Raw genomic sequence first — 72,089 nt, 5'->3', positions numbered from 1 at the left:
AAAGGACATTTGCGCTTTTAACTTTGATACACCTGAATAAAATTGACAAGACATTTGCGCTTTTTACCTATAATAGTTGTATACCTGTAATCTTTAGAAAATTAACCAAAGTCAGGGAAAGGTGTTGGCATATTCTTTGAAAGTTCATCCGAACAAACGAGAAATTCAGAAAAAAATATTCGGGTAAACCAGACATACTATAAAGAATATTGAATACGTTTCTTGAGGCGCATTAGATTTGCGCGCATTTGGGAATTAATTTCTGTTTACGTTTGCGCCCAGCCTTTACCTACATTTGCGAATATTGGCAGAGTAAATAGTATTCTGTTTCATTATTTCACCGAATAGCAATTTGATGCATAATTTAATTCAGTTTGTATAATTGCACCAGGACACACACATGGATTTTCGTTTGTCAGAAACAAATCGGTGGGAAATGGGATTAGTGTACGATGGATTTACTTTCCGTATAGACAGAACACCTAAGTCAGGGAATATTTCATAGAGATGCATCGTAAATAATTGCACCGGATTCCCATTTTCCTTCAAGTCTTTGGGCATCCAGCAGAATCCAATTTATCTTTATATTCTTCCAGGACTAATTGCGGGTACGTAATAAAACGGACGTATCCTGCTCGAAAGTAATAATTGAATAAATATATAGACAATAAGTGTTTAGTGTTTTTAGATATCAGCTGTATTTGTACGAGGCTAAGAAACAGGTGTAATGCAAGCCTCAGCGTGCTATTACTCCTGTTTCGAGCCGAGTACAAAAACAGCTGATATTTAAAAGGCACTAAACAGTTTATGTCTTTATCCTGTAATTAAATATGTACATTTTCCCCCATCCAAATCGTTGAATTTGTTCTTGAAAGAAATCGACATGACTCAAACGCAGATCGCAATGAGGACCCCAAATTGAACTGTGACATAAACAGCTAGTAATTTGACATAACCATTTGCTCGCAACAGAAGCAGGATTCGTACATCGCTTCGTGTTATCTGTACACATGTATTAGTATAGTAGAAAGGTAGATTGCAGGATAAATAAGTATATTCTACCTTATTTACCTGAATTTACCTCTAAAAGAATGCGCAAAAATGTAATCAAAAGCTGTGCGCAAACGTAATGATTTTTGCGCGCAAAGGTAATGGTAATGCGCGCAAGTATAATGCACCGGTTTCTCGGTAATCGATAAAGAAAACGAAACTTTTATGGATGGAACAATTAAATTTTTTCCGAAATTCTTCAATTAGCTTTCTTATTAGTGGATTGAATTTGGAAACTATATTCCTCTTGTGTTTATTCAGTTGCATGGATAGTCCGAGGAACTGTACCATCATAGTTTATCTAAGATTGTTTCAATTTGTGAAGACCGAAATTTTATTTTTAAATCACTTTCTGTACCTCTTGAATTTTAGAAAGAGTCATTGTTGTTATAAGGAATTTACTCCCATCAACTCTCTTGGAGTGTTGTCGTTTTCATCTGACACAAATATGTTGGGGAAAGGTTGATGCTTTTAAATGTATATAAATGTATCATGAATGTTTTGTGTTTTTCTTTATATTATAAATGCTTTTTTGTGTTATGTTGAGAAAGCGCAAATGTCCTTTTTTTAAAAGTGCAAATGTCCAAAACATTAAGGCGCAAATGTTCATTAAAAAATTGCAAATGTCCGATCAAAAAGCGCAAACGTCCCGCGCCGGACCAGACTTAATAATCAGAAAACAATGTTTCGTTTACCTATTGATATACCTGTAACTATTTGAAGCGTGTAATTATTTTAATAAGAATGGACATTAATGCTTTCATTATTTCATGTGACAAGCTAGACGATAAAGACGTTTTCACTCTTTGTAGATTTAGAACCGTAAATCACAAGCTTCCAATTGAATCTGGTATAGATGGACAAACCCAGAGAAAATCGAACATGTAACTTGTGTAATAGAAATGAAATTGGAAATCAATTTCGCTATATTTTGAAATATACATATTTTTTTAGGAAAGAATGAAGAGATGAAAAAATACTGTACCAACATTAACACTTTAAAGTTTAAAGCACTTAGGAATTTTTCAAAACAATTCAAACTTCAAAAGTTGTGTAAGTTCATTAGAATCATAAATAAAAAAATTAATTCTCTCTGATAAAATGTAACCTTCAAACCTATGCATTCTTTTCTTCTCTATAAGAAGTTTCTATTTGCTGTTACCTCATCATATGTCTTATAATATTATTATGTATGTCTATGTGTTTCTGTATACCATTGTATCAACAAAGGTTTTTTTTTCAGAATAAACATATATATATATTTTTCACTTTTTATTCAACACTTTTCCTTCAAAGTTATTAAAATAACTACAAACGTGTCTAGATAAGTAGATCTCCAAGATAAAATGACCTTCAGGAGCGTAAATTTTTGAAAAAAAAGTAAAAGTATATATGTATCTGTAATGCTTAATGCATCCCCCTAAACATATATGCATGTGAATGTTTTTTGTTTGTTTGTTTGGTTTTTTTTTGTGTGTAAGGGATGTTACCTTCAGTTATAAGGAGTATCTTTCATGCGTGCCGTACATCGTATGACAATATTTCCTAATTTATTGTTTATTTCGGGGCTGCGCTGACATAAACTAAAAAGGTACCAAGATAACGTTATTTATACTCGATTGTTTGATCAGTTGTTCACAATAGCTATACGTTATTTTACCAACTTATAAGGAAATTACCAATCGACGTACCTCGCATGATGCCCAGTTTAAATTGTAATGTAGCCGATCAGGTTCTGTTCTCAATCTTAAATTTGTATAAGAAATTAAAAATTATGAAGGACGGAGAATAGAACTGATTTTGCTATAAGGCACCTTGTCGGTTTGGTATTACATGTATAAGATACCGTAATCAGATCCAATGGCACTGAACGATTATAGCCCTATTCGCCAACAAAAGAGAAACTGAATTAGTCATGCAAATCCAATATTTGCTATACCAATTAAAAATAGAAATTACCATATAATTAAATAATGAGTTGAACGTTTTCGTAGCATAAGATCTTTCACGATCCTTTTCACGATCTTCAAAAAGCGGTACACAATCTTTCACGATAAAAAAAATCAACGTTTTGTAAATATTTCCATTTTTTACAAAATTTCTGATTATGCTAACACAAAATAACTGTAAGAACCATTTGAATCATTAAAATGGTAGGACATTTTTCATCAAAAAGTTGTTTAGTCATTCGAATTATGAAAAAAATCTTGTTTGTTTACATTTTTAATGTCATTGAAATGTCGAGGAGCAATCTGCTTTTGTAGTTTTGTAAGAACGGTTTACTTTTAAACCTTGATTTTTCTCAGATACTTATCATTGTGTTGAACCATTTTGACAGACAGTTTTATTTTTTTGTAAATTTGTCCGTATAATTCATCATACTAGATAAGTAATTGACCTTGCATATGTCTTCTCGATAAGATTGAATTCACGATCCTATACCAGAGCTTTCACGATCCGATCGTAATACTTGACCACCGTTAGGTATTCTTTCACGATCATTTCTCTCGATAAACCGAATGACACCCGTGAACGCAGTACATATCCGTCTAATTTCCTTTCGGAAAAAAAAATTACGGTTGCTTTATGATATTTCTGCTTTCAATAATCAAGATTTTCTTGATTTTCTTATAATACTGAATTAAATACTCCCAGTGAACTGACGTTAGATTTTAGGGTATCCTGAAATATTTTAGGACGACCATAATTCAATTTAAGGATATCATGAAATACTTTTGGAGGTCCACAATAATTTCAGGACCTCCACAATTCGATTTCAGGATATCCTAGAATCGATTTTAGGATATCAAAAATCCCATTAACACTTATAAAGTCGATAAAGTTCAAAAAAAATATTTATGACCTTAAAACTGACCTTTCATTTTGTGACTTTGAGAGGGCCAAGAATACATGACTTAAAGGTGAAAACAGGATAAACCATATAAACGTATTACTAATGACTATTTGTAATATTTCTATTGAATTTTGTCGACTTTAGTTTAAATGTTAATGGAATTTTTGAAGTGTAGCAATGCAAATGAACTGAGATTTGTGGTATGTATCAATGAGACAGAAGCCCAACGACATAAAAACAAAGTCAACAGACAGCCTTCAACAGTAGGCAGTTGTCAAAATGTCAAAATTAATTATTCTCCCGACATTTGTTTTCGCCAGTTTAATATGTTAAATCTTTAAAACCCTTAGAAATATATGTTTTTAAAAACTAGCATTTTTTTTCATTACCTTGAATTCGACATTTTGCCTTGTGACCTTGAAAATGCATAAGTCAAGTAACTAAATACTGAAAACAAATTAAGAGAAGTTACAAGCATCTTTATTAGAAAGGTATATAAACATTTAGTGAGGCCAAACTAGTCTTTGAAAAAATTTCTCCCGATTAATGTAACAACAGTACCAGTAATTAGAAACATCATTTTACTCGAAGAAATAATTTATTACAGAGAACAAGGCACTGCTTCAAAAAAGAAAAAGAAAGGAAAAGTGACAATAACCTGAGATTATTTTGTTTATGTCAAAATTAATAATGTGTAATGTTATTGAAAAGAGATTAATGCAAAAACAGATGATTTTCAAGTACAAAGGTCATTGACAGTCAGCAGAGTTAAATGGCATGGTTGTTAAGTCAAAGTCTTATAGATAAAATTGAGAATGGAAATGGGGAATGTGTCAAAGAGACAACTCGACCATAGAGCAGACAACAGCCGAAGGCCACCAATGGGTCTTCAATGCAGCGAGAAACTCCCGCACCCGGAGGCGTCCTTCAGCTGGCCCCTAAACAAATATGTATACTAGTTCAGTGATAATGGACGTCATACTAAACTCCAAATTATACACAAGAAACTAAATTAAAAATGATACAAGACAAACAAAGGCCAGAGGCTCCTGACTTGGGACAGGCGCAAAAATGCGGCGGGGTTAAACATGTTTTTTGAGATCTCAACCCTCCCCCTATACTTCTAGCCAATGTAGAAAAAACAAACGTACAACAGTACGCACAGTAAAACTCAGTTCAAGAGAAGTCCGAGTCCGATGTCAGAATAGGAAACAAAAGAAAATAAACAAAATGACAATAATACATAAATGAACAAAGGACTACTAGCAGTTACTGACATGCCAGAGTAGGTTTCTACAGATAGATCAGTGCGTACGTGAGTCGTATAGAGAAGGTTTCTATTCAAACGACACGGTTGTTAAGTCAAAATCTTAAAGAGTAAGTTTCTACTTAAACGACACGGTTGTTAAGTCAAAGTCTATTAGAGTGGGTTTTTATTTAAACAAAACGGCTGTTAAGTCAAAGTCTTATAGAGAAAGTTTCTATCTAAACGACACGGTTGTTAGGTCAAAGTCATATAGAGTAAGTTTCTATTTAAACAAAACGGTTGTTAAGTCAAAGTCTTATAGAGTAGGTTTCTATTTTAAAAAAAAAAAAAAAAAACGGTTGTTAAGTCAAAGCCTTATAGAGAAGGTTGCTACTTACACGACATGGTTATTAAGTCAAAGTCTTATAGAGTAGGTTTTTATTTAAACAAAACGGCTGTTAAGTCAAAGTCTTATAGAGAAAGTTTCTATTTAAACGACACGGTTGTTAAGTCAAAGTCTTACAGAGTAAGTTTCTACTAAAACGACACGGTTGTTAAGTCAAAGTCTTATAGAATAGGTTTCTACTTAAACGACACGGTTGTTAAGTCAAAGTCTTATAGATTAAGTTTCTACTTAACGGTTGTTAAGTCAAAGTCTTATAGAGAATGTTTCTACTTAAACGACACGGTTGTTAAGTCAAAGTTTAATAGAGTAGGTTTCTATTTAAACAAAACGGTTGTTAAGTCAAAGTCTTATAGAGAAAGTTTCTATTTAAACGACACGGTTGTTAAGTCAAAGTCTTTTAGAGTAAGTTTCTATTTAAACGACACGGTTGTTAAGTCAAAGTCTTATAGATTAAGTTTCTACTTAACGGTTGTTAAGTCAAAGTCTTATAGAGAATGTTTCTACTTAAACGACACGGTTGTTAAGTCAAAGTTTAATAGAGTAGGTTTCTATTTAAACAAAACGGTTGTTAAGTCAAAGTCTTATAGAGAAAGTTTCTATTTAAACGACACGGTTGTTAAGTCAAAGTCTTTTAGAGTAAGTTTCTATTTAAACGACACGGTTGTTAAGTCAAAGTCTTATAGCGTAGGTTTCTATTTAAACGACACACTTGTTAAGTTAAAATCATATAGAGTAGGTTTCTATTTAAACGACACGGTTGTTAAGTCAAAGTCATATAGAGTAGGTTTCTACTCAAACGACACGGTTGTTAAGTCAAAGTCTTATAGAGAAAGTTTCTATTTAAACAAAACGATTGTTAAGTCAAAGTCTTATAGAGAAAGTTTCTATTTAAACGACACGGTTGTTAAGTCAAAGTCTTTTAGAGTAAGTTTCTATTTAAACGACACACGGTTGTTAAGTCAAAGTCTTATAGCGTAGGTTTCTATTTAAACGACACACTTGTTAAGTTAAAATCATATAGAGTAGGTTTCTATTTAAACGACACGGTTGTTAAGTCAAAGTCATATAGAGTAGGTTTCTACTCAAACGACACGGTTGTTAAGTCAAAGTCTTATAGAGAAAGTTTCTATTTAAACAAAACGATTGTTAAGTCAAAGTCTTATAGAGAAAGTTTCTATTTAAACGACACGGTTGTTAAGTCAAAGTCTTTTAGAGTAAGTTTCTATTTAAACGACACACGGTTGTTAAGTCAAAGTCTTATAGCGTAGGTTTCTATTTAAACGACACACTTGTTAAGTTAAAATCATATAGAGTAGGTTTCTATTTAAACGACACGGTTGTTAAGTCAAAGTCATATAGAGTAGGTTTCTACTCAAACGACACGGTTGTTAAGTCAAAGTCTTATAGAGCTGGTTTCCATAGATACATTAGTGCCTACGTTTTAATTTTTGTTTTAAAAAAGATTCAATAAATATAGATATAGATTTATTCTTGAAATCACTACTTAAGCAAGAAGTTATTTTGAAATTTAAAGGTATTAAAAACATCCAGAATATTGTATTGGAAATGGAAGAAACCGATCTGAAACCAACCTGAATATCCCATGATAAATGTTATATCTCAAAAGAGAAACGAAAGATACCAAAGGATTATTCAAACTCATAAGTTGGAAACAAACTGACAATGCTATGGCTCAAACAATACACAAAACACAACATAAATTAAAGATTGAGGAAATGTTTGAAGCCGTCCGTCAGATTTAAAGCCACTATTGTCAATGTTGCTAGTGTTTAATGTTTCGCTTGTCTTTCTATTATTGTATTTGTCTTTTTAATAGAATTTCTTTTTTTTTGTTGCTTTTTTATTAAAGCAATGACTAATAATATTTCAACGATAACAACACTAGATTTAAAAATGTTCATGGTGTAACACCACTAATTTGGGCCCTGTCAGTAAGCACATACCAAGTACCAAGTAGTACATATTTAACACAAAATAGTTCATACGTATGGGTATGCAGAACATTTTGCTTATTTTTTTATCTGAATGACTAGTGATCATTGTAGAACACTGTTTGACTTATAAGTTTGAATTATAAAAAAATTGCATGAAATTTAAAAAGGAGAGTACATTTTGCCGGTTTGTCAGATCTGAAGTTAGTGGTACCTGTTTTTGGTACATCCGAAGTTTCGGGTACCAGTTCTTCTCTCTTATATGCAATTAAAGGTATTTACTATGTTGATTTTTTTCAGTACAAGACATCATAAGGTGTTGCTTTGACATGCAAAAATTGTCACTTCATTTGAACTTAAGACAAAAGAGCTGTGCCTGCTTGAATTTGATGAATTTAACATAGAAAGCAATTGGGCCATGAATTAGTGGTGAACTTCCTCATCTTAATCCAACTTGCACTGCGTATTGCGCATGCTTGCATAGTTTTTTGTTTGTTTGTTGAATGGTGGGATTGCTATTTCAAAATAGTCGTAATGAAAGAAAGGTACGCCTTTCACTAGCATTGATATGACAAGGCATATGACGATTCCAGTATAATCACCCGCCTTTTTTAATAAAGCTCATTTACTCTATATATATGTTCCACGACAATATATCTAATAATCGCCATCACTATTGTTAAGAAGACTGAGGTATATGATAAAATTTGTGGAATTACGTACTTTCATCATGGAATTATATGCCCTACCCCATTCTAAATGCAATATGTACATATGTTTTTTTTTTAAATTTATTTCGGACGAGTACAGCCACCTTATACTTGGACATATTGTAATAAGACAATCAAATACTGCTACTAATATCAATCAAATGTCAGCTTTTGAAGTCATACAGGATTTAACGAAAACAAATACCATCGTGTAAAATCGATGACAATTATTTGTGGCAGTGTTGTATTCAGACATTTTAAAGTGACATTTGATGTACAGTTTTCCATGTTTATATTCACATTTTAAAGTTGTTAAATACGAAATAATAATAAGATAATCTTTGTCCATAAAATATCTTTTTATTTCGTTATCATCAAAATTTGAAGACTTTCGAAGACAGATAAAAACTAGATATTACCTTAGTCAATATTATAATATCTTAACCTCAAATATTAGATAGTCTATGCACATAAGGTTGCTGGAAGTGTCACAAGAGTATTATCTTCTTATCTATATCTTAAACTTTTTCATTATTAAAGAAAACGTGATTAAAGACGTTTCTTTCGTTAACGCTAATTGCAAAATCAATGTCCTGGGAAATAAACATATGAATTATGACAAGTAAATTTATTTGTTCTGAAACAAGAACCCTTAATGACAACATATTTTCTCAATCGCAGTCTTGCGAACTTCCAAATTAATGATACCATTTTAGGGATTGGAGCTTTCATAGCAGCTATTGAATCAATGGTTCTTAAGGGTAAAGTTGAAATCTTTTTTTTCAAAAATTTTACGAATGCCTTCACGATTTGGTTGACCCGATTTCTTTATTACAGATGACAATTAATGCGTTCCACTTTTCGTAACCATAGTCCCATTCTCTTCATTTCGATTGTGTCATAGCCGAATGCTGAATTTTGACTTGATATGAGCCATAAAACGAATGCCACTAAAGGAACAGGCCGATGCTTTCAAGCCAAGCTAAAGGGATTCGTGTTGATTAAGCTGAAGTTTTTAGTGTTGAAAAAAAAAAAAATAAAACAAACAAACCCCAAACCAAACAAAGCGCACACACAGGTACCAATCTAAAAGTACTTTGAGTTACTGAAGGCTAGGTAAAAGTCAGTTTAAACTAAAAATTATACCATAAAATAAACCATTAGACATCAAGCAGTACACATCCAACAGACTTAGTATAAAGACCCTTAAACAGTCTGGGAAAAGCATCAACGATGGTGATAATGATGGTGCTTGACCCGACGTAGCCTTGGACAATGGTAGTAGAACAATGGTGACAAAGTTTTGTGATTGACCTAGCCTTGCATTCGACAATGGTTTTACAGCGAATAAATGTATGATACTGTTAATCATTCTTTTTTGTTATTGTGCGAGTATGAACAGTAGTATCTTTATAATATTCTGTAAAAAAAGTCATATCTTAGAAATTGAGCAAAATCATAGAATAATGCTACTTATATAAAAATAAGGAGATGAGGAATGATTGCCAATGAGACAACTATCCACCAAAGTTCAAATAAAGTGGATGTAAGCAATTAAAGGCCACATGAAAAATATGAAACAATTCAATCGAGAAAACTAACGGCCTAATTTATAACAAAACAATTAACGAAAAACAAATATGACTGGCATAAACCAACGACATACACTTAACTACAAGCTCCTGACATGGGACAGGCACATAAAGAATGTGGCGGGGTTAAACATGTTTGTGAGCGCTAAACCCTCCCCCTAACCTGGAACAGTGGTGTAACAGCACAACATAAGAACAAACTATAAAAATCAGTTGAAAAAGGCTTAACTCATCAGATCGACACAAAGCAGAAAAACATCAAACATAAACACAGACTGGACGTGGCAGGGTATTTATCCATCCCTCATCCCTAACTACAAAAAGGACACGAAGTACAGATCTGAGAGTACTCACAACTACCGATATATAGTTCAAAGCCAATAACAACTAATAAAAAAAACATGTATCTAAGACTAAAATATCAATCAGTACACATCCAACATCCAATGGATTTAGTGTGAAGACAGAGAAAAACATGACGTGTATCGACAGATTGTAGTACCGTTAAAGTGCATATGTGAATAACAAAACTATTTAGTATGAATTCAATTTACTGATAACAAAAATCAATATTTATACCAATAAAAACAATATTCAAAGATCTAATTACAGTGTTGAATTGGTAACCTTTTAGAATAAGTTTATTTAAAGGATTGATAAGTTTACCCGGATCGTATATAAATTTTCGGGCTCGGTAAACAACATCACCGTAAAATTAAGGATGTGCTATTCCGTCTGAAATAAGTTTTTTACAGGTACAGCCAAACTAGCAAACCAAATCTTTGTATCTATGGAAGAATTTAGTAAAGGTTTTAAGTAATTTGTCGTAACGAAATGCCTGACTTAATAATTTACCAGTAGTACATGATAGATTACGCTCATTGAAATCTAAAACGTCACTCTAGACACGAGCACAACGAACGAGTTGTGATATATAAACACCATGGTGCCAATGAACATCACCGTCCAAAAAGGAAAATTAACAATAGGGAACGAAAAGTCGTCCCTTTTGTCGTAAATTTCAGTGTAGAGTTTCCCGTGTAAAACTGAAATATCTTAATCTAGGAAAGGGCAGTTATTATCGTTTATATTCGATTTTTTTTAAAGTAAGTTCCTTTGGCTAAATTTCGGCAGTATATTTAGAAAATTCTTGATTATTTAACGAAAAGATATTATCAAGATAACGACAAGTGTTGTTGAATTTATCAATCAAATGACATTTTAGACGGGTCTGTACTGATTTTGGCCACAAACTTTGATTCATAACAGTACAAGAACAAGTCTGCTATTAAAGGGGCGCAATTGGAGCCCATAGGAATACCTACAACCTGTCGGTAAACTTTATTGCCGAAAAGTACATAAATATTATCAAGGAGAAAATTAACAGCTTCAATCATCTCATCACACCTCCAGTAAGTATATCTATCATATTTACCTTTCTCATTAGAGAAGAAGGCTTTAAATGTGATACAGCAAATATAATTATGTTCATTAATGATTAGTACCCTTAACTGTCAAAACTTGGATTATATTTAGAAATATGTCAGGTATGTATATTTGGAAATCAGTCAGGTATGCATGTTTTGAAATCAGTCAAGTATACGTGTTTGGAATTCAGTCAGGTTTATGTGTTTGGTAATCATTCAGGTATGTGTTTTTTGCGAATCAGTTAGATATGTTTGTTTTGGGATTCGGTAAGGTATTATGTGTTTCGGAATCAGTGAGGTATATGTGCTTGGAGATATGTCAGCAATAGGTGTTTGTAAATCAGTCAGTCAGGTATGAATGTTTGGGAATTAGTCAGGTTCATGTGTTAGGGAATCAGTCAGATATGGGTGTTTGGGAATCAATCAGATATGGGTGTTTGGGAATTAGTCAGATATGTGTATAGATATAGGAAGATGTGGTATGAGTGCCAATGAGACAACTCTCCATCCAAGTTACAATTTATAAAAGTAAACCATTATAGGTCAAGGTACGGCCTTCAACACGGAGCATTGGCTCACACCGAACAGCAAGCTATAAAGGGCCCCAAAAAATTACTAGTGTAAAACCATTCAAACGGAAAAACCAACGGTCTAATCTATATAAAAACGAGAAACGAGAAACACGTATGAACTACATAAACAGTCGACAACTACTGTAATCAGATTCCTGACTTAGGACAGGTGCAAACATTTGCAGCGGGATTAAATGTTTTAATGGTACCAAACCTTCTCCCTTTTCTGAAACAATAGTATAACATCACAACATAGAAAAACACACTATAAAATATCAATTGGAAGGCTTAACTGTTTGGAAGTCATTCTGGAATATGTGTTTGGCAGTCGGTCAGGTATATGTGTTTTGGAATCAGGAAGGAAAATGCGTTTGGCAGTCAATCAGGGATGTGTGTTTGAGAGTCAGTCATGCAGTTGTGTGTGTCTTACATATCATTCAGGTATATGTGTTTGGGAATCAGTCAGATATGTGTGTTTTGGAATCAGTCAGATATGTGTATTTGGAAAACATTCTGGTATATGTGTTTTGGAATCAGTAAGGAAAATGCGTTTGGTAGTCAATCAGGTAAATGTGTTTGGGAATCAGTCAGGTATGGGTGTTTGCGAATCAGTCAGATCTATGTGTTATGAATCAGTCAGGTATACGTGTTTAGAAATTAGTCAGGTATATGTGTTAAGAATCAGTCAGGTAAATGTATTTGGGAGTTTGTCAAGTATTTTTATTTGCGAATCAGTCAGGTATATGTGTTTAGGAATCAGTCGGGTATGTGTTTTTAGGAATAGTCAGGTATGGGTGTTTGGGAATCAGTCAGGTAAATGTGTTTGGGAGTTAGTCAAGTATGTTTGTTTGCGAATCAGTCAGATATACGCGTTTAGTAATCAGTCGGGTATTTGTTTTTATGAATCAGTCAGGTATACGTGTTAAGGAATCAGTCAGGTATATGTGTTTTGGAATCAGTAAGAAAAATGCGTTTGAGAGTCAATCAGGTATATGTGTTGATGAATCAGTCGGGTATATGTGTTTAGGAATCAGTCAGGTATATGTGTTTAGGAATCAGTCAGGTATATATGTAAAGAATCAGGTAGGTTAATGTGTTTGAGAGTTAGTCAAGTATATGTTTTTTGCGAATCAGTCAGGTATACGTGTTTAGTAATCAGTCGGGTATTTGTTTGGGAGTTAGTCAAGTATTTGTGTTTGGGAGTCAGTCAGGTATGTGTGTTTGCAAATCATTCAGGAATGTGTGTTTGGGAATAATTTCGAGCTGGCGTATACTGATGGTACCAGGAATGATAGTATACTCTTATCAGGAGTTACTATAATGATAAACATACAATTCATTAATGATCTAATAGTGAATTATTATTCTCCTAAGAAATCATAGTTCCGGTAGGAACAGCTAGTGCTACATGGCTTGATAATAGTCGATATCATAGAAGATGAATTATCGTACTAGTAGTACGAACTGACACTGACTCGTTTGTCACGTTTAATTTTTGATTAAACTACTTGTTATCAGTTATTTATGAAGTCATCTTTCCTATAGTCAGTAGAGACTTCCGAAAGGAGACATATTTCAAGATATTAGTGTCGTCACCTATAGGCATGAGTATTTCTTGTTCAAAACCAATGTTATTGGACAGTAAGTCATCTTTTTGTATACATTAGTACTCTGTCCATCTATTTTGGCTGTACATGTACATGTAGACAAAACCATACCACAAATTTAAGCGGGAAAGTTATGCCTTTCTTGTTACATTCAATTATTTCTTGACAGGTTTTTTTGATAAGTGTAGGGAAATATGTCCTTTTTTGGACGGTGATGTTCTTTTGGCACCATCATCTTATGGTGTTTATATATCACAACTCGTTTGTTGTGCTCGTGTCTGTAGTGATGTTTTAGATTTCAATAAGCGTAATCTATGTATTACTGGTAAATTATTAAGTCAGGAATTTTGTTACCACAAACTGAAAAAACGATAATTTTTAATTTATACGGTGCTGTTACTAGTGTGAAGCTAGCCGGCGATAACAGCCGGCGGTAACATTCATGAGGCCAGCCTGCAATAATATTCATGAGATGTACCTGTGATGTAAAAAGTGAGCAAAAATGTTTCAGGAGAAGTTGCAAAATTCAATGAAAATACAATGAAAATACAATAATTTTGCATATCTTTTCATTCATATAAACATTTAACACTGGACACTTTTAATTTGCAAAACACTCATTTGCAAATCTGCCGCCGCCTCTCCTAAGAGCTACAGTGTCATGTTTATAACCAAAATGTACAGAATAACATGGGATTCAATAAATTCATTGCTTTTTTGCTGTTATTATTATATATATTTGGAAATTTGATTTAGAAAAACATGGGATTTTCAAAATTCCATGGGACAGGGCAAAATCCCATGGGATTGACCATTATCCCATGGGATTTTGGTTAAATCCCATGGGATAATTGTAGTCCCATTGGATATGTTTTGTCCCATGGGACAGAAAAAATCAATTAATTAAAATCCCATGGAACAAAATAAAATCCCATAGGATTCAAATTATAAATATACAGTAATGTGTATGTTACAATAAATTCTGTTTGGTAGTAAACTGTTATAAGTTTATAATATGATAGTTAATGTAGTATTAGAAATGCTAGTCAATAAACTATAATATAAAGGTTTGAAGAATTATATTTGAAGTCAATCAAATTAAATCCTTTAACTAAAATAAAATGATGACATGTCTTAATAAAAGAAAAAAGTATTGTTTTGAAATCTTTTTCTTGCTTATTTTATTATGAAAACTAGAACTGAAAAAAATATTTCATATTCTGACTGAATAAATTGACAAAGCACAGTTTATAGTTTACTCTTTTCACGAGGTGTTGTTTTCTTTGTTATTGTTTCATTGCAATAATTGAATATGCAATCGATTTGAATTTTATACCATTTGTGGTGTTCATAATATATTATGTTCATATTTGCAAATTTAATAAAATAAACACTTTTCATGTTACGTTTTAGTTTTCTTGTATCAGCTTGCTGTGTATAATTATTCAATCCACTATATAAGTGTCAATCAAATAAATTATTCCATCCACTAGAATTATTCCTACAATTCTTAGAGAAAACATATTTTGCAATTTGTTCTTCAAAGATCTTTCTCTGTACATCTTTATTGGATGGAGCGATGTAAATGATGGACACCGCAATTGTTGATTTGGACAACATAATACTCATTTTTTTTCTGCTTTTGTCACCTCTTTCAATTAATATTTATATATGTTGTTGCATTTACACGATTATGTTCTTGTGCATCTATGGAAGAAATCCTTTTTGTTTATAGTCATTATGTTGAAATTTCCTATTTCTTTTGTAGGAAAAAAACCACATTCCATTTCACATTACTAAAAAAAAGCACATAATGTAGAAATATATCAACTTTAAGTTTTCTCTTCAGTATTGACCTGTTGATGATCGGGAAAACCAAGATGTCTGACCTACAAATACACAAAACTCAAAAATTGTTATAAATGGAGAGAGATACAGCAATAAAAAAGGTTATTTTATCATGTTTATGAACATTTTAATAGACTTTCATTTGAATATTAATTGTGAGTACTCTTATTTCAGTGCTTTGTGTCTATTGACAATAATTACAATAATTGTTTTATATAAGTTGTTTTTGTAGATATAAGAAGATGTGGTATGAATGCCAATGAGACAACTCTCCATCCAAGTCAAAATTTATAAAAGTAAACCATTATAGGTCAAAGTACGGTCTTCAACACGGAGCCTTGGCTCACACCGAACAGAAAGCTATAAAGGGCCCCAAAAATTACTAGTGTAAAACCATTCAAACGGGAAAACCAACGGTCTATTCTATATATAAAAACGAGAAACGAGAAACACTTATGAACCACATCAACAAACGACAACTACTGAACATAAGATTCCTGCTTGAACAAAAATATCAGCCATTTGCAATTACTTTAAACACAGGTAAATGAAAATAATTTTGTTGTTAGGTATACGTGTACAGTTCAAATGGAGAAAGGAAATATTTTTTCAAAATAAATAATTTTGATGTTCATAGTACGAAGAAGTGAAAATTTAGAGTAATACCAAACACTTATCAAAGCTGGTATATAGATCAGATATAACCCTGAATAACATTAAATATCAAAAAAGCATTACAATTAGTATCAACAAATAAACAAGAAAGTACGATTTGAGAGTACTCGCAGTTACTGACAGCTAGTTAAAAGCCAAAAACAATTAACAATAAAAAACCATGCATCAGAGACTAAAATCAACTAAAATACATCCCAGGGATTTAGTATTTTAACGTCATGGACAGTCAAAGAAGACATGACTTTTGAGTTGAGCCAATTACAACAAATTTTTACATTTTGTTCAAATGTTGTGCTGTCATTAAAACCACTGTCCCAGGTTAGGGGTGGGTTGAGTGCTCACAACATTTTTTTTTATAAGTTGTTATTGGCTTTGAATTAACGTACAGATCTGTTAGTACTCACAGTTACTGACAGCTGAGTCCTTACTTGTATAGAATAAATTTCCAGCCACGTCTGGTCTTTGTTTTTGGTAGCTGTTTTTTCTGCTTTATTGCTTTCTGATAAGTTAATAAAATTGAGAGTGGAAACGGGAATGTATCAAAGAGACAATAACCTGAGCAAAGAGCAGAAAACAGCTCTTTTCAACTGATTTTTATAGTTTTATATTGAACTGACACTTACACCACTGTCCTTGGTTAGGGGAGGGCTTGGCACCAGCAAACATGTATTCTGTGAGTGTCTGCCCATAGTCAGGGGCCTGCAATTCAGTGATTGTCATTTGATGCTATATATCATATTTTTGGGGGGGTTTATTGTTTTGTGCAAACATCAGGCACTTACCTTTCGCCTTTGAATTGTTTTACATTTGTTATTTCATGACCTTTTTTACCTTACTATGCGGTATAGGTTTTGCTCTTTGTCTAAGGCTGTACAGTGAACTTATATATTTGTTAACTTCTATGTCATTTGGTCTCTGGTGAAGAAAAGTCTCATTGGCAATCATACCACATCTTATCTTTATATCAACCCAGCCATATTCTGCCTGTCCAAAATCAGGAGCCTGTACTTAGTTCAGTGGTTGATGTTGGTTCATATCTGTCATATTTGTTTTTCATAAATTGTAGTGTTATAAATTAGCCCGCTATATTTGAAGTTTGAATTGTTTCAAATTTTGCATGTGATGCCTTTTATAGATGACTATAGCATGTATAGGGTATGGGTTTTCTCATTATTTAAAGGTCATCATTGACCTCTAATAAGTAATTGCATTGCTTACATCCACTTAATTGAACTCTGGTGGATAGTTTTTTTCATTTATCAAACCACATCTGCTTATTTTCATAATAATCATCATTCAAGGACAATAACTTTTATAGAAGTGGACTTACCATTTAGGCTTTGTTGACTTTCTGTAAATCTTTTGTTGATAATTTCCCTTTATTTTCTATTGTTCTTTCCCTACACATTAAAGGGTAAAAATTATCATTTAATGACAAAAACTACTATGAGTAGGAACCTGACAATTTTGGCTCATTTGTATATCTTGTCTTGCTCATCATTTTTGCTGTTTATTACTATCTATATTCTATAAAAAATGAGGTCACAGTAATATATACCTTGGTAGACAGACATCTTTTTTTATTTTTATATGAGACCTTGCAGTCATTCCATACACTCACAAGACGACCTATGCTTATAATATCTGATATAAAAGAACAGAGTTCCAATGTCCCCCGCAGTGCACTTATTTAATATTTCCAAAAGGCATAACTCATTTAAAAAAAGTCGATCGTCCACCATTTTAGAACTTGTCCGAGATATTGCTGATATTAACCTATAGTATAAAATTTATAAAAATCTGGCAGGAATTATACCTGTGAGAGCGCTAACGAGGCCATTTTCCATAAATTTAATATTTCCAAGGGACATAACTCTTTTAATAAAGTTGATCATCCACCATTTTAGAACTTGTCTGGGATATTGCTGATATAAACCTATAGTTTAAGTTTTATAATAATCTGGCAAGAATTGTACCCGTGAGAGCGCTTAGCCTGACAAGGCCATTTCCCATTAATTTAATATTTTTAAGGGGCATAACTTTTTTAAAAAAAGTCGATCATCCACCATTTTAGAACTTCTCCGGGATATTGCTGATATTAACCTAACATATAAGTTTTATAAAAATCTGGCAAGAATTGTACCCGTGAGGGAGCTAACGAGGCCATTTTCTATATATTTAATATTTTAAAGGGGCACAACTCTTTAAAAAAAAAAGTCGATTGTCCCCCATTTTAGAATTTGTCCGAGATATTGCTGATATTAATCTATAGTATAATGAAGTTTTATAAAAATCTGACAAAAATTGTATCTGTGAGAGCACTAACGGGGCCATTTTCCATAAATTTTATATTTCTAAGGGGAATAACTTTTTTTTAAAAGTCAATCGTCCACCATTTTAAAATTTGTCCGTGATATTGCTGATATTAACCTATAGTATAAGTTTTATAAAAATCTGGCAAAAATTGTACCTGTGAGAGCGCTAACAAGGCCATTTCCCATAAATTTAATTTTTCTAAGGGAAATAACTCTTTTAAAAAAGTTGAATGTCCACCATTTTAGAACTTGTCAGAGATATTGTTGATATTAACCTATAGTATAAGTTTTGCAAAAATCTGGCAAGAATTGTACCCGCGAGAGTGCTAACAAGACCGGACGGACTGAAGGACGGACGGACACACAGACGGACAGACGCCCGGTATTTCCATGTCCCTCGCAACGCGTTACGCGGGGGACAAAAATGACAAAACCCAGAAAACTAATTTCCATTGACCAAAGAACCATGAAATGCAGCCATGGTTAAATGAATCTGCCATACAGACATGCACACCTTACAATCGTTATATACACCAAACATTATTTACTTATTGCTTAAAGTATATGATAAACTGACAAAACCATGAATACTTATCACTCGCCAATAGACCAAACCACAAAAACTAAGGCAAGATGAAACCTGCTAGTCAGCCATGTACACCTTACAATCATTCTATACACCACATACAGTGACCCTATTGCTTACAGTGTTTGAGAAAAAGAACAACCACAAAAACTAAACATTGTCCAATGAACCATGAAAATAATTAAGGTCTATGTTAGATGACACCTGCAAGTCAGACATGCAATGTTCTTGATATTATCATTATCATATGTGTTAATTTAGAACAAAACACATATAATTTGTCAGAAAAAAAATATGATTCATAAATTTAAATAGCTTAGAAGATATCCTTTTACCAAATGATGAGAACATTTTTTAATACTTTATACTTCATTATCTATTTCTGAAATAACTTCCCTTCCTGAATATGCATGAAATGTTTGCCACTGGACATTAAGCAACCAACAATCAATCAAATGTTGCTCTAAACATAATACAATTTTATCCATCACTTGGCGTCTGTTGGTACAGTAAACAATACAAAACATACTGAATTTGTTTTTGTCCAGAAATATATTCCTTAGACAAGTTCAAGTACTGTAAATTAAGAAATTATTGTGTGCATTTATTATTGCGATTTTGTCATTTTAGACAAAAATGCAATTTTAATTTTTTGTGATATTGAGAAAACTCCTGTTGAATTCATATAAAAATTCTCAATGCGAGTTTAAATTGTTGCGATTATAACCCTGTCGCATTTTTCGCAATAATAAAAACATTGCAATAATTTCTGTTTTTCGACGCAATCAATCAAATATTTTTTTTCTTCAAAATTTAACACTATAAGGTATTTGGGAAATATGCATTCAGAATATTTCTTTTTGTCTTCTGCTTCACCAGAATATTTTTTTTACCAAATTGGGGATCAGAATATTTAAAAAAAAAAACAAAAACATAACCCCCTCCCTGAAGTTAATCGGTGTTCCCTTAGGCCAAGGTCTCTAAATTTTAGCCCCCAATCAGAAAATGACCAATCATAAAAAGGGGGTGCTTTTTTTCCTCGTGCCATACATTTTTCTTTACTTACAAAAACACTGAACAATTTTCTATGTTTTATCATTAAATTAACCGATGTATACTTTACTGAAATTTCAAATAGTTATAGATGTTGAATTAAAAAAAAACATTTAACAACAATACTAAACCCCTTAGTATTTTTATGATAAACATATCTAAAGTCTGGTTATTTTCTTATGCAAGTAATTATTTTTCATTTTTTAAGATAACAGTGTAATCAGTTATGTAATTTGACACACGTCTTACGGTTCACTGATTTTCAGCAAAATCAAAGAAAAACATGCATGTGCCTAAACAATGTTCAGTTATTCATTTATTTGTGATTCTTTTTCGATGAAAATTTGGAATTTATGCATTAAATATCAAATCTCACCATTTATATGAAATTTGTTTACATATAATAACACTCCTTCTAGTCCTTAGTGCACTAAGTAGTCCTAAGCAGTATTTAGACGCACCAAAAATGAACAGTAGATATATTTCAACATTCTGAACATTTCTTCCCTTGTCAGATATTGTCTATCTATTTTGGCCTTTTATAGCTTTATACTATGCAGTATGGGTTTTTAGCCTATTGTTGAAGTCTGTACAGTGACCTATAGTTGTCATGGTTGTTAACTTCTTTGTCTTTGGTCTCTGTTTAAGAGCTTTCACATTGGCAATGGTACCACATTTGTATATGAATATGTTTTAGTCATGTAGGTGTAAGGGGAGACAATTTATTGATTTCCTGGTGAAATAAAAAGGGGGAGAAGGATTTTTCAATGCATCACCTGGCCTGGTAAGGGTTGAACATAAATAACCTTGCATAAGATAGGATGGACAGATGTACAATTATAGTGAAAATAATTTTCAGAGAAAAAAAGCCTGCATAGCCATTTTACGTCTCTGCTGAGACTACTATAAAAGCTGTTTGCCTTATTATTGGCTCGAATCATCTTAAATCAGTGGTAAAAATTAAAAATAACAAAACCCTGAAAACTTTTTCAACTAGAAATTTTAAATTTTCGTTTATTCATCTAAAGTGAATATTTGAATCTCATGCAAAAAAAAACCCATATAAAACCAGCCTGCATTCTTTAATGTTGTCATGTTTTTTTTAACCATAATAGAAGAACCCCAAAATTTTTAACATAAAGTTATAAAAGCCATGAACACCATACAAGTAAATATCGATCGTGGTATTTCCGTTAAGGTAATGATAACGTATACTAGACTAAGTTACTCATTGTATTGTCTCGCTTGCTTTATTCTATAAATTATTTCACTCTTCCACATATTTGTATGTGGTCATCCAAACTTTCAATATTGGACATACCCGGTGAAGAGTATCTGTTGTTAATAACTAGTTAATTAAACCTTCACTTCATCCAGTTCTATTGAGAGTACACATAAAAACAACATTGTATCGGTCAAGTCACAAACCCATTACCTATTTGTTTACTCACATATCAGCGATCGGTAGCTAAATTACATCAGTATGAAGATAAAGTTTCTTATCTCTATAACAATAAAGGTTAATACCAGCCTTCGTCATGAATGACTCGAATAAACTTATCACCAGCTTTCATCTGGACTGATTCAAGTAGGGATAGCTTTCGTCAAGATAGATTCGGTAGAAATCAACAAGGATTACTTTCTTTAGAATCGATTCCGGTAAGTAAAATTTCACAGTTCAAATCATCATTTTATAATACCACACTTGACTTAAAGTATATCAGTTCTTTATTGAGAAAAAATGCATTAATTGGCGAAACATGAATACAGAAACAGTATAAATACAACAGTCTTATAAAATATTGCTAAACACCATAGACACTGATGTTCATCGACAGTTTTTTGTTACTTATCTTAAATTCTTTGTTGACTAATTTTGAAATTATTTAGAAAACTAAGTGTCAACTTCCTTACGTACCTTTTGGTCCAAAGCTCCTCACGAATTCAAACATTTTTACATCCTTGGTTTTCATTTTTTTTGTTAACGCTAATTTTTGTTAACGCGTTCCTGTTGAAGGTTATTTTTTGTTAACGCGTTCCTGTTGAAGGTTATTTTTTGTTAACGCGTTCCTGTTGAAGGTTATTTTTTGTTAACGCGTTCCTGTTGAAGTTGAAGATTATTTTTTATTAACGCGTTCCTGTTAAAGGTTAATCCAGAAATTTTTTTTGGACACACGAAATGTATAAAGTGTTATTTTCATTTTGCTGTAAGATCCATCATCCATGAGCTAAGTTCCAACAAATCATTAATGGGTGATTGTCAGATTATGGTAACATATCCATATGATATAAGATTTGATCGTGAAACAGCAAGATTTAGCATCGAGAGCACACTGTAAATAAAACAAGTATATAATACTTTATAAGCTTTAGAAACAGAGAGAAAAGCGAGGCTCGCTTTTTCTCCTGTTTAGTAGCGAGTACAAATAAATGTTATATTTTCCTACACTACGTATATTGTTTTTATATATTATGCAATTTAACATTGAACTTAAACGGAAAGCTTTTCCCATCCAAATCGTTGAATTTGTTTTTGAATGAAATCGACATGACTGAATCGCGGACCGCATTGAGGACCCCAAATTGAACTGTTAGACCCCAAATTGGACTGTTAGATTCCAAATTGAACTGTTAAACTATCTATTTGTAAAGCAGTCAAACTTTAAACACAAGAGTGCACACACTGATATGTCTCGCCTTCTTTACTAATCATTGATATTATGTTGATAATCCTAAATATAAAGCTTTCTTACAACTGTCACATAAACTTACTATTAACCAAGAAAAATAAACATTGACCAATGAACCATGGAAATGAGGTCAAGGTCAGATGAACCATGCCAGGCAGGCATGTACAGCTAACAATTCTTCCATACAACAAAGATAGTTGACCTATTGCTTATAGTTTAAGAAAAACAGACCAACACACAAAAACTTAACACTGAGCAATGAACTGTGAAAATGAGGTCAAGGTCAAATAAAAACTGCGCGACTGACATAAAGATCATAAAATATTTCCATACACCAAATATAGTTGACCTATTGCATATAGTATTAGAAAAAAAGACCAAAACTCAAAATCTTAACTTTGACCACTGAACCATGAAAATGAGGTCAAGGTCAAATGACACCTGTTAGCTAGACATGTACACCTTACAATCATTCCATACACCAAATATAGTTGACCTATTGCTTAAAGTGTAAGAAAAACAGACCAAAACACAAAAACGTAACATAAGCAATGAACCATGAAAATGAGGTCAAGGTCAAATAAAACCTGCCAGACTGACATGTTCATCATTAAATATTTCCATACACCAAATATAGTTGACCTACAGCATACAGTATTAGGAAAACAGACCAAAACACAAAAACTTAACATTTAGCAATGAACCTTGAAAATGAGGTCAAGGTCAAATAAAACATGCCAGACTGACATATACATCGTAAAATATTTCCATACACCAAATATAGTTGACCTACTGCATACAGTATTAGAAAAACAAACCAAAACACAAAAACTTAACATTGAGCAATGAACCGTGAAAATGAGGTCAAGGTCAAATAAAACTTGCCAGACTGACATGAACATCGTACAATATTTCCATACACCAAATACAGTTGACCAATTGCATACAGTATAAGAAAAACAGACCAAAACACAAAAACTAAACTATGACCACTGAACCATGAAAATGAGGTCAAGGTCAGATGACACCTGTCAGTTGGACATGTACCCCTTACTATCATTACATACACCAAATATAGAAGACCTATTGCTTATAGTATCTCAGATATGGACTTGACCACGAAAACTTAACCTTGTTCACTGATCCATGAAATGAGGACGAGGTCAAGTGAAAACTATCTGACGGGCATGAGGACCTTGCAAGGTACGCACATACCAAATATAGTTATCCTATTACTTATAATAAGAGAGAATTTTACATTCCAAAAAATCTGAACTTTTTTTTCAAGTAGTTGCTGAACCATGAAAATGAGGTCAAGGACATTGGACATGTGACTGACGGAAAGTTCGTAACATGAGGCATCTATATACAAAGTATGAAGCATCCAGGTCTTCCACCTTCTAAAATATAAAGCTTTTAAGAAGTTAGCTAACGCCGCCGCCGCCGCCGCCGCCGCCGCCGGATCACTATCCCTATGTCGAGCTTTCTGCGACAAAAGTCGCAGGCTCGACAAAAACCATATATTAAAAAAAGTAAACAATTCTCTTAACAATAAGATTTAAAGAAATTTGGGTAGCTAGTTTAGAAATCAATTGAAGAGTACCAATATACAGTCGGGCAATATATTAAGAACTTAAAGCAAATTTAAAAATATTTTAATGTTTGAACCATATTTAACAATAAATTCAAAAAAGACAGGCAAATGATTATAAGATTTAGAACTAGCTGTCATGACCTTGAAATTGAAAGAGGGAGGTATATTGGTATAAAAGATAAAGACAGAACGTGTTAGTTATGTAAGAACGCAGTTGAAGATGAACTACATTTTCTTTTAAAATGTCCTGTTCTAAAAGATACAAGATCTCAACATCTGTCTTATTTAAATTATGAATTAAAAAAAAAATCAAAGTTATCTGATGAAATAAATTTTTTTTGATTCTTTCATCTGAAGATTTGTTTGCTACTTCAAACTTATCTAAATCATTACACTCCCCTTTTGAAGAACGAAAGAAACTTATAGAAAATATCAATGTAGTTTGAAAAATAGAAAACTAAAAAAAGTCGATCAGGAGTTGTCTCCCATAGGCCTAGGTCTATGAATTGATAAAGAAACGTATTTTCTCCAGGTCACAGTGGCTTCCTAAATGACCTAATGTTTAAATTGTCAGTGACATTGTTTATAATTATGTAACTTTGTTTAAATATGTATACATGTTTTGTTTAAATGTACTTTTAAATTAATCACTCTAATCATTCTAATCATTTACTGTGCTTTATTTTTGTAATTCATTTGATTGTATAGCTCGAATTTTGGACACCATGATTGGTTAATAAAGTATCTTGTATCTTGTATCTTGTCATGTAAACAGTAATTTGAATATAACCATTCGCTCGCAAGATAAGCAGGATATCAGGAGACTACAAAGTATACATTTATCAGTTCATATTATCTACCACCCTGTATTAGTTTAGTAGAAAGGTTGCTTGTAGGATAAAAAGGCTTGATCAACCCCCTAATATGTTTTACCTCATGTCTTGTGAAAAAAAATCCATCTAAATTAATTGTACTTACAGTACGTGTTACTGTATATAATAAAGTGTATATGAATAGAGAATATTATATGGCTTTTTCAAAATCACACACCGTATCAACCCTCAACGAGCAGAGCTATCTGGTACAATTTTCTATTCTTTTGATTGAGATATATTTTCTAGTAAGGAAATGAAAACGTAATTTCACTTTTAGTTGATCCGATACTACGCAAAAAAATGTTTCAACCATTGCTTCGGAAACTTGAATAACCTGAAAAGGTTCAAACTGTTGTAAAATGTGGCACACATAGTATACCTGGATTATCTTTACTATGTAGGCCCGTAATATGTTAAAACCTTGATTGGATATTTACAGGGACAAACCTCTTGGGCTGCCTATAAATGGAGCCTAAATCGGTGGTCCTCAAACTTACCCCTCATCTACTTTACATCCTTAGTTAAAACCTTGATTGGATATTTACAGGGCCTTACCTCTTGGGTTGCTTATAAATGGAGCCTAAATAGGTGGTCCCCAAGCTAAATCCTCACCCCTAGATACAACCCTAACTGAATATTTACGGGGCACATTCTCTTGGGTTATCTATAGAGCCTAGATCGGCGGTCCTCAAGCTATCCCATGGTCCACTTAACATCCCTAGATAAAGTCCTTATTGGATATTTACAGGTCCAAGCCTCTTGGATTATCTATGAATAGAGCCTTAATCAACAGTTCTCAAACTTACTCCTCGTCTACTTTACACAGCCCAAATACGATATTTACAAGAATAAAATTGAGAATGGAAACGGGGAATGCGTCAAAGAGACTGGGAATGCGTCAATGCTTATTAATTACCTTTTGTCTTGACAAACAATAACCTGAACATATTAAAGCATGCGTCCTTTATATTTAATTTGGTACCCTATCTGACAAATGTTTCCTTCCTCAGTTACATGTATAACAAATAGGCTAAGTCGTTTGCGGAGAACCAAAAAATAGGCACTTAAATAATTTAATATTGGACTCCTTACATGCATCACACAGCTGTAGTTATGATAGTTCAAGAAAATATTTCTACTTTGATATGATCGACATATGGCTGAGAGATGTGCACTAAATTATCTACTCTTCGTCAATTTAGATATTTAACAGATATAACATAATGTGGATGTAGTTTGATGATCATTTCTAGAAAAGAAAAATCCTTTTCAATCTGATGATGACAACATACAATTCAAAGGAGATGTAGATTTTTATCTATTTCAGCACTGGGATAGGAAGAATTTATTCTACTAATACATATAGTATGTCCACTTTAAGCTAGACAGCATCATTTATCATGTATCTGCACATTTTGTTAAATTTATAATACCGGTATGATTCCATCTAGCTGTTGAAAATGTCGAAGCGAAGTATTTGAACTATACGACCTTCCATTTACTACCACCTAAGAGGTACTTTCCGTTTAATTAACTTTACAAATCAAACATTAATGTATTTTCCATTTTCTGTGACTTAATCTGTTAGTTTATCTACTGATATACATCGTCTGTTGATAGACAAAGATATCAGTGGTTAACAACCAACTTTTAAGTGGTTTATGTTAAAAATATACAATAAAAACTACCCATAGAGAATAGAATGAGTTAGTGTAGTACCAGTTCATATAATACCTGTATAATATGTCTCTGGTAGTACGAAAGTTTGACCAGGGTCCGGCAAAAGTAAATGGAAAATGGTAACGTAAATATCAATTTCTTATCATTACGGGATGCCTCTATTTAAGTTTACCAGTGGCATTCCAAATTTCCCTCCCGTTATCTCGGTCTACGCAATTTTCAGAACCTGCTGATTTAATTTTTGTCAATTTGTTTTCAAATGAAGTAAACCGCAACTTGGTGATATTTTCTCTCAGGGTCATATTGTAACAAATCATTTTTCGATACATACATTATCTTTTCTAATTCTCCTTCTCAACTCTAAACTCTAACAAAGAATGTTTGTATTCACCCCTTGTTCACAAATTAACCTTAGACAAGTTTGAGAGGGGTTAACAGCCAAGTCGTATTGTCTGTAACTTTGTATGATAATTCACGAATAATCTATATTTAGCATACGTATTTATATCCCACATTTACAGAAATATTTACCACTTTTATTTATGATCAGTTAAGCATAGGAGGATTCACTCACTGTGGATATTTCTATGTTTTAACACTTTGTTACTCGAACTATCTTACAGGATATCTATGGGTTAAGCAAAATTAATTTAAACGCTTGGTCAATAACCGTCACTCTTCACGGAACAGTCACATTGATTCAGACGTAAGAAAATAGCGGGTTCAAATGTTTGTGTAGTAAAAACACGCATTATATAGGCTGTAACTTGACATGTACATGTGTTTAACAGATCTACCTATCAATCATTCAGACACATTCGTTTGTCTGTTGACACTTCTATAGGTAAGAGTTTTCATCAAATGTGCAATTACTGCATGTAATGTATCGTGTCTGATTACCATTTATTGTGGTATATTCATAACGAATTATTTATTTGTATCTTTATAGATATGTTGTTTCTGCATTTCGTTCAAACATTGGAAATATATCCATCATCTGTCGACTTCTTTTTAATAACTTTGTTGCAAAAAGTAAAACTCTGACGGGTTAAAATGCAAACATAACAGACATGTACACAAGAAACATACAATACACGAAAAAAGTTCTGAACAAGTCAAGTTAATGAAATGTAAACATATGTAAATATAAATTGTCTTTTATTTGATCAAAGTAATCATTTGATGAATATATAACTTTAGTGAGATATATGACTAATTCCTTTTCCCCAGTTTCGGCTCAGTACTGTATATCCACTTTATGTATCTAACGATAAGATCCAGTTGTCGAAAATGAATTTAAGACCAATCATATCAAGATACATCTAACGATAAGATCCAGTTGTCGAAAATGAATTTAAGACCAATCATATCAAGATACATCTAACGATAAGATCCAGTTGTCGAAAATGAATTTAAGACCAATCATATCAAGATACATAAACCAGTGAGTACTTGTGTTATTTTTATTTTACTTATTGTTAAAACATTAACTGTACAATACAAAGTGTGACATAGTATACTACATTATGATTGCATATTCATCAGTTAAATAAATATTATATATGCGTAACTCTGCAGCTACAACAATGTCATAAATATATATAATATCTATTAAGTGTAAAGGTAGTTTATTTGATTAGTTCAAATATATTTATAAGGTTCGTTATAGAACGAATTTTTCAACGAGGTTCAACAATCTTCTCCATTAATTACATTCACCATCAAACAAAAACATTTATCTTTTTCTCGCATTACATAATTTCTACAGACTTTCTACATACATTCTTTCATGTCTACAGAAGACTAAATCGTGGTCGTAAATCAATATACTATAACCCGTAATTCCGAACTTTGACAAGTCTGACTTAAACAGCAAACACTTGTTTCTGCTTAGTAATGATTGCATTTGTCTGCGTTTAAGAATGTAAGGTACCGAAAGGGGGGGGGGGGAGAGCGAATGTGGACTTTAAACCTGGTTTGGGACCAACAGATTGTTCACTGATGCCCAAAAAGTTATTACATACAATGCTGTTATCTCCATAATCGTATTTTTGGAAGTATTTGAAACGTACCTAAGAATATACTGTGGGGTATAGAACTATGATTATCCCTTTGACTTCCTTCGTCCAGTAAAACCCAGGCTAAAGTGGGGCTTCCGTTTGGCTGTATATCTTCATTCTCATACAAACAAATGCAGTAGATCGTTACAGAGAATAGCGATTGCATATACAGTAAAGAAATATAAATACTTTGATGAGAAAGGCAAAATTAAAAAATATTACATCTGATATAACAAAGCTTAGCTAGGAGGACAAACAAACTTATCTACACATTTGATATACATACAAAGTTTTCTCAGAATCAATTTACGCTAACAAGACACCATTTCTAAAAAAAAATAATCGTTGTGTTTGTAAGTACAAAAAAATCAATATAGTTCCTTTGTTCTTGTGAACGAGCCATCCATTCAAAGTGGTACTAGTTATCAACGTGTCTTCGAAATCAAGGATGATGAAATATTCTTCAATTTTTAAATTCGTTTTAAAGATCTTATAATTTGCTGTTTTTGGAGATTTCAATGATCGGGATACCATTTCTTGGAGGTCTGCTCTAAAAGCTCAGATACACGTCAACAAAAAATGTGCCAAACATTGAAAGATACCAATATTTCAGGAAGTAAAATGTCACAAAGAGAGGGTTAAAAATTGTAAAATATCACAATCTCAGGCACAACCCAACAAATAATGCGCTAAAAATTGAAAGATATCATCATATCGTTTTACCGGAGATGAGAGAGAATTAAAATAATATCCAGTCTTTGGAAGTAATAACGTCTGCCAACTTTTGTACAAGGAAAAGGTATACAAATAAATGTTTGCTTTTTTTTATACAAGTACAAATATAGTCTTTTGTTTCCCTGCTTCTATCTTGAACGAGGGGTAATGTTGACATTACCGTTTACGTAACAGTATCGATTAGTGTAGAGTAGTATGCGGATCGGAGCTGGAACTGCCGGGGAGTTTGCCGGTCCGCGACCCGCGTTTACATAATGATCCATGTCGATTTTTACTGGGAATGTTACAATTAGTCTAACTTAATACATTACTCCTATGTGTTTATGAAACATTCATACAACTGGAATTTTAACAGTAAACGTAAAAGAATCACGGTTAAATTGCAAGATACAAGTTATTCATTTTTGTACGATGTTGGGAAAAATAAAGTTGTACTGGCTATGAAACTCGGCGAGGCTCGCTATTGCAATGTATCTAAATCTCGTAATTTTCCGACAATGTACATAATATATATGCACAGAGTATTCATTGCATATAATTTCACTTCTATCGTATATATTGTTATTTGAACGACCCTGACATGTTCTTTATTCTGCCCGGATTCTTCATAGTCCTATGTGAATGAATTAATACTTTCCGACGCCGTATGTTTGTAAACAGTTATATTGAAGTCTTCATATAAAAATATATATTAAATATATTATTCTCACACTTCGTGCAAGTTAAACACTGATCCTTTCATTCATGAAGTACAATTCAGACGAAACGAAAACAAAGTGGATTTGTTTTTACTTAAAAATTCTTAAAATATAATGATCTTTTATATAGGCTGCTGTACAATAAATCACCCTAGTTTGGTGGATTATTTTTCATAATAGCAGTGTATCACATGATTTATATATCTCCTATATTGATACTTGCGACCGGTACAACCCTTATTTCAATGACATATATTGAGATAACGGCAGTTAAAGACAGGTCACCATCTGTCGCTACAAGTAGGGGAAATAACTTATGCAAATAGTTTTAACTGGACTACAAGTACTTTGTAAATAGTAAAATTTAATGTCGATATGCAGGTTCATAAATCTCTCATATAGTGTGTAAATATGTTTTCTGGTTCAGTGGAGATGATAGTTGGTGCAGCTGCAACATACCTACTGATTTGTAACACTCGGATATATCTCTTGTTTGTTATAATTGGTGAACTCTGATAAGTACTGTGTTTTCGTGAAATTAATTTGTTCCCGGGCGGATACCGATAAACATATGGATGTTAAGTCTTAACACATCACCATGTTAAAAAACTGTCATGAGAAATAACTAGCAGGTAAAGTTTTATCAATATATTTTTTTTATGTATTACATATTATAAATATGTTTATTTCTTTAACATTGGAGCATCTTTTCGAAAGGCAATCACTATAACCAGCTAAAATTTATAATAGACAAGCAATAATGTTTCAAAATATTATCTGTATAATCATGGAACTGTTATTTATTATTAGTTTAGACTTCATGTACATGTATATGCATAACATGGCAGAATAATTAGACGATTGATTGCGGTCGTTAACAGGAAGAAGATTTTTATAAACTGACATCTTTATGAAATCACTAAGATTTTAATTTTCAAAATTATTAAAGTTTTTCTTTATTTTCTTTGATCTCCGTTTTATTAAAATTATATCAATTGATTGTTGCTTGGTTAACGTCAAGTGAGATGGTGTATATATGCTTATTATGACAAGGAAATTTAAATTTACTTATGATTTACTACCTCGTATAATTGTTCAATTAACCTCCACGGCCTATTCATATTTCGATCATAAATCCTGTATAAATATTATTTTACTATCTGATCAAATATGAAGTGATATTTTGGACCTATAGATACACATGTGAGCGATATCACCTGCAATTATTTTGTATGTATGTACTGCCTAGGGTACAATCATTTAAATTCAATTAAAGGTCATCATTGATAAAACATACTTACTGTGTAGCCCCACCAATCGTATATGAAATAACTTTGAATACATCAATTAAAATTGTATATTTTAAAAGATAAAAACAGACATTGAGTAATTAATCAACAACGTCTTTGTGTATGTTTGTTATTAGTTATTCTATGTAGAACAATGTACACAATATATTATGCGACCTGTTGCACAAAGTAGGTGTAAATTTAATCGTTTATGGTGTGTTAGTGCATGCAGAGACATAATTTATATATACATATGTGTATATGTCTCTGGTGCATGCAATCATTTGTCAGTATTTACGTTTCTTTGTATATTTCTTATTTGGTTTATTTTTAAGGCTTCTTGGTGAAAATCTTTTAATCCAGGAATAATTTTCAAATTTGCAACGTAATAGAAAATGTTTGATACACAATTTTGACCTCCCATGGTTTTACATTAGACTTTAGAGTTTAACATTCGCCTGAAAAACTGACCGCCATGATATAGTTACGGTCGTCCAAGTGGCGTTTAACACCAACTAACTAAAAATCCGTTTGACTCTTTTGTTGACCTGTCGTTTTTCAATTCCTCCTTGGTGTCATCTTATTTGTACCTGCTTAAGTTGATAGATGAACCTGTTCATAACTTTGTCGAATATATTGTACGATTTTTGTAATCAGAATAGTAATGTGTATATGCTTTGCATGCTCTCTCAACATATGTACCTCTGAATTGTTATATTATATCTATGTTCTTCTATATATATATACGATTGTTACTAGATGTTGACTTGAAAAGAAAGTTTAATGCTGCAGCTTCGGTGTATATATTCGTGTTTAACTTTTAGTGAACGCTTAGGTTTATATATTTAATGGCTTTTGCTGGAGAGTTGGCATACGAAAATACTTTGAAGGAGTAGATGTACAAAGGACTTAAATTGGCCCTAATTATAAGATTTTGATGTTTATTAAATCCGGCTAAATTACTACAAATTTCACATAGATTTAGTTGTGATATTACTATTAATACAAAAAAGTTCTTTTTGGCACCTCACATTATATGTTGTAACGTAAGTTTTTGTCCATTTTTGTCCATAATTTATGACAGTTTTAAGCATAATTAGCTTTGGCCGCCATCCCTGATCCAGAGAGATTTTATTTCTGGGGATTCAATATTAACCTTTGCTGCATCATTTTGTTACAGACCATTTTGGATCCTAGGTTGCGACTAAAGTTTTCTTAAAGCTTTTAGGTCCGAAAAATATAACAAAAAAAAAAACAACATGATAATTAGTGCAATTTGAAAATTCCTGGACAAGATGGTTAGATATTATATATGGATCGAAGCAAGGCCAATGCCTATCTATTAAGTATACACCAAAAGGTGTATATAGTATTTTACCTTAAATAACCCATACTACACTTTTGACTAATCAAATTCCTATCAGTGGGTGTATCCACTCGACGTTTATAAACCGTCCCAGTACAAAAGACACGGTATAAATCACTTAAATTATAAATAAAGATTTTTCGTCAGCACAGTCATGCGTCAAAGATTGAAACTAAATCTGTTTATTAAGCCTTTCCTTTTAAAATTTGATTTAAATTGAAGACGCGCTATAATAATATTTATTTACTTTGTGGAAAGCACGGTTATAAAGGGAATACTGATGAGTGAAAATCCGGTAAGGTTACCTTCAAATTATATCAGTTGATCAACATTTAAAAAACTTTATGTACTCTATTGTATATATAATTCATTTTTGAAATTGATACACATTCCTATATTTTTAAAATATTCAAGTTTTTGATTATGTTTAAATATTTTTTTATTAATCACCATATTATTACGAAAAATAAACTCTAGGTATGCATCCGCCATCTTTCAACATTTTTTTTATATTTCTAAATATAGCCATTAATTAGATATATTTAACACCAAGAGTGGAATGTTGTATAGAAATATGGTTATCTGTACTTTTGCCATCCGGAAGTAAAACCCTTGCTAAAGAGGAGCGTGCCTGCGTTTTATGCATGCGGGATGTATAAATACGCAGTCACGACCGGTCGGAATGGGACGTTTAATCCCCGCGTAGGGAGAGTGCAACTCTTCATTTATGTGTTAATGTTAAAAGAACCCTTGAAACAACTCTTTGGGGAGTCTATAAAGATGGCATGTTGGTCTGTATCAAATATACCCTCTTTCCCCAGAGACTAAATTGTTGATTCTTAATTGACTCATTACTGATAATCAAGATTTTGTAATTTTGACTCGTTGTTGACACCAAAGAAGCCAGTTTTTTAACACTTTGTTGGCTTAAAAAATACCGATAATTTGACTTATCATTGATACTAGGGGTCGATGCCGGTAATTTGGCTCATCACTAAGACTATAGGAATGGCGGTAATTTGGCTCATCACTAATACTATAGGGATGTCGGTAATTTGGCTCATCACTAATACTATAGTCGGTAATTTGGCTCATCACTAATACTATAGGGATGTCGGTAATTTGGCTCATCACTAATACTATAGGGATGTCGGTAATTTGGCTCATCACTAATACTATAGGGATGTCGGTAATTTGGCTCATAGTTAATACTACAAGGATTTCGGTAATTTGCCAAAAGGAAGACGATATTAAGGGCCAATGAAAAGACATCCGTTGGAAGAGAGACAGACGACATTGTACATGGATAAAAAAAAATTCAAATAGTTCATAAAACACAGAAAAACTAAATATTGTGCAATAAGATTGAGGTCAACCACCAAAAACTGCTGTTGAACGAAAGTGCCCGGAAGGTAAACAGTTCTTGGTCCATCAGTGGAACCTTTCTTGTTTTTCATGATAGACAAAAACCCAATGATAAGTCGTATTCGCTATGAAAACAAAGAAAAAATTATTGACTTTACTTTATTTGTTTAATCTTAACGCTCAGTGGCAAATATCTGATGCATAGTCAGGACGAGCCGGAGAGTAAATGAACAACAAATCTAATTTTTGGGATAAAAAAAATGGATCGCCAGGGCGTGAGGTCGGGAAAATACGACTGTCACTAGTAAATCGACAGGGGTAGACTTATTGTTGATGATAATGATTCAAGTAAATTAATTCATTGATACTTAAGATGGTGGTTATTTGACTCGTTTTGATAATTTTTATAACTATTGATAAGCAGAACGTCGATAAGAGTTGTTGTCTTTTGATTATGGTTCATTATGTCCGCCAAATTGTTGTCTTTAGATTATGGTTCATTATGTCCGCCAAATTGTTGTCTTTTTGATTAAACGTTTTTTAAATCGTAAATACGCATCAATAAGAAAATAAGATAGTTTGGAAAGACTTCAATTTGGTTGACGGAATGACGGAAAAAAACAAGCTACGCAGCTAAAAAAAAACGGGGGGGGGGGGGGGGGGGGGGGGGGGAGGGAGGGGGGGTAGTCAAATGGAATTCTTGCTGATCATTTTATGTTTTGCGTCTATTTAAAATGATCGCGTGAATTTTTGTTTTTGCTGTACGAGACTGACGTGATTTTTTTTTTTGCTGTACGAGACTGACGTGAATATATACTATAGCAGATGAACATATCACATACAGGATATACATGTACAAATATAATATTTTAAAAGAATAAACTTCATAAAAACACCGGAAATTAACTAAAGCTTTTAAAGAAGACAAAAGACAACAGGAGAAAAGAAATGAACAAATATTTTGAATAATAGCAGCACAAAAATCTTACTTTTTTTCTGAAGAAGGTCTTGGTATTATATCGATTTATAATGATTTATTGAATATGGTTGTTAAAGAGACAACAGTAAAAAAGAAGTGAACAAAATAATTTGAAAAATAATACCACAAAAAAAAAATCACTTAAGAAGACCTTGGTATTATATAATGATCTGTTACCTGCCATGATATTTTAATAACAGTTGTTGAGAATATTATGTTCTTTTCAACTTCTAATGTTGCGTAAAATTGCAGATTACACGGATAGGTAACTGTAAAAAGATTGTTTAATCTAAATTTCTGTAGGAGTAGTCGCACAATGTTTCTTTGTTGTTTAAAAAAATAAATCTTCCTGATGAAATAATTTCACGAACAGACAAGAGACCCACACACACCGAGAGAGAGAGAGAGAGAGAGAGAGAGAGAGAGAGAGAGAGAGAGAGCAACATACTCCCCTCCCCCTACACACACACAGATATTTTTTTGTTATTACAATCCTTTTGATAAACTTCGCATCTTGGTATTACTTCACTATTTTTGCCTTCATTTGATTTGTTGTTTATTACAACCAAAACAATGCACCATCTTCGTTTTTGATCTCGTTTTTGTCTTACCTGCGTCAACAATTTACAGATTGCGAGATATTGAGATACTACAAACCATAGGTCAAATATATATGGTGTAAGGAATGAATATAAGGTGTACATGGCCGTTTGTCAAGGTTTGTCTGACCTTGATCTACTTTTCATGGTTAATTGGCCAGTGCTAAATTTTCGCAGTTATGTCCGTTTCGCAGATACGATAAGCAATAGGTCAACACTATTTGGTGTATGAAATGATTGTAAGGTGCCCATTATCAACAAGGGTTCATCGACCTTTTCATGGACCAATGATAGTTTGATGTTGACGTGATACCTGTAGTAAAACCTTCGTTTTTCTTAAAGACTTTCAACATAAATTCAATCATGATCAGTAGCAAACAACAGGTGACATTTTATTTGTTGTGTACCAACATTTCAGGTATTTACATGCAAAAACGAGCATAATTTGTACTTAAGTTCCTAATTTTCGTCGTAATTTAACACAGGTGCCCCTCGTTATCAGGAAGAGTGTTGTCTAACTAACCAATAATGAGCTAATTATACTTTTCACGTGTTCTGTAGAAACGAAGATAATTGCTAGAAATAAAATGCAAATAAATATAAATTAACAACGCATAATATAATGTTGTCTCTCGCCCTTGTTTGACCTTGAAAATGTCTGGAAGAACCATTGAGATTACAAGATCAATGGGATGTTTGTTTGGCAGTGTGCTCATTGACATTTTTGGTATACTTGGTTTTTGAAGTCTTCAGTGCAAGTTGTCAAATGGAATTCTTGCTGATCATTTTATGTTTTGCGTCTATTTAAAATGATCGCGTGAATTTTTGTTTTTGCTGTACGAGACTGACGTGATTTTTGTTATTGCTGTACGAGACTGACGTGAATATATACTATAGCAGATGAACATATCACATACAGGATATACATGTACAAATATAATATTTTAAAAGAATAAACTTCATAAAAACACCGGAAATTAACTAAAGCTTTTAAAGAAGACAAAAGACAACAGGAGAAAAGAAATGAACAAAATATTTTGAATAATAGCAGCACAAAAATCTTACTTTTTTTCTGAAGAAGGTCTTGGTATTATATCGATTTATAATGATTTATTGAATATGGTTGTTAAAGAGACAACAGTAAAAAAGAAGTGAACAAAATAATTTGAAAAATAATACCACAAAAAAAAAAATCACTTAAGAAGACCTTGGTATTATATAATGATCTGTTACCTGCCATGATATTTTAATAACAGTTGTTGAGAATATTATGTTCTTTTCAACTTCTAATGTTGCGTAAAATTGCAGATTACACGGATAGGTAACTGTAAAAAGATTGTTTAATCTAAATTTCTGTAGGAGTAGTCGCACAATGTTTCTTTGTTGTTTAAAAAAATAAATCTTCCTGATGAAATAATTTCACGAACAGACAAGAGACCCACACACACCGAGAGAGAGAGAGAGAGAGAGAGAGAGAGAGAGAGAGAGAGCAACATACTCCCCTCCCCCTACACACACACAGATATTTTTTTGTTATTACAATCCTTTTGATAAACTTCGCATCTTGGTATTACTTCACTATTTTTGCCTTCATTTGATTTGTTGTTTATTACAACCAAAACAATGCACCATCTTCGTTTTTGATCTCGTTTTTGTCTTACCTGCGTCAACAATTTACAGATTGCGAGATATTGAGATACTACAAACCATAGGTCAAATATATATGGTGTAAGGAATGAATATAAGGTGTACATGGCCGTTTGTCAAGGTTTGTCTGACCTTGATCTACTTTTCATGGTTAATTGGCCAGTGCTAAATTTTCGCAGTTATGTCCGTTTCGCAGATACGATAAGCAATAGGTCAACACTATTTGGTGTATGAAATGATTGTAAGGTGCCCATTATCAACAAGGGTTCATCGACCTTTTCATGGACCAATGATAGTTTGATGTTGACGTGATACCTGTAGTAAAACCTTCGTTTTTCTTAAAGACTTTCAACATAAATTCAATCATGATCAGTAGCAAACAACAGGTGACATTTTATTTGTTGTGTACCAACATTTCAGGTATTTACATGCAAAAACGAGCATAATTTGTACTTAAGTTCCTAATTTTCGTCGTAATTTAACACAGGTGCCCCTCGTTATCAGGAAGAGTGTTGTCTAACTAACCAATAATGAGCTAATTATACTTTTCACGTGTTCTGTAGAAACGAAGATAATTGCTAGAAATAAAATGCAAATAAATATAAATTAACAACGCATAATATAATGTTGTCTCTCGCCCTTGTTTGACCTTGAAAATGTCTGGAAGAACCATTGAGATTACAAGATCAATGGGATGTTTGTTTGGCAGTGTGCTCATTGACATTTTTGGTATACTTGGTTTTTGAAGTCTTCAGTGCAAGTTTTAAGATTAGAAGCCAACTAACTTAACCCTGAGTAGACTTTGTCTTGCCAAATCGAGCAGACTTCTTAAATATTATACAAGTTCTTTATTTACTGACATCATTTGCTCCATTATAAATTAAACAAGTACATAACAACGTTATTTAGTAAAAAGTACACGAAACATACAATAACGAAACTGATGAATGAATAGTTTCCTTGGTTAAATTCATAACCACCGAGTCATAAGTTGGAAAGTATGCAACCATAGGCTCTATTGTGTGTTTTAATAGAGGAGAAACATATTCATTCTTCTCTGTATTCCCACAAAGTAGCAACACGGTTTTGTTTTGTACGTCTTTGTTTGTAATTGGTGTATGTACTCTTTTAATAACAATCAATAAAAAAATATGTCGGTGCGATGCAAAATATGTATATATTTGGATTTTGTAATGGTCATGGTCAAAGGACAGAACAAGATTCAATTCCGACTTCTCGGGTGAATTTCTTTTAACTTAGTACACATGATACACGTAAACAAAATATCCCAGACGAAAAATCGGATTTTAATTGTTTTTTTTAATTTTATTTGACCTGCCACGAATGACATATACATGGTAAATAATGTTAATTTGGAGGCAATAGCAGCGTGTGTTCTTTGTTCAAAGTTTGTGAAAAATTTCATATATAAGAAGGTAAAGAAGATAGATAATCCATATCTTCATTTATATTATGGTCTGGCATTTGCCTGTTGTCCTTGATATCATTTTCATTATTCAATGATCACTAAAACTGTACAGTTTTTTTTTTTTATCACATGACCTTTTCAGTTATTTTGAGTAATCGAATAGCAATATTTGGTACAAAGATTTATTGTATGGTTTACTATTCGTAAGCCAGGGTTCACTGACCTTGACATAGTTTTATGGTTCAGTGATCAATGTTGCGTTTATTTGATTAATTACTTTTCTCAGATCATACACTATAAGATAAAAGGTCAGATATCGATATATTCGGTGGATCGAATGAATGAGATGTTAACATCATGTTCGTCAGCCAGGGTTCATCTTACCTAGACCTCAGTTACATGGTTCATAGGTCAACATTAAGTTTACTTATTTAGAGCTGTTTCTCAGATACTATTCATGGATCATTGATAATGTTAATCTTCTATTCCTACAGTAAGGTTGATTTTAAAGACCTCCGACATAAAATTCGATTATATTCAGTATAATATTGCAGCGTGTGCACTGTTGTTAATTTATGTAATCAATTTTAAGGTGAAGTAAATAGCTGTTTTGATGTGTTTATTACAGGTATGGCGCAAAGTTTAGGACATGACTGATTATTGGTTTTACTTGTTACTAGTTATGAAAGTAGTAAATTTGCATTAATATTGATATTTCATTCCCTTTTCCGGCTTCTGTCGGGTGGAATACATATTGCATTAAATGAAATTGCTTATTTCAAATATCAATTTAGCACTGATCAATTTTCAGAACCAATAGCTTTTAATCTCACTCATATTTTCTATTGTCATTTAATAATATGTCAGCCATACTCTGTCTCTTTATCACAGAATGCTAAAGCACAGATAAATATAAATTTGTAAATGCAACTCCGATCTTACCTGATTAATTAGAACATAAAAAAAACTTTTGTAAAGGGGGAAAAGACATCGAGGCTCGTAAAAAAAAAGTTTTAGAAAAACAGACAACACTTGACCAAAAACAAAAAGACAAATATACAAACATCAGTCCTCAAAAGACTGCAGAGAAAACTGAAATATTGCATGGGCAACGATAAATCGGAGGTGAACTAATTTCTAGTGGGTAGTTGCCTCGCGGGCTTTCATACCACAATTTTTATTCTATATCAGGTGCTGCGGTCGATTAAGACTTACCCGGCATATTATGTATAATGTAGATGAGACAAAATTAACGCACCCTTTCTATAATTTCTGTTGACTGATTCCATCTTTAACAAAAAACTCAAAAGAACGTCTGGATAATTTTTTAATCTCGATTTTTCTATGAAATTAAATATATCAAAACTTTTGATTTTCAACCCTGTATACCACCATTCCACATGTTAAACTGAAAAATCGTCTAAAATAAATAATACACTTAATGCTTTTCAATATAAAAATGGTAGCATACATGTACGCTATAAATTTATTACTTTGGGATACCATCCGGCATATTGTGTTAGTAGTGAACAAAAAGGTAAAACATGCTACACAGAGGAACAAGTGATCAGTATGCTGGAGTTTCTTACTGACAACATATTTGTTGAATTTGGCGGTAGACCTTTTCAACAAATTGTCGGCATTCCTATGGAAACGAACTGTGCGCCTCTCCTTGCCGACCTCTTCTTATTTTCATATGAGTCGGAGTTCCTTCAGACACTTGTCAAAAACAAGAAGATCAAAGAAGCCATATCATTTAATTTCACATTCAGATATATTGATAATGTTATTTCCATTAACAATCCAAACGTTTCTGCATGGGTTCCATTGATATATCCTCCAAAACTAGAAATTAAAGAAACAACAGACACGGCTTCCTCCGCCTCATTTTAGACTTATACCTCGAAATTGACATAAGCCTTCATCTCAGTACCATAATATATGACAAACGAGACGATTTTAATTTTGAAATTATCAATTTCCCACATCTTAGTGATATATACCAATTTCACCTGCATATGGGATATACATTTCCCAACTCATTCAGAATTCAAGAGCTTGCAGCTGCTATTTAGACTTTATAAAACGTCACCAGTGTCTGAGCAGAAAGTTGATGAACCAGGGTTAATATGTCAAAGAACGTCTAGTCCTTTTTCTAAAAAAAAGTTCATCGGAAGATACCAGGACCTTGTTGATAAATATTCCGTATCAACTTCACAAAATATACATGTATGATGGTCTTGAAGTATAGATTCTAGGTACTGACGTTGCTTATCATCATAAAAGTCCTGACTTGGTCCAGTTTATTATACACCAATAAATTCCTTTAAAAATGCGTTTAATCCTTATAATTCTTTAAAATCGGAGATAAGGAATTTATTTTTCCACACTCGTAACCTCTATCTAACCTAAATTGTATATTTGTGTCATTGAATTGGCCTAGCGCATGAATATATTTGTTGGTTAACGCAAAAATATGTACTACTTGAAATTTGCAATCTGAAAAAAAGAATAACTACAAAAACTCTTATTATCATTCAAATGAATGTTTTGTGTTAATATTATTTAATTTAACGATTAATGCAAAATCAAAAGAAATATTTTAACGTCGAGCCAGATTTGTGTTATAATGCCGCCATCTTGTTTACATTGGTTACAAAAAGAAGTTCGGTCAACGTCTATCGAAAAATAAACAACGTCAAGAACAACTCCGGAAGTCCTCTCGACCAATCATACCAACGTTTTCTCTAATATGCAAATCATATAAGAATTATAAATTATTAACCTTTACTGTTTAGTCCGTTTTTGGTAATATCCTTTTGGCGCGGTACTTATATACATTCCGCCATTGTGCTATGGTCATTTTTTGTATTCTTGTCTTTCGTTTTTGCTTTTTGCTTTGCCTATATGCCATTTTGTTTTTCTTTGTTGACGTTTGTTTTTATAGTGATTAAGATTACAACACAATGTTGACTACTGTACCCCTATTTTTGACATTTTTACCTACTATTATGTTTGTTTGTTTTGTTTACACATTGTTTGTTTTCAATATATTGGAATTTTATGTGACTGTCATGCAAGTGAGAGGTTTAGCAAGCTATAAAACCAGGGTTAATCCACCATTTTCTACATACGGAAATGCCTGTACCAAGTCAGGAATATGACTGTTGTTTTACATTCGTTTGATGTGTTTGAGCTTTTGATTTTGCCTTTTGAAACGGGAATTTCCGTTTTGAATTTTCCTTTGAGTTCGGTATTTTTGTTATTTTACTTTTTATATATAAAACCGTTGATTAATTTGCATATGATGGTAGTCTAACTCATCGTACAATCATCCATTTCTATAAATGTTTAGGAATTCGTTTGCTGGTAAAGTTTACCTACTGAAAATATTATTTTTGAGTCAAATGAAACAATCTTGAAAAGGGTGTCTCATTGAAACATTGTGAACTCTCAAACATGAATGCTTGCAACAATGTATGTATATGCTGAACAGTATATACCTATGTCATTTTGTCATTCCTGTTTGTGCCATATTAATATATTTTGGTTTAATTGCAATCCCGTAGACTAACACCTCATCTATTCTTATCTCTTTGACAAAACAAATTCTCGATCAGCAAAAATTCGTATACTCTTAAATATATATAAATGCAAGATTTCACTGGAACTGCTCAATATCGTTTCTGCAATTTAAGCTACTTTGAACAAACTCATTTTCGCGGACACTTTTTTCCGCGTTAAGGAGTTTTACATATTCGTGACTAAATATGTTTGTGTTATTGTTCTACTCGCGAAAGTCGTGAAAAATAAATCGCCTGCTAAAATTAGTTAGTTGACAGTGTTATAAAAATAAGTTCTATTCAGTTTTTAGTTGATTATTCGTTCATATTTTGCAAAATTGCTTCGATCTAAATTCATATTGATGCAGGTCAATCATATACAAGCAAAAGATAAAATTTAAATCCAGAAGAATTTTTTTAAAGAAATTGTTAACAATTCTAAACAAAATCGAAGCCATATGTGTTACTGTACGTCTATATAGAAGCCGGTTATTGCCGCATGGTTGGTGTGGTCTGTTGAACTGTCCAATATTTTTAATACTAAAAGAAATTGAAAAATGTGGAAAGATTACCAATGACACATATATCCACCAAATTCTAAAGATTTGAACAACTACAGTTCACCACAAGGCCAATTCATGTTATCCTTTTTATACAGTATTCAAGTAACAGTCAGTGTAGACTTTCAACCTTTATAAATGGATGTTATTATGTTCGTTCTTTCCCCTTGCACCGACTAATGATATTTTATTATTTAGATATAATGTATTGTCAAGGTCGGTTAACATTACTTCTCAATAAATGGAGGTGTTGGTCAACAAGACAGCAACCCAACAACACAAGTAACAAAACAAAACATCCATAGTTTAACATACAGCTTTTAACAGTGACCAGGGTTTTGTTTTAAAATATTCGGAATACCGCTTTTTCAAGATTGAGTAGTTGTAAACCTTGTCGTTGAGAATATCCTTCTCGCACAACAATAAACCAATTACACGCTCATGAATGAACTATCTACATGAATATACCAAGTGAAAGTAACAGATTTTTTGTCTTCCCATAACCCCAAGCAACATAAGCATTACTGGAGAGACATTATTTTTCGAGGTGCGCATATGGTGCATTAGCATTGGTATCTTTAATGCTATTACTACCACTGGGTCGATATCTCTGCTGGTAGATTGTTAGTCCCTGAGGATATCACCAGCCCAGTATTTCTAGTAATCCCGTATGCTGGCATGAAAATACTGATATTGTTTGATTGATTTGCTGTAATAAATTTAAAAAAACATTATGAATTAAGGAATATATTCCTCTCATACAAAGCTTTGAATCCTCGTCGTTCGAATTTGGCTATACTTTATGTTCTTTTTGGATCAATAAGCTCTTCAGCATTTGCGTTAGATTTTGGGTTTCAAGTATTATTAGTTTGGCCTCAAGTACACAAAAGAGACAATCATTGTCGAAATGCATCTAGTGCAGTAAAATGTTATGGGGTAAAAGGTCAATAAAAGCACCCAAACAAGTCTAGTTTACCAATATAAACAGCTAGGGTGGTGGGAACATACTGTCTTCAACGATATGCATGCTTGTGTGGTGGGAGCATTCTGTCTTCAACGGTATTCATGCTAGGGTGGTGGGAGCATTCTGTCTTCATCGATATTCATGCTAGGATGGTTGGAGCATTCTGTCTTCAACAATATTCATGCTAAAATTTTCAAGAATAAGATATCATCAAAAATTACTGTAATGACGTACAAACAATTCCTGTATTTACTAGTCTTCACTGACTCGACATCTCCTCATCAAACACTAATTGATAAATGAAGTTTCTCTCATTTGAGCTATGGTTCGAATTACGCTAATAAGAAATAATAAGAAATAAACGACTAGCATAAAGGCATAGGTCTATAGAAGAATCCGTTTACCCTGAAAATACAAAGGTGCTATTAGCTCAGTCATCTTAAATGCGATAAACACAAACAATTTAGAGATGAAATGAAAAATATGTTATTATTCATAATTATGAATGGTATACAACATTACGCTGTATTAGATAACTTTGTTGCTGCGAATAATATTGTGGATTTGTGACGTTTTCATTCTTAATCATTGGAAATTTACCAGTATATCATTCATGTGTAAGTTTTGCTTACATGTTTTCTCTCTTAAAAAGGTAAGCATCAAAGTAGTATTTTCTCTCCTATCAAATATTTCAGAAACGCATGTAACAACTCTACCAAACTATTCAGACAACTGTACTGTATCACATGCATATGTATGTCGCCTATATTGTATGTTTCAGTCACTTACTACATTTGTTTTAAGATGGTTTTGAGTGGAATTTATATTATCATTATTTACGTTTCAACATTATAGATAATTTTAAGATTTAGAAAGTTACATTATTCGAATCGGTTATCTATCTTATCAAAAATTATACTACAAAATGAACATATATTCCGGTTCATTTCAGCTTGTTAGATAGGCATATCAGTCACATAAAACAAATGTTTGTTAACTATTCACATACACAGGGAAATGCTACATTCTGGCTTCTATACATGTCATATGTACGAAACTGGCATACAGTACTGAACATTTTAAACTTACATGTATTTAACTGTATTGTACGTGAATTTACTTTGAAATGGAACGGAAATTTAACTGGTACAAATTGTTTTTTTTTAAATACCCTTATAAATCAGTAAGAGTTTATAGTAGATGAATCCGTAATGAAATGATTAAAAATAGAATAATTTAGTTTCAATATACTTGTCTTCAAAACATACTTTGCAAACTGACTTACACTCCCTTTTTAAGTTTTAGATATTTTACTTGGTCACTTTGATAACAGGTTAATCAAAATTGTGCTAATAGTTCCACAGTTCCGTTGCAACCCGGAATCCACGTATCTGGAGCTCATTTTACGGCGAGTTGTCGTTGTTATGTCCAGCTCACAGATACTATAAACAATAGGTCAACTATATTTGGTGTATGGAATGATTATTACTTATTCCTATTGTCCGTATGGCAGGATTTTCATTTTCCTTGTTCATTGGTCAACGTTAAGTTTTCTTGAACAGGTCCATTTGTCAGAAACTAGATGCAATAGGTCAACTGTATATTTAGAGTATGAAAAGATTTCAAAGTGTACATGTACGGAAGGCATGGTTCATCTGAATTCGAAATAATTTCAATGGTTCATTAGTCAATGTTATGTTTGTTTTTCAGATACTTTAAGCAATAGGTCAAGTGTATTATGTATACGTAATGATTGTAACGTGTACATGTTCGTAAGAAAGGGTTCGTCTGACCTTGACCTCAATTCATGGGTCAGTGATAAAAACGTTATTTTTTTGTGATTAGGCCCGTGTCTCAGATACTATAAGCAAATGTTCACTGTATTTGGCATACGGAATGATTTTAAGTTGTACGTCTAGCAGGGTTCATATGTTTAATTGATAATGTTTAGGTCATGATACATGTTGATAAGTTTGATCTCAAAAAGACTTTCAACAAAGAAAACAATCGAGATCATTAAAGCAGATGAGACATTAACGGCTTGTACTCTTATTTCTCCAATCTATTTGTCCAGAAGACAAATGCATGTGATCTAGTTGTAGGTTGTATCATCTCCTGTGGAATCAGGGTTTTGGGCCAGTAGGAAGCTCACTGTTTTGTTTATCTCATTTTAGTTAATGAATCTGGCTTCACCATTCGAACACCTTGCTATTAAATAACTAACCTTATATCGATTAGTATATTTCATTCCCGAACTTACATACACGCATAAACCTGCAAAATTTACATGTCTCTCAATTCTAGTTTTCTAGTTTTGATGGAATTAGAGTTAGCGTCAAAAAAAATTTAACACTTTATCATAAAATAATTGAGCTTTATTTAAAAATTAATATTTCATATCATCTTTATCATTGAATAACAAATTATTTTCATTTTTGAATATTTTGATTACGGTCTAACAATTTTCTCACCCAGATCCGTGCAATTCAGGAAGTTTTACAATCAATCCTCGATAAAGTTCCATTCGTTGTTTTTCTGATGAGCAATCATGATGTTTGTACTATAAACATCCTTTATTCTTCTTACGAACAAGAGTTGATTTGAAAAAACATTAAATTGTATTCCTTATTTTGATAACTAAGAAGCATTAAGTTTGTTTTCAAAGGAGTATATATATATAAAAATTTACAGTGAGTGTATGCTTCTAAAAATAGAACAGCATCCTGTAATTATACCGAAGAAATTAGTTCTGTACACCTAAAAATACTTTGTGCATTGCGTCTAGATGTCCTTGTTTAATTCCTACGAGAAGGTAACACCTCCCGAAACGAAAGCTGATTTTTATCAGGGACAGCTATAGTTAGAGGAGGGGATAAGGCGTCTGCGCAATGGTAGGCGGTGTTGTCGTAGAAGTATGAAGTGAAAAGTACAGGTTCCAGCCCCGGCCGGGGAGGAAGTAAAGAATCAGATCTACTCTAACATTGTTAGGTTGCAACCTAACAATGTTAGAGTAGATTTGATTCTATATAAAGTGCCAAGAAAATCAACCTAACAATTTTAGAGTAGATTTGATTCTTTACTTCCTCCCCGACCGGGGCTGGAACCTGTACTTTTTCACTTCTTTATATATGATATATTAGGGATGTCAACGAGTACTCGTGTACTCGAATATCGCTCGGTAGAACCGAGTATCGAATACCAAAATACTACTCGACTAATCGGTTTCCTGTTTGAACACTGTCTTCTTCTTTTCATCAAATTCAATTTCTTGAGATCGCATCAGACTGAGTGATTTCTAATCATCACACCTTTGTAAATGTATATTCTTAACAATCTAAAATGTTACTGTTGCTTGATCTGGTTTGACTTTGTTATGATTTATATTCAATATGTGTTAATCAAATTATTGATAAGGTTATTGATTATTCAATTATTACATATAGTTTATGAGCAATTAATTATGATATATAATTCCTTATACTGTGGCCTAGTCCCAGATAATAAAGTAGCTATAGAGTATAACGTCCACTAGACAGCGACCTACCAAGAGAAAATGTGTATAATTTATTTTTGTAGATATTATCTGAGCGAGTTATCGGGTATCGCTAGGTAAAACCAGCGAGTACTCGATTTTTATATTATTTGTAATTCTTCAACGAGTTGACATCCCTTATATATATTATATATGTCTCATCTAACCATGTATTCCAGGAATCGAAACACTCAGGATAAATAATTAACAGCAATGTTAAATGTTTATTAATAATATATTTGTCAAGCAATATCCCATTCATTTTGTTTTCGTTGCTAGTTTATTTTTTTTTTTAAGTTTTGGGTTCATCGTTACAGAAGATTGTTCGAAAAAAAAAGAATCTTCCAACCACAATTGTTTCAATCTGAATGACTCTCTTTCTTCTGTACACTGAACTGCATATTTTATAATGCTATTTTGAAATAAAAAAAAAAATGGCGACTTTGTCCTTTTAAATGACATGAACCCCATAAAGATACAATAGTCGATATATTTGACACGAATCTCTATTACAATCAGAAATTTTATTTACACAAAATTCTATTTTATATGTCAGACGAAAATGCAAATATATTTAATAACATTAAATGATAGGAAAAAAGTTATTAACTAAAACTTGTTTAATATCAGTTTTATATAGTTTGCGTTGGCTATTGTGATAAATCCAAATTAATTTTTCTGTCATATCTAAGCCCTGTTAATTATTTTTTTACACACAATGTTGACAATTGATTAGAATTCCCATGATTACCGGCATGCAAACTTTGAGCAAACTTGTGATGTGCAGAATTCACCCTCGTAAAACAGATATGATTGTTTCGTTACAACAGGTTCACATGAAGTTTTATTACAACTAGCGCATTCACAACTTTTGATTCTTCTTGATTGAAAATGAAATGCATAGGAAATATTTATAAGTGTTTACGTTGGGTGAGTAATCGAAAGCGAGTATCAGTATCCCGCCTTAAAAACGTAACGAACCTTCTCACAAGGTTTGCTATGTACTTATCTTTATTTCAGTTAAAGCTCATTTTAGACAGACTGTAGCATTGTAAAACAGAATTTCATCCCCATTATTTACTGTTGTATAATGACATATGCAAATTAAATCGGTGTATCATTACAGGGTTATATTGATGGAACATAATGGAAGCGGATAGCCTTCTATAGTTTTGATTTACGAGTGGCAATTTCTACGGAGTTATTTAACGACACAAAAACACAACAGAATCATGAAGATACCAACGGATTTTGACTTAGCGGATATTATTACTGACCAGAAGGTGGCACCACCTCCACGGAAACCAAGGTTGCAAAAACATGACATTTTTATGGATATCAAAAAGTTCAAGGCTATTGATGACCATGCAATTAAGGTGAGTTGTCATGTGATTAGTTAACATTTATCTCATAAAAGATTATACATATATGCTTCGATTTAATAAGTACTAGAACACACCCGCGAAATCGCGGGTATTTAGAGCTTGGTTGAAAGTATGTAAACTGTTATAGGGTGAATTTTTGTAAAAGATTTTATGTCTGGAGAAATTCAGAAAAGGTATCAAACTGAGTCATAGGCACTTGGAGACAGGACAATTATTTTGAGCCTCCCTTTTTTCCAAAGTCCGTTATTTTTTTGCACTCTGTTAAATTGCATGATTTTCGCGTTTCTGTATACTATGAACATAGATCTACATATAATATAAATAAAGTGTATTTGCTATTAACTATCAATTCCATCCACGGCGATCACTGCTATATTATATAGAGAGTCTCTATATATTATAGGACTATAATCATAGTATACATGCAGAATAACGCGAAAATAATTGTACTGTCCCCGAGTAATTATGAAAATTATGTTTAAAGATGGGAGTAAAGGGAGGTATCTGCACGAAAGAACGCGAAATAAAATTGCCATTTCACGATGAGCGAACAATTAAAAAATTCTTGCACGAAAAAAAAACCCTTTACCCCCTCTTTTAAAGTTTAAAATCGGAAGTCTTGGGTATGACTTAAAAATCGGTCTGATGACGGAAATAATATCCGGACATCTTTTTCTTCGTTTTCTCCCAAAATAACCCAAACTGAATAATCATAAGAATGGATGACAAATGCGACTATGCATATATATATACTATAGGACACAGAGGCATGATGATTAATTTATTGGGGAAGGAAGAGAAGCGACACACAAAATGAGGTCTTCTCGTTTATAATTGTATAGATTAGATGTAGGCTTCTATCTGAGAGGCGTTAGTCCCTCAGATATGAGACGACTACATCTGATTCACATAGAAGATACAAATAAATGTTTTATCTTTTCTTTTGTTCAGTTCTGAAATAATAGGAATAGTGTCATTATCTCAAATTTTCCAGATGCAGTAACACTTTCAGAAGATATTTTATAGTTATGAATTTGGAATGAAATCTGAATTGCGTCTATTTTTCTGTCATCAAATTGATACCTTATCGCTGCTTTTATATGGTAATATTTATGAATCCCTGTACTATCTTGTTTTTTCCTGGTTTAATTGTCAAAATCTGAACTTGTTGCTGATACATTTAAATGATAATAACACTTCTATGTAAATACAATTACAATTTATTATGCAAAATGAAAGCTGTCAATAGGGAAAAGGGAGGCATGAATATTTTTAGGAAATTCACCTTCTTCTTCACAAAGTGTAAATTCTATGTTTTTATTATTTTATCCAAGTTTCTCGTCAGTATTATGTATGTCACGAATGTTTAGAAGTATTTGGTAGCTAATGCAATTTTAGAAATACTCAAGACTAGAATTGCATTAGCTACCAAATACTTCTAAAGATGCCGAAATCAAGTTTATTTTCATGTGAAATGATGACGCACAATTCTGAATGTAAACTTTTTCCCTCTGATTAGTCCTGTTCCTTGGAGAATAAGAACAAAGATTGCACGTAAACAGTGATGCTTTTACAGATGCTTATAATTTTCTCTTTTATTTGTATAACATGTTCAATAATACCCTAAGTAAACTGTCTGATATTACTAATTACAAAACCGATCATCTGACAACGTCATTTCTTTGTGATTAACAACAGCACTTTTGAAATAAACAACCTCTTTGTCCTTGCTTTTTCAATTAGGCATAGCCTATTCAGCGATCAAACGAAAAATCATAAGCTATACCACGATCAAACGACAAAATTACAAATGCATCAACATTTCTTTCTTTTGTAAATACCAAAAGTATTTGCTCCCGTCGTTTCATAACTATTGAAACGAAGAGTCGATGCTCTGTAAAACGTTATTCCTCGTAATATAAATCTTGTCTGATAGTAAGAGCAACAGAAATAAAAAAAAAAACATGTTCACATCGTCCAAGGCATTCCCAGAGTTCCTTGCTTCTTACAAAATTTATGTAATGGTACGTTGTCTATTAACAATTGCCGTAACCTTTGATCAATGATCTAGACTAAGTATCTATTTTCCTTATGAGACTCTATGACGATATCAAAGGGATATTTAAACTAAAAAAGTCGAAAACAAACCTACAATGCCATTGCAAAAAACGAAAAACGATGAAAAGAAAAACAATAGTACACAAAACAGAACATAGAAAACTAAAGACTGAACAACACGAATGACTCATGAACATATATCATTTTCTCATGGTATTGTGTGGAGACAAAACGAGGCGATATCAATAAATCTGTTTCTTTTATTAATACATTTCTGAAAGAAGCGATTAGGTTACATAATAAGAGATTTGAATTTTCACAAATAAGTTTGCAATGCATTAGTTAAACTTTAGTTTTTAGAATTGACAATAACTGTTCTTTTTTTCCCAAATGTAAAGATTTTTTTTCGGTGGGAGGTGGTGTATTGTAATTTTGTGTTTTAAAAAAAAATCATTCAATAAAACTTCATGCGAGCGAATCTAAAGATCTAAGAATAATTTGGTGTAGCAAAAATGCATGTCGTTTGACAGCATTCCAAAGGTTCTGACATATGTTGTCAATAATACCTGTACTGATCAGCCACTTTCTCTACTGCTTCGTTTGTTTTAAAGATGTTGTTCCTGCCGTATGTTTTAGTACATCTGTCTTATGACTATTAAACTTGGTATACTGTTCTTTAGAAATTCCTTCACTTACGCAACACCATCTTCAAAACATTTTTCGTTCTGTACATGCATGAAATATTTGCCACTGAACGTTAAACAAGGAACAATCAATCAAAGCATTTTACCTGCAAGAACTCACGTGTAAAAACTCACGTGTAAGAACTCTTGAAAGTTGTTGGTGGTTTTACTTTAATTGAGAACATTTAATTGTGTTACGTAATTTTCTTTTTGATTCGGTAACATAAATTTAAAATACAATTGTTCATCTAAAGGATCGGAATCGCCATGAGAATACTAGGATGGAAACGGCAAGATTAATTACGGTTTAAACTAACAAAAAAAAATCATACCACAAAGCAAAAAATTAGATTTTTTAAGTCGTCGTGGTTTAAAATGTTAGGAACATTTAAAGAAGTCGTGGTTTTAAGTGTTTAAGAACTAACTAAACTCTCAATGAATATTAACAGATAAAACATTGTGACCATAATAGTTGGTAGCATATACGTCATTTGATCTCTAGTGGATAGTTGTCGCATTGACAATCATACCACATCTCCTTGGTCTCTAGTGGATAGTTATCGCATTGGCAATCATACCACATCTCCTTGATCTCTAGTGGATAGTTGTCGCATTGACAATCATACCACATCTCCTTGGTCTCTAGTGGATAGTTGTCGCATTGGCAATCATACCACATCTCCTTGATCTCTAGTGGATAGTTGTCGCATTGACAATCATACCACATCTCCTTGGTCTCTAGTGGATAGTTGTCGCATTGACAATCATACCACATCTCCTTGGTCTCTAGTGGATAGTTGTCGCATTGACAATCATACCACATCTCCTTGGTCTCTGGTGGATAGTTGTCGCATTGACAATCATACCACATCTCCTTGGTCTCTAGTGGATAGTTGTCGCATTGACAATCATACCACATCTCCTTGGTCTCTAGTGGATAGTTGTCGCATTGACAATCATACTACATCTCCTTGGTCTCTAGTGGATAGTTGTCGCATTGGCAATCATACCACATCTCCTTGGTCTCTAGTGGATAGTTGTCGCATTGGCAATCATACCACATCTCCTTGGTCTCTAGTGGATAGTTGTCGCATAGACAATCATACCACATCTCCTTGGTCTCTGGTGGATAGTTGTCGCATTGGCAATCATACCACATCTCCTTGGTCTCTGGTGGATAGTTGTCGCATTGACAATCATACCACATCTCCTTGGTCTCTGGTGGATAGTTGTCGCATTGGCAATCATACCACATCTCCTTGGTCTCTAGTGGATAGTTGTCGCATTGGCAATCATACCACATCTCCTTGGTCTCTAGTGGATAGTTGTCGCATTGGCAATCATAACACATCTCCATGGTCTCTAGTGGATAGTTGTCGCATTGACAATCATACCACATCTCCTTGGTCTCTAGTGGATAGTTGTCGCATTGACAATCATACCACATCTCCTTGGTCTCTGGTGGATAGTTGTCGCATTGACAATCATACCACATCTCCTTGGTCTCTGGTGGATAGTTGTCGCATTGACAATCATACCACATCTCCTTGGTCTCTAGTGGATAGTTGTCGCATTGACAATCATACCACATCTCCTTGGTCTCTAGTGGATAGTTGTCGCATTGGCAATCATACCACATCTCCTTGGTCTCTAGTGGATAGTTGTCGCATTGGCAATCATACCACATCTCCTTGGTCTCTAGTGGATAGTTGTCGCATTGACAATCATACCACATCTCCTTGGTCTCTGGTGGATAGTTGTCGCATTGGCAATCATACCACATCTCCTTGGTCTCTGGTGGATAGTTGTCGCATTGGCAATCATACCACATCTCCTTGGTCTCTAGTGGATAGTTGTCGCATTGGCAATCATACCACATCTCCTTGGTCTATAGTGGATAGTTGTCGCATTGACAATCATACCACATCTCCTTGGTCTCTAGTGGATAGTTATCGCATTGGCAATCATACCACATCTCCTTGATCTCTAGTGGATAGTTGTCGCATTGACAATCATACCACATCTCCTTGGTCTCTGGTGGATAGTTGTCGCATTGACAATCATACCACATCTCCTTGGTCTCTAGTGGATAGTTATCGCATTGGCAATCATACCACATCGCCTTCTTTTCAAACGTCTATATTTTCATGTTTTTCGACTAAAACAAGTCTGTTCATGACTGATTTTCTTTTTATTAACGGGTATATCTTAGCACAGACACTTACTTGTATTTCAGAGCGCTGCTATGCTCTACGTTAAATTGGCGTACAGCGGAGACATAGGTATTTTAGAAGACTGAAATTCTTTTTATAAATATGAAGTACTAGTATAGAGGAGACGCGGGTCTTTTTAAGAACTTATATTCTCTTCAATAACATGAATCATACTAGAAACACAGGTTATTTTAAAGCACAGATCATTCATTATAGCTTTTAATTATCAGGTAGCTAAGTAGAGACACTCGTATTTCTGAGGACTGGTGTTGTCTTTATTAACAGATAGATCAACAGAGACACAAGCAGGTCTTTTAGAGGACTCATATTTTCTTTATTAACAGATAGCTCAGCAGAGCTACATGTCTCCTAGATGTCTGATATTTTCTTTATTAACAGGTAGCACAACAGAGACACCGGTCTTTTAGAGGACTGATCTGGCATTTAGTTTACAGCTCCAAGCATGTCAAAACACAAGTGGACAAAGTCAGGTATAGTGATGCATTTTAGTCGTTGTAATTAAGAAATCAAGACTTTTAAAAGCACCCAAACATAATTAAGGATGTTCGCTACCCTTGGTCGGATATTCGGAATCCTCTAGTCTTATCCATGTAGTACCAACAAACAAATTGCCTGCTAGCCCTTTTCTTTACATACTTTTATCACGTATAGTTTAAAAAGCCATTTTTGAAAATCTTTTGAAATCCTTGTATTTTTTTACAGTTTTTTTAAAGAAAAAAGGTGTCAATGTTAAATGTATGAAAAAACAATAGATAATCATTTCCCGCCAAATTTTCAATTGATTATATCTCAAAAACAAGGACACGGACCTGTAATTTTTTCTGCTTTTTCACAGTCTTTTAAAAAGCATTTTATTTTAAAACAGAGGAGAGAACATCCTTATGTAGATGTATTTCTATTTTAATTACACCTTATGTAAGAATCCTGGGTTTTGATTGGTTGATAGCCAGTGTATTTTTCACCAATTTACTGTTATCAAATGAATATCGTTCATTTTTTAACGCCGCCGGGTTAAATGCAAAAAGGGTATGCCTTTTTTACCCTCTCTGTCATGGTATTTGCCAAAAAATACTCTATCTGACTGGACGCTTGTAACGTCACGATCATCAATGCGTTTTTGAACGTTAACATTCGGTGTAATTAAACAGATATAGCATGTTCTTGAGGGGTATTTGCGAAAAATACCAGTCTTGAGAATGAATTTCCCTCGCCTTACGGCTCGCGAAATTTAACATTCTCTCGACTGGTATTTTTCGCAAATACCCCTACTTAACATGATATATCTGTTCAAACAAAAATGACACAAAGTCGAGGATCTTATTTTAATCCTAAACAATTTTAATGTATGGTTTTCCGTAAGTGTCATGTCCTTGACATTTTAGTGGTGCCATCCTTTAACAACGAAAATGATTGTTTGAATTTGATGAAGATTAGATGTGATATTGCTAAGTTTAATATTTCCAACGAGCTTTTTCGTAACGTTTTTAAGTGTGATTCTGACCTTATATCAAGTAGTGTCTATGCAATCCCCATGAGAAGCACTGTACTGATTTTGACGGAGATCAGATATAAGTTGTAACATCATGTGCGTCTACATTGACACACGGTCATGTGATAAAGAGGGATTTCCATAAATTATATCCTTGCCCGTTTACCTTGGTATCAATAGTGTCCTTCCCAAAACCAAACTTTGGATGCTGTTTGATGACAATTGTGTACAATTTTTGAGCTCTACGGTACCTACGATATCAAAAAGCTTTAGTCTCTTAGATCATGATGACTTGACCGTTAACTATGATAATGTACATTCTTATTACTCAGCAGTTTGAGGAAAACTATATAGTGAACAGAGGGTTTTCTATATCAATTTCGAATTCCCGTTTAGAGGGAACAATTATTATAATCATGTTACTCTAAAGCTTCAACCACACGAAACAATGAAGTGGAAGTTTGTTACATTTTTTGTAAAGTCTACAGAAGTTCCCATAATACCAAACCATAGAAACCCAGGGTCTCATTATCGTCGTGAAAAACGGATATGGAATGGACTTCTATGAAACTACATGTAAAAGATATACGTGTTGAAATAATTGTGTATCAGTCTTTACGTCTGTTGTTATTCTTTGAAGCCACAGGGAGGAATTCAACAATAAGTTAAAGAACAAACACCTTAATAAAGCAAAAACAAAACAGCATCAAGCTTCTACACAAGCGATTCCCATGGATACTTATGACACTCTTTTGATATTTATTGGTGATATATGTATCAACAGGTGCAAAAATATAATGAAAGTTTTTAGAATCCAAGAGTTCACTTATTTTCCCCTCCTTGTTATAAATTTACTTTGGAGACAACAATCGTAATAAAACTATTTGGTTACACTCGTGTCACCATTAAATTTCCATTATATGGAGCTGCATGTAATAGCTTTGCATAATATGAAGATAAGGTAAAGCTTTCAGACGTCTAACATTGTAAATAAACCTGCAAAATATCTTTAGTAACTAGCATCCACCCACCAAATCACAACTCAAAATCTGTTAACATAATATATGACATATATATCGTCATTGATGGCATGTATTTATACAGATTTTTAATCTTGATAGTAATTCGATACCTTGAATACTTGTATAATTCTATGGGGTATCTTTAACACAGAATGATAGCTTACCTGTCAAATAAATATATTGTATTACTTAAACCAGAATGCGAAACAACACCCTTTGTTCAAATTGTTGTTATGGTTTATTCATTAGTAATATTTTGGAATTTTCCACAAAGATTAAAAGATTACATATTCGAGATATATCTTAGTAAATATAAAAAAAATTTCAAGTTGAAAAAATGCTGCAAATAAGAAATATCAAATAACAACCATCCTTCTTTAATATTTTTCGATTCCACTAAGTACAGTATTTAGTGGAATAATTTATCCTAGACTTTAAAATTGTGGGTGTACATTCTTTTCTGCAGAACCAAATTAAGTGACTTATTTCTGTTTCTTAATATAACATGATTATTCATTTCAAGCAATATTGTTTTCTGAGAAAGGATTTATTTGAAAACGACTTCCAATTTATATATTATGCTAGAGGGGGTATATAGGAATCACCTTGTTCGTCTGTCTGTGCGTCCGTCCCGCTTCGTGTCCAGCACATAACTTTTGAACCGTAAAACTTATGTTTATCAAACTTGGTATGCAGTTGAATCATGGGCGGGCGGTATTTCATATATCAAAGTCAGGTCACCCTGACCTTGACTTTGACCCCTATTATAGTTAAACCTTATTCAAAATCATGTCCGGCGCATATCTTTTGAACCGTAAATCTTCGGTTGAGCAAACTTGATATGCAGTTGCATCATTGGCTAGGGGTGTGTCATAAATTAAAGTCATACCACTCTGACATAAACTTTGACCTTTGACCCCTATAATAGTGTTTTAAACCGCGAATAAGAGAAAAGGTAAAAAAAACCTCATGTATATAAGACACAACGATTTAATATCTATTAAGTCAAAACTATGAATTTGAAGGACAATTCTTAATTTTTTTTATCTTTATCATCACAAACAGATGGTTTTGAATTACAATATCTTCTCAAAATAGAGTATAACATGTGTCTTAAACGACTAAATGATTTGAAGAGATATATATTGTGAACGACAGGAATATTTAGACCGTTATTTTTGATTGATTGATTGATAGAGTGATATATTGTTGGTGTTCAATAGATTGGAAACAATCCGCAAAATGGGGAGCTATTCTTCAATTGAGTGACAATCCCTCAATTGAGTAATTATTTGATAGTGCTAAAAACAAAATTTTCTTAGTCAAGTGTTTTTACTAAAAATGGCACACATTTATAGAAAATGGTACAATTTCTTCCAAAGAACCATATTTTTATATTGAGTTATAAAAAAGTTAGAAGCCTTGAAAATTGTCAATTTTTCGAAGTTTTCATAGGCTTGTATCTTCTCGGTAAATCAGGTTAGTGCTATTCATCTTTTAGAAAAAATGCTGCATTTTCCATCAATATGTATCATTGTATTAAAAAAGTAGTTGTTTATTACTAGAAAAGTATCCATCATCTCATTTGAGGGATAGTTACTCATTTGGGGAGCTATTCTTCATTTGGTGGGTTATTCCTGTATAACGTCACTAGTCAGAGTACCCAGAGGGAACCACCTACCTTCGGCTGGAAAACTGACATTTCTAGTCAATAAAAAAGTAGACAAACTCACTTGCCACGAGTGGGATTCGAACTCACAACCCCAGTGTTGACGGGCTTGTTAATTGTAGATGACAACGGGGCCCACTTGGCCACTGACTGAGTAATTTGTAAGGTATTATTTTCAATTACTATTTTTATATTTAAATTACAATTTTATAATAACTTATTTTTAGGGTATTATTTAAATGGATAGTACACCGAGATCCTGGAACAAAGGTGTTTGATACTAACAGCGGAAACAATACAGTAGAAAATATCATTGAAGAGTTTAAAAATGGAAAGTCTACGCATGCTCAGATATTTCAAATTCTTTGCCTGTAAGTATATTTAAATACAAAATGACAATTTAGCGAAGTTCTTTTAACTAAATCTTTTTTTTTTAAATATTTACAGACATTTTTTGTGTTTTCTTTCGTTTTTTTTCATCATTTGTTCACGGTAAAGTTTTTCTTTCATTATAGAATAAGAAGAAATTGCCAAGGAGACAACTATCTAACAGAGTTTAAAGTCGTGGATTTAAGCAACTATAGGTCACCATACGGCCTTTAATAATAAGAAAAATCCCTATCGTATAGTTAGCTTTAAAATTCCCCATCATGAACTTTGTTTTATGCCTTTTTCTTACTTTTGGGGGAGGGGGCACAATATTATATGTGTTTTATACCCTCATTTAAGTGCACTATTTCTACATTCTACAAAAAAAAAACCAAAAAAAAAACTCAAAACCAACATACATAAAAAAGAAATGGAAAGGAAAACGGAAAATTTGAAAGTAAACAATATACGGCTGTCTTTGTGGCTATTTTTCTATAAGATAAAACAAGCATGAAGTACATGTCTACTTAAACTAAAAAACTATACCGGGAAGAAAATGAGAAATAAAAGAGGATAAATCCAAAATTTAAAGACATGGTTATAGTAATTAGTTTATAGTCCCATTAGTTTATACGTAAACTTATTAATTAAAGGTATGCTGGACTTAACTGTAAGATTATATGTGGTAAAGCAAAAGGGAAAGACTATAAACCAGCTGATTCCTGTAATGACGCTAAATACCAGCATTGTTGGAATGCAGTTTGTATTGACGGAAACTGGTTTCCGGTCGACACGAAATGGGCAGCTAAACGAAAGGTAAATATTTACTTAAACCCAGCAACTAAATGGTCAGGAGTTCTGTAGTGTATGCCTTAAATGATATCTTCATTGACAGGAGATTCTTGGGTTAAAATGTCTATTATGAGAACTTATGGATATCATTTTGAGCCGCATTTTTAAAATTATAAGACTTTAATGTTAAACTGAAATGTCTGATTGATATGTAAAAACAAAGAATACTTTACTTACTCATGATGGTCAGTAGAATAAAAACCTTAATCTAATGAGATAAGTATTATCTTGTGTCTTGATGTTTCCCAATTTTTTTTTTAAATCATTCCCGTCACACTTAAAGGGCGTTGTAATATGTTTGTGATGTAGTTGAAGCTTAAAAAAGAAGCGGAAGATACCAAAGGTCAGTTAAAATTCATTCATCGAATACCTCAGTTGCAGTACAATTCTAACATTTTTTAACATTAAAACAGAAGGTATGATAAGGCCACTTTTTGGCCCCTTAAATTCGGTAAACAGAAAGTATTATAATTCTACTAAATAATCCTTCAGATATTTTTAAGACATAAGTCTGTCAGATATTAATATTGTTAAATTTTGTCTTTCATATTTGTATTAGAACTTTCAACGTCTTGCAATTAGTGCAAAACTTCAAAGACTGCAAAATAACCCCATATCGATGTCTTGTTATTAATATTTACCTATGAGCCCAGGCTTTACCCAAACCGATATTTTGCTACCAGACTAATTTTTCAAAGATGGTAATGTGTGTAAAATATCTTTTTGGGTAAGGGCTTGGTTTATTTTTATTACTATTTCTGAAATGGCCATTTAGGTCAAATATGCCATTTCGAGACATTATGATATCAAAGTGACACCATAAGTGGCCTTTCTATACTATTACATCAACCTGCTCATTTATCAATACAATTACCGTTTTGAAAGGCTTGCATAATTTTACTATTTTAGAAATTTCAGGGGCAAAATAATTGCTTATATCATACTTTATCATTTACAATAAACACGTACTACTTAAATCATGCAACTACTGACACTTTGGATTTCAGTCTATGTTCATGATGTTGATGGTTACCTTTGTGAGATACATTCCACTAGCAGCGACCTCCTCGTCCCCATGGGAGTTATATATTCGTATAATTATCCATTTAGTTACGCATGACCCAAGACAGCAATATAAAATAAGGAAGTTTCTACTATTGGTTATATTCTCTCTCTGTTATAATTGCTAACAGTCATAAAAGTGAATAAACCGAGAGCATTGAATCCGACTGCATGAAGAGACAATCAATTTCCATAAAAACAATTACACGCTTAATGATGTCTTTGTTCCGTGGTTTAATACTCTGGCATCGTCTTTCAAAAGTAATATGTCTAAGCTTGTAATACCAAATGTGGTAAAGAAATTGTAAATCAATGCGTCGGGTCTTTTTAGAACAACAAATTCCAACGGGAATGTCACTTGTGTTTTTTGAAAGAGTATTTGTTTTCAAAAACTACTTTTGTTCATGCAATCCTGCGTTTTCATTCCTTAATGGACCTATTACGTATTTGTCAAAGTATTACTTTAGCACATTTAAATTACCATAATTGTTGACAATTTTCTTCAAGTATGAAGAATGACTTCCGTTTAGTTATTTTTCGTTATCAACATGACATTTTCCTGCAAATCTCTTCACTGCCAATATCGTGATTCATAGAAACCTTTATCAGTTCGTACAAAGAAAATTGATTTATATATTTATATTCATTGTTCCAGCAAGCTTGGTTGATGTTTATGTAGCGGCGAAAGTTGAATATCTTCATGCCTATGTTACTTCTATGACCATGGTCATCATGCCGATGTTACATCTATGACCATGGTCATCATGACTATGTAACTTCTATGACCATGGTCAAGTTTTGTTTGACTGTCATTTTCCCTCTTTGTTTATGAATTTGCTTTCAAGTAATTATCCCTGTCTTTTTTAAATGAAATTTATTCATTACAGACACATCCAGGTTCTGAGGAATTCTACTTTCTTACAGATCCAGAGAAATTATTGCTGAGTCACTGGTCTTCCGATCCAGTTTGGCAGCTCGTGGATCGTGCAATCTCATTGCAAGAATTCGAAAATTTACCATTCGTCAAGCCACATTTCTACGTTTGCGAGTTGAATTTTATGGCAAATGTCAAATCCACTATACAAACGAAACGTGGCCAAGTAAAATGGGACCTTGGAATCACACAGCCGACAAAATTCTTTTTCAGAATGACCACATTTGATACTGGTAGTGAATCAGTAGATGGACAGTCTTTAAAAAATTTTGTTTATCATGAAGTCCATAATGGACGAGCAAATTTTATCCTGAGATCACCCCCTCAAGGAATGTATTTACTAAAGCTCTATGCAAAACAGCTTATAACAGATCGTAAAGAGGAGATTACCAAATTCCAGGAAGTGGTTTCGTATAGGGTCCAAATAGACCGCACGTGCATAGAGGATGATCCATTGCCTTGCTGCTGGGATCGTACATGGGGACCAGGTACCAGGAGTGAAAGAATGTGTCTTTATCCAGTTCAGAAAAAGGGAACAATAACAACAACGGAAAAATCTATTTGTATCGAAATCAACAAAACTAGACCCGTTAATATATTCTGTAGATGTATCCGAAATGACTGGAACGAGAGAGAACTGCAGAAGTGCATCAAGATACAAGACAATGACACGAAGGCTTATGTTGTCCTTACTATGCCTATGTCAGGTGAATATGGGCTTGAAATTTACGGCAGTTTTCCTAATCAACCAGAAAATGTGTATACACATGTATGTCAATATCTGATTGTCTGTACACGAAGAGATGATGATCAAAATGAGGAATTACTGCAGCAATACCTACTCTCTCCTGGAAGTAGAAATGTTGAATCTTTTGAAAAGATGACAGCTAAAAGTGTAAGTTGGCTGAATGAAGAAATTAAAAAAATATCATAATGAGAAACACTTTTGTTCATAACTTAGTATCTCAAAAGTATGCTTTTAAAACATGGTTGATAAAATATCAAAAACCGTGTTCGAACGCGGGATGTTGAGAATAGCACTGTTGCAGTATTCATTCAGTTTCTACGCTCTTCTTTAAACACATTTTTTTCATAAAGCAGCTGAACCATATTGAATGACATTTCGTTACAGTCCATTGTTGAAATTCTTTTCCATGTTATGTTTTATTCTAATAAATAAAAGAGTCCATTTTCATTAAGCAAGTTAATTGTTAAGTACAGCTAGGTCATTGCATTTTCTGAAGTTGACGTATTATTTTTGTTTACAGTGTGAAAACGAGAAATCTCGTAAAACTCATATAGAACAATATCATTATAACACCGAATGGCTTTTATAAAATAGCATAGACTGTTAAATATTATCGAGGTATATATAGAATTTTGCAATAATTATATGCAGAACTTTTATGTATACGATTCAATCAGAGCTCTGTGATTCATGCATATCGTACATGTATATTAGAAATTATTTCTTTTAAAGAGATGAAAAGTTCGAAAAGTTTCTAGATGTTATAATCACATTGTAAATAGAAAAAGACAAACAATGAAAATAAGATGCGAAACTAGTATACCGACGCTCAAAACTCGTTTATACGTTTTTAATATACTAATCAAGCAAAAAAAAAATGAGGGAACATAGCATGAACTTCAAACGAAGCGAGAACGGGTGCTTACACATGCCAGGATAAGCGTATCCTGCTATATATTCTTAAACAAGTATACAATACAAAATATTTCTCTTTGTATATCGTTTTGGATCAGTTTTTTGTTTAATAATGTCAAATCTTATTCTGATAACAGAGTATCTTAATTTTTATAACATGTTTTCTTAACCTAATCAAACTATTATGTTGATGATACTTAAATTTTCATCAGAGAATTTCTGGTATAATCCTGAAAGATAGTGAATGAACTACGTTAAACCGAAAGACAAAAAACACCTGTATGTTTCATAATATGAAATATTCCTATATGAGAAGAAATGACGATTCTTATGTATATCTAATGCTTTTAAATACATGCTCTCTTTGAATCTTCCAGCTCTTTTCTATATTAGTTTATAAAAGTTGAATATATCCCTTACTAGATAAATGTTCATTGAATATCCCCCCCCCGCAAAGTTGAATGTATCCGTTACTAGATAAATGTTCATTGAATATTCCCCCCTCCCGCAAAATTGAATGTATCTTTTATCTTTTACTAGATAAATGTCCATTGAATATTTTTTTCCGCAAAGTTGAATGCTACCTCTTGATAGAAAAGGATTTTTATGTCTCATAAAACACGTTTTTCTCAACAGGTGCAACCAATAAATAATATGCCAAACGGGGTCGGATCACCACCATCATCATTCCAGCTTTCAGTTGTCAACATGAACGACGCTGATCTTCCAGATCCGGCTCCGATGAACCATCCGACCAATCATAAATTTGAAAACAACAATACCTGGGACAAGCACGTGAAGAAGGTAAATAAAAAAAATCAGGGTAATTTTTCAGCAAATCATTATAATAAAAAATGTTACTCGCTCTTAATGGAAATATACAGTGGAACTTTAAGTTTAAAAAAAATACTGGAATGTTATAGCTTAGAAATGTCAACAAAAATGTGTGTCTATGAAGTAAAACTCATTTCAAAGTATCCTTCATTTATTATTAACTGTACATGCAAGTAACGAACTGTAGCAATACATTTGACTTTTTAGATATGTGAAACGAGTTACACAACATTCCGAGAACTAATGTGGGACCTAATCTATTCCAAGAAACTAGAAGACGATACAACAAAAGCTAGGTATTATATTGCATACCACAAATGTGTTGCAATGTGTTTTTTGAAAGTAAAAAAAAAGGACCATTACATCATACGTTTAGGTAGTATCTATGTTTTGTATATATATATATCTTTATTCTCATAAACATTGCAGATACATAGGTACAGAGAGAGTGCAAAATATGTACATGAATATGCATCTATTTACAAAACATTTATATACAATACAGTGGTTTCAAAATAATATATATTTTAGCCAGGAGGACCCACATGTTTGTTTACACACTTCATGAACTTGCATAATCTTTTTTATGACCCCGTCGTAGCAGTGGGGGCATTACGTTTTACCCTTGTCTGTCTGTATGTACGTCCCAACATTGGTTTACGTTCTCTTTCTTGAGTTTGCAACAACCAAATGTTATGAAACTTATACACAATGCTTATTACCACAAAAAACAGATTGAGTTTGAATTTTGGTGCCATCACTTTAACCGTTCTAGAGTTATGCCCCTTTATAAATGGAAAAATTGCAAAATTTTTAGTTTCCGTTCTCTAACTTAAGTTTGCCTCAACCAAATGTTATGAAACTTATACACAAGGCTTATTACCACAAAACACAGATCAAGTTTGAATTTTGGTGGCGTCACTTTAACCGTTTTAGAGTTATGCCCCTTTATAAATGGAAACATTGCAAAATTTTTATTTTCTTCTAAATATCAAGTAATTTTTAAAATTGGAGTTATCTTCCTTTGTCCATGATTATAGTTGAATCAACTACAATCAATGCTTTATACAATGCAATGTTTAATTTTGACTTCCACTGATAAAACACAGATCAAGTTGAATTTGGGTAGTGTCACTTTAACTATTATTGAGTTATCATGCCCCTTTATAAATCGAAAGATTGCAAAATTTTTAGTTTCCATTCAGTAATTTAAGTTTGCCCCAACCAAATATTATGAAACCTATACACAATATTCATTACCCCAAAACTAAGATCAAGTACAATTTTTTTGTTTCCGTTTTCTAACTATAGTTTGCCTCAACCAAATGTTATGAAACTTATACACAATGTTTATTTCTACATAATACAGATTAAGTACGAAATTTGGTAGCGACACTTTTACCATTCTTGAGTTATGTCCTTTTATAAACATGAAAATTGCTTAATTTTTCGTTTCCGTTCTCTAACTTTAGTTACTCCCAACCAAATGTTAAAAAACTTATACACAACCGTTCTAGAGTTATGCGTGTTTACAAATAGAAAAATTGCTGAATTTTTAGTTTCTGTTCTCTACTTAAGTTAGCCTCAACCAAATGTTATTAGACTTGCACACAATGCTTATTACCACAAAACTCAGATCAAATTCAAATTTGGGTAGCGTCACTTTTACCGTTCTTCAGTTATGTCCCTTTATAAATATATGATATGCAAATGGGGCGCATCATCTGTGTCCACATGTGGACACTATCCACATTTATTGTTTAATTTGCTCATCAATTTTCTAAACTTAAGTGTATTAACACGAGCCAAATAGTATTTTTCAAGGTAAATTTTCTTATGTCGTTAAAAAATGGACAGCCTAGCAGATAATGAAATTCGTCTCCAATGCTACCAGTTTTACAAAGATGACATTTTCTATCATTTCTATTAACATTACTCCACCTCCCTGTCTCTATTGGGAGTCTGTGGTTTGTGGTTCTATATCTACATAAAATAGTACGTTCGTGCAGATCCAGGATATCAAAATATTTTTCAAAATTTAATTCTAACGTAATTAACTGCTTTTGTAGACTCTTGTAATTGTGTATTCCACAACTGTTTGAATTGGTCTTGTAGTCGCAACTTTAGTGCATTTTTTAACCATATATCGTTACCAAAATATTGAGTAATCCAAATATTTGAAAAACCACTTTCATCCAATATGTTTTTAAACTTACTTACAAAAAATATACATATATTGTTAACAGTAAACAGTGTTTTTTATAGTGTATATACGATAGAAGATAACTTAGTCTATTAAGCAGATACTAATTTACACCAATAAGATGCTATTTTTAATTTAATATCAATTTCCAAAGGATATCTACCAAGTTCCCCATTTACCATATAGCTAGGTGTGGAATTTTTTAGTTTCAAAAGAAGTTTACAGAATTTCAGATGGATTCTTTCTATAATATCAACATCACCATGCCCCCAAATTTCACATCCCTACTCTAGTATGGGTTTCACAACTTTATCGAAAAGATCTAAGTGACACTGAATGGAAAGAATATGTATGCGGCCCGATTTCAACACATTAAACATAGCTTTTGTGGCTTTTTCTGCTAGGTACTTCTGTGCTATTTTAGTATTACCAGTTCTAGATAATAATATGCCCAAATAATTTTTTTAACAATTTCAATGTCAGTGCCGTCTATATCAAAATGTAAATTTGACGGCATCTGCATCTTAAAGAAATCATCACTTTAGTTTTCGTGACGTTAATTTTAAGCTTCCAAACATTACAGTCGGCATTGTAATGATTGGAAGAAAGGTATGTAGTGCCTCTCAGCATAGAAATGAAATAAAAAATAAATACATGAACCACCGACTCTCACAAACTAGACTTTATTGGTTCCAAGCTGGAGAACAGTGGGTTCGATAATGATTTTCAATAAGTTTTACACATTTAAACCTGCACTCTGTTTGACTTATTGTTGCACAAAAAATATTATTCTAAACAGTGGATAGCATGGGAATAGTTCAGATACCATCATGCACCAACATCACGCAATACTTTCTCTCAAATTATACACAAAACCATCAAAATATTACTTTCTGACAAGTAAAAAATTATGGACAAAATCAATATTTTAAAGGAACGGTGCTTTTATTGCAGTTGTGTTTTGTCTCGTGCTCGTGTACGATACTTTGAAAATATGCATATGATATATATTTAACATCATATCAAAATAGTTATCAATTTAAAAAAAAAACTTCAAAATATGTTGTATATGATAAAGATATGATACCGATTTAAGTGAACATTACATTTGTTTCATTAATAACCTTTATTAGGTACGCTAAAGCAATTTTTTGTTAACTTTATATACTAGAAGATGCCCGCGAAATCGCGGTACAATTGGGCAAGTGTTGAAACAAAGAGTGTCAAGGGTGCCTGTGTTTACACACAAAAAGGGTGAGGGGTCCGGACGTCGGGTGCCTGTGTTTACACATAAAAAGGGGGAGGACCACTTCGACACGTCCAACGTCCATTTCATTTTTGGACATTTCTGCACATGAGTAAATAGGGTGGATGTCGTGTAATTTAGCAAAATGATGCACTTACAATACAATACAGAATCCTTATAGGCCTAACTGTTCTATTTTCTATCCTTTCTTCTTACTTTCACTTAGATTTCGCGGGCAGTACGTCGACTGAAAATGCGCGAAAGCGTATAAGATACGGATCGATAACGGTCTCCGAACTTGGATATTTTCTCAAAAATTGGCGTTTTCTGTGAAAAAAAATATTGTTTCAAAGACAAATTTAGGAAGTACAAAAACACCACATTTATACGTCATATCACAAATATTTCAGAGGAGTTGCAGTTCAATGAAATCGGTCTCTTCCTTTAGTAGTACAGATAATTAATCACGCTGGTCAAACCAATACCGCTAATGCAATGTATAGTTAGTAAATAGAGCAAGATTATAGCATTCATAACGACGAACATGCCCTCTCTATAGTTAGTAAATAGAGCAAGACTATAGCATTCATAACGACGAACATGCCCTCTCTATAGTTAGTAAATTGAGCAATATTATAGCATTCATAACGACGAACATGCCCTCTCTATAGTTAGTAAATTGAGCAATATTATAGCATTCATAACGACGAACATGCCCTCTCTATAGTTAGTAAATAGAGCAAGACTACTAATATATCATTCATAACGACGAACATGCCCTCTCTATAATTAGTAAGAAGAGCAAAATTATTGCATTCATAACGACGAACATGCCCTCTCTATAGTTAGTAAATAGAGCAAGATTATAGCATTCATAACGACGAACATGCCCTCTCTATAGTTAGTGAATAGATCAAGATTATAGCATTCATAACGACGAACATGCCCTCTCTATTGTTAGGTCATAGAGCAAAACTATAGCATTCATAACGACGAACATGCCCTTTCTATAGTAAGTAAATAGAGCAAGACTATAGCATTCATAACGACGAACATGCCCTCTCTATTGTTAGGTCATAGAGCAAAACTATAGCATTCATAACGACGAACATGCCCTCTCTATAGTTAGTAAATAGAGCAAGACTATAGCATTCATAACGACGAACATGCCCTCTCTATAGTAAGTAGAACAAGATTATATCATTCATAACGACGAACATGCCCTCTCTATAGTTAGTAAGTAGAGCAAGACTATAGCGTTCATAACGACGAACATGCCCTCTCTATAGTTAGTAAGTAGAGCAAGATTATAGCGTTCATAACGACAAACATGCAAGATTATAGCATTCATAACGACGAACGTACCCTCTCTATAGTTAGTAAGTAGAGAAAGATTATAGCATTCATAACGACAAACATGCCCTCTCTAAAGTTAGTAAGTAGAGCAAGATTATAGCATTCATAACGACGAACATGCCCTCTCTAAAGTTAGTAAGTAGAGCAAGATTATAGCGTTCATAATGATGAATATGCCCTCTCCATAGTTAGTAAATAAAGTAAGATTATATCATTCATAACGACGAACATGACCTCTCTATAGTTAGTTAAAAGAGCAAGACTATATCACTCATTACGACGAACATGCCCTCTCATGTTGGAACACATGTTTAATTTCATTCTTGTAATTGTGTTACGATCCGAAAACAAGTTTTGTAAAATGGTTATTTCATTTCAGAATCTTATTTACATGGTTGGTGTCAGTTAATCGCCAGGAACTAACTTTTGAAGACGTGGAACCTGGAAGTCCAGAAGAAGTTCTTAATGGATTGAGTAATGGAAGAACTACTTATGCTATGGCTTTTCATACACTGTGTTTGTAAGTTAATTAAGTTAAGAATATTCTCTAAAATTATTTCATCACTTCATTTTTTTTAAAAGAAAGTTCGATTTGGAAAGTACATTGATAGAACATTGTTGTACCAAACTTAATCTATCATTTGGTTTTTTTTTTGAGATCATAAAAATTGAAAACAGCTATCGAAGTGGATTTATTCTGGATTAATCTGCATATGGAATAGCAGGGGCGTTAACTGATACAGAGTAGTCAAGCCCACGTAAGCTCAGCTGAGATATTCCATATTCTTTAATGGATTTATATTATTTGGTTATTTTCTAATTCTAGTGACAAAAAAGACTTATCATACCTTTTCCGTTATATTTTCGTCTCATTTTCTGAATATAGCATGAAAATATATTAAGTCTTTCAACAACAAAAGTTTATGTCAAGAGACAAAATAGTGCATTTAATATATTATATATTATATGCGTTATAGTATTAAAAAATATTGATGAAATGTCTTCCGTGGAATAAATTATTTTTGTATATTTTTTCAGACATAGCGGACTACACTGTAAAGTTATAACTGGTGTAGCCAAAGGTTCCGATTACAAACCAGGCCAACCATTGGGACCAGGATCCAATCATCACACATGGAATGTTGTACTAGTAGATGGAATATGGCGTCTAGTAGATGTCAGGTTTGCAAGAAGACCAACACAAACATCGAGTGGAGAATTAAGTTATGAAGTGGACAGCCATTATTTCCTGACACATCCGGTGCTGTTTATTTACACACATTATCCAGACGATGTCCGATGGCAGCTCTTAGAACAACAGGTCTCAGAGGAAGAGTTTTGTAATATGCCAATCATGACGCCACATTTCTTTCTTTTGGGAATAGATTTATTAAGTCACAAGTTGGCAAATATTTATTCAACAGATCAGGTATATATTGCTTTGAAATATCCTAAAAATAGAACGTATAACTTTACTTTTAGTATACAAAACGTGGACGGAAGCGACGAATATGAAGGAGTGAAGTTCAATCGTTACGCCATGTTGGAAGCAGCAGACGGTATGGTGACGTTTAGGGTGAGACTACCAAAATCAGGGACTTACGATTTGATAGTCTATGCTAAAGAAGACTTATCCGATAAAAAAGAAAACATGTTTGCTGAAATATGTGACTACAAAATTGTACAAGAAACCGTGTCGTCCACTGTTCACAAACCATACCCACCTTGCGCTTATCAGTCATGGGGAGTCGGTGCTGCTTTCCACAAATTTGGTCTTACTACCAATCAAAATTCTGGCATAGTAGAAACGGTAAATGGAGAAGTTAAAATTGAAATAACTTCTCCAAAACCCATGCAGTTTAGAAGCAGACTGCTTCACTATGAACATACCACCGAGTTTGAAGGTTATGTAACATACAAAACAGTCGACGGTGAGAATGTTTTTAATGCTACTGCGCCTTTCAAAGGTGAATTCGGATTAGAAATCTATGCAAAAGATCCAGATACAGATACAAAAAAGATGCGTCATGTTGCTCAATTTTTAATCTGCTGTAGTGAAGACGTCAAAACCCTTCAACTACCAAAACTTCCATCCGGGTTTTTAGGACCACAACCAATGCTTGTGAAGTATGAGATAACTGCAGCTAGCCATCCGGATCCAGTGATACACACAGACGACAACAAAATAGAAATTGTCTTTAATACATCGGAAGCCATGCGTTTTACTGCTAGTATGTCAGAAGCTGAGACTTCTAATGACTGCTCCGAATATGTATTCATTCAATCAGGTGATAGCGAAGTGAAACTTCTGGTAGAGCCACCAAGATTGGGCTTTTTCCTTCTGTGTGTCCATGGAAATCCATTCACTGATAGTAGTCATCAAATTCCAGGGCTATATAATTACTTGATATATTGTAAGGCTGTTACTAAGGAAGTGGTTCCTTATCCTAAACAATTTGGATATTGGAAGGAAGGCTGCTACATGTGGAAACCACTGTCCATCAAGTCTGGGCTTAGTGGGGAATTTGTGCCTTTTGCAGTACGCGTGCCACGAGCTAAAACAGTTGCAGTGGTGGTCAATAAAGATTGGACCCCACTAATTTTAAACGAAGTGTCCGGCATTTGGGAAGGTTCAATTCAGATAAATTGTACCGAACCGTCAAACAAGGTTGTTTTAGTAGCTAGCTACGGTGATGACCAACTGAGGTTTGCTACATTATTGGAATACGTTCTGTGATGTTGTCTATTCTAGAGTTTTATCGACATTAAAACTTCTTTAAAAAATTTGATTTGATAGAAGTTTTCTATTGATAAAGTTGCTTGATAAATAGTTTTGTAAGTCTATTAACATATAGGTTTTGAAATTTTACAAGTGAAAACATGTAAACATCTTGTAGCCCTATACACTATTGTCTAAGTATAAATTAATTTTACTGTTAACAAGCAAGTTCATGATTATAATTTATGTTTGCTGGTTATTTTGTCGTAAAAAAATAATAGAAAATGTTTTCACCATGATATTTTTGTAAGTTAAAATCATAATTAAAGTAGTGAATCTAGGAAAACATTTTTAGGCTTAAAATTTAGCAAGAGTTATTCCTCTTTGCATTCCTTCTCATGTTCATTTTATCTTAAAGTATTATTATATCCAAGCTCAGTGTATATGATTAGATGGAAAGTCCCTATTGTATTGTTACTGTTTTTTTTATTAATGTATGAAAAATCAAATAAAAAATGATGAATTGAAATGAAAATCATGAACTTAGTAATTATGACGATTGCATTGAGTATGTAAATCATTTTCATATAATTGCGCTAAACACTGACCAAACTAAAATACAGGGTCTGAGACAAATACTGTCAGTGTTAAAGTACCAACAGTATTGCTATGTTGGTCTATTTCTTAAAAACCAGGACTAACCCAGTTCTATGTTAAATATTTTGCAACAAGACCATACATAACCTGGGTTCAAAATACTTCACATCACGATTTTGTTTCAAATAGAGATATC

General features: G+C 32.9%; 1 protein-coding gene across 2 annotated transcripts; it reads left to right on the top strand.

Annotated features, from left to right (window-relative positions):
- The first annotated feature begins 30,435 nt into the window (after window positions 1–30,435).
- Window positions 30,436–71,825, top strand: LOC127735873 (uncharacterized). 2 transcript variants are annotated; one of them, XM_052246273.1, is made up of 10 exons: window positions 30,436–30,857; window positions 48,645–48,894; window positions 54,257–54,348; window positions 58,286–58,429; window positions 59,081–59,243; window positions 61,229–62,170; window positions 63,575–63,742; window positions 63,980–64,068; window positions 68,957–69,097; window positions 69,616–71,825. In XM_052246273.1, exons 2-10 carry the CDS (start codon window positions 48,751–48,753, stop codon window positions 71,312–71,314), a joined length of 3,582 nt encoding a protein of 1,193 aa, XP_052102233.1. In that variant the 5' UTR covers window positions 30,436–30,857; window positions 48,645–48,750; the 3' UTR covers window positions 71,315–71,825. The 2 variants fall into 2 exon arrangements, with proteins under 2 accessions (XP_052102233.1, XP_052102232.1); XM_052246272.1 differs by lacking the exon at window positions 30,436–30,857 and adding an exon at window positions 33,051–33,175.
- The last annotated feature ends 264 nt before the right edge of the window (window positions 71,826–72,089 follow it).

Source organism: Mytilus californianus, unplaced genomic scaffold (assembly GCF_021869535.1).
Source record: "Mytilus californianus isolate M0D057914Y unplaced genomic scaffold, xbMytCali1.0.p SCAF_3, whole genome shotgun sequence".
Lineage (NCBI taxonomy): Eukaryota > Metazoa > Mollusca > Bivalvia > Mytilida > Mytilidae > Mytilus > Mytilus californianus.
This window is presented reverse-complemented; position numbering and strand designations above follow the sequence as displayed.

Bases quoted from the DNA above. Each gene is read 5' to 3' on its own strand.
- LOC127735873 (XM_052246273.1), top strand. From the start codon at position 48,751: ATGAAGATACCAACGGATTTTGACTTAGCGGATATTATTACTGACCAG. The intron at 48,895-54,256 runs GTGAGTTGTCAT...CTTTATTAACAG, and splicing joins TTGATGACCATGCAATTAAG to GTAGCACAACAGAGACACCG. The intron at 54,349-58,285 runs GTATAGTGATGC...ACTTATTTTTAG, and splicing joins ACACAAGTGGACAAAGTCAG to GGTATTATTTAAATGGATAG.